The 72089-nt window shown below is 44.0% G+C and overlaps 1 protein-coding gene across 2 annotated transcripts; it reads left to right on the top strand.

The window, feature by feature from the left end:
- The first annotated feature begins 21663 nt into the window (after positions 1–21663).
- On the top strand, positions 21664–50404 carry gprc6a (G protein-coupled receptor, class C, group 6, member A). 2 transcript variants are annotated; one of them, XM_055635802.1, is made up of 6 exons: positions 21680–22020; positions 32173–32476; positions 35215–36063; positions 39704–39907; positions 43708–43831; positions 47628–50354. In XM_055635802.1, exons 1-6 carry the CDS (start codon positions 21809–21811, stop codon positions 48707–48709), a joined length of 2775 nt encoding a protein of 924 aa, XP_055491777.1. In that variant the 5' UTR covers positions 21680–21808; the 3' UTR covers positions 48710–50354. The 2 variants fall into 2 exon arrangements, with proteins under 2 accessions (XP_055491778.1, XP_055491777.1); XM_055635803.1 differs by lacking the exon at positions 39704–39907 and having other exon boundaries at positions 21664–22020; positions 47628–50404.
- Positions 50405–72089: the final 21685 nt, after the last annotated feature.

Here is a 72089-nt window from a genome sequence, read left to right as displayed (position 1 = left end):
TGAACTAGACTGCGATACAACAAGACAGCATGCAATCCACCATGCAGCTGTAGAAGTTTGATACCGTTCTCGGTAAAGTAGGTTGAGGAGTTCGGAGGTGAGTTTGGTTGGAATTATGGGGTTAAAGGTGGAAGGAAAAACTGATTGTATTGCCACATTTGGCATTAGTAACAGAGTTGTCCTGCCCAGATGTACATTTACTCTTTGGAAAAAAGAAATAGTAGGGCTGCTGCTAATTTCTTTATGCAAATGCAATTGTCCCGCCCCCCCCCCCCCCCCCCCCCCCCCCCCCCCCCCCCCCCCCCCCCCGCCCCCCACCCCCCCCCCCCCCCGTCTGATAGCAAAATGATACTAGTCTCAGTTTTACATCTGAAGGAAAGTGGCATATTAAAATTTGTTTGATATGAAAATCAGGAGATTGAAAACATTGACAACATTATGTAGTACTATGGCAGTGTGTCTTCTTATCTGATTAGTGACAGCATGAGAGGCAGAATTAAAAAGGCACAGGAGATAGAGTTATGCTTAAAAGAATCAGAGATACAAAAGTCCTGAGGAGCATGAGAGACAGAGGACCATGTGTGTATGTGCCTGTGTCCATTCATTTGTGCATGTCCATGTGTGTGCACTAAGTCTACGCAGCACGGTATAGTGTACATTCATTTTGCCAGTGGGTCAATACTTCACATTGTAAAACGCACCTATTGCTACTGAGCAACAGTCACCCCACATTGAAAGAATTCACATGCAGGCATCTTCTACTCCACAGAACTGAAGTGGATGCAAGTCATCCTTAATCCCGAGAACACCTAAAATTTAGTTAGTTTAGTTTAGTTTAGTTTAGAGGTACTGTTTAGTTTAGAGAAATTAAGAGATTTAGAATTGACCCCATCCTTGGCCTGTCTTTTGTCATTGTAGGTAGCATTTACCAGTGTTCTAGCACTAACCAAGCCTTAAGTTATCATGCAATACTGACAAGAACAAAAAATGTATCTTTATACAATGGAAACATTGGGAAAGTAATCAGCGTTGTGCCTCTAACCCGTTTACTGCCATGTTTTTTTTACTATTGGCCATGACCCGAATATAATCAGGGGTGGCACTGAACAGATGAAGTGAGTATTAGGGGAAGGACAGTGATGCAGTGGTATAGTTGCTGCCTTACAGGGCCAGAGATCCGGGTCAAGAGTCAAGAGTCAAGGGTTCGATCCTAACTACCGGTGCTGTGTGTCTACAGAGTTTGTACGTTCTCCCCGTGACCGTTGTGGGCTTTCCTCTCACACTCCAAAAGACGTACAGGTTTGTAGGTTAATTGGTTTTGGTAATTGTCCCTGATGTGTAGGACAGTGCTAGAGTACAGGGATCGCTGGTCGGCGTGGACTCGGTGAGCCGAAGGACCTGTTTCCTCGCTGTATCTCTAAACTAAAGTGTTTGCTTGGTCACAAATATGTGAAACCACCACGGCTGCCAGGTTTTTTTTTGTTTTTGTTTATTTTATTAGAAGTTAATACAGTACAAAACAGTACAGTGGAACCTAATTTTAGGTGCCAACTATGTCATACCGTAATCCATTCTATGTACAACCTCTAGTTTTATGTTATGAGAAGGAAGTAAGTATTACGAGAAAAAGAAAACAATAGAAAGAGGAAGAAGTGGAAAAATAGATGGAGAGTAGAAAAACGTGAAGTGTGTATATATATAAAAAAAATAAATAAAAAAAAAAAGTGGAAAGTAGAAATAGAAGAGAAGGCCCCTTAAAAGAGAATTTTTCAAATCTGTATTCGGAGATGTAGATCTATCCACGTTATGAACTGAAATCAGCAATCTTTACGGTACCGCTGCATCACATGATTCCAAAAAGTCGATGAAAGGAGACCAACTCCTTAAGAATTGGTCATATTTATCTATTAGTCGGAGTCTCATTTCTTCAAGGCGTGCTATGAGTACAGGGATCGCTGGTCAGCGTGGACTCGGTGAGCCGAAGGACCTGTTTCCACGCTGTATCTCTAAACTAAAGTGTTTGCTTGGTCACAAATATGTGAAACCACCACGGCTGCCAGGTTAAGAGCAAAAAGCAGATCTGACAACTACATAGAAACATAGAAATTAGGTGCAGGAGTAGGCCATTCGGCCCTTCGAGCCTGCACCGCCATTCAATATGATCATGGCTGATCATCCAACTCAGTATCCCGTACCTGCCTTCTCTCCATACCCTCTGATCCCCTTGACCACAAGGGCCACATCTAACTCCCTCTTAAATATAGCCAATGAACTGGCCTCAACTACCCTCTGTGGCAGAGAGTTCCAGAGATTCACCACTCTGAGATTCAACCACAGTTCATCCGTGTCCACACGCTCTGTAGATTATATTACTGTAGATTAGGTCAAACTCAGACAGAGAAACCTCCAACTTTATGTTTGTTTCACTGACAACGGTGCTCATTCTTAAACCAGCACCCACCAAATTTTAAACAGGGCAGAGAGACTGGGTTTGTAAATACTGAAAAAGTTGAGAATAAATGTGCAAACACACAGGCTTGGTATAGCGTGACTGCTGCACGACAAGGATAAACTGGTTTCACAACTTGGGGTGCATAACAAGCCATGTAAATCATTCATAGTGCACACTCGAGAGAATGGAGGTATTTATAGTGGCCAGCCAGGTGCAATGCACATGCCTTTAATGCTGAAGCAAATCATAGAACAAAAGGAAAATCGATGAGAATTGAGGCCAGGTCCATTGGTTTAAATGGGTAGTTAGAGGGTGCTCATGCACTGTATACTTGTATTTACACTTATGCATTTTAAACATGTATGTCATGTTTTATACTTTGGCAATATACCAATGTTTTTTTTTATCATACCAATAAAGTTTTTTAATTGAATTGAATTGAATTGATGTATTTTTTTTGTCTCTGTTAAGTGTTGCTTATAGTAGGGTCGAGAGACGTATCCAGTAGATCAGGACTTATAAAGGAGGGGGGGGGGGGGGGGGGAGGGGAAGAGGGGGGGGGGGGGGGGAGAGGCAAAATTACAGATGAATGCCCAGATCTGATGCAGAGAGTTTTAAAAAAAGAACTAGTTGCTGGTTTGTAATTTAGTCCAGTCATCCACAGTAATCCCAAGCATAAAATAAGATGTTGTTCTTCATGGTTGCATTGGGCATCTTTGTGACAGTACAAAAAGCCACAGGAAAAATAAGTTGGAACAGGAATACAATGGGGAATTCAAGTGGTAGGAAGCTCTGGGACTAAATATATGTGCTTTGCAAACTGATCACCCAATCTGTATCTGATATCTCCAACTCTTCAACTCTGCATTCTGGTGTCATACAAGGAGCCACATATCTGACCACAATCGCCTTTGAGTGTCTATTAACTGCAAGAAAACAGTTGATCTGCCTTTGATAAAAATCAATATGGACCTGTTAGAACGGTTAAGATAAGAATTTCCAGAGTTAAGATGAAACCTTGCTACACATAAGGAACTAGTTATCATTCACCGCCAACAACAGTTCACATTGTATTTCTTTGAGCATTTTATGTGTAATAATGACATCAACAGCCTATTGATTTCCTCAACCCTGCTATTAACACACACAACAGAGGCAAAATTAATTACCACCCTGATTACAATGGAACTATAGAGAGATCTGTTGGAATGATAAGTCGTCTATTACTAACACGCTATTTAAATACCATACTACATTGCTAGTTTTACTCCAGCAGAGTGAAATGTTTCAGGTCAAAGACCTCTCTGTAGAACTGAGAACGAGACAAAATAATTTAGGTTTATGGTGCACTGGTAGGACAAAGGGGACACCAACAGCTTGTCTCATCCCTTTCTTCTTTTGTTGTATTTAATCTTTTTACTTGTACGTTTTAGTGTAATTTTAGTTCTTGTATTATGTGGGGGGTTGGGAGAAACTCTTTGTATCTCTTTCCTCGACAAAGTTACGACTTTTTCCGTATCTCTCCGTCCACACAGTGGCCTTAACATCATGGAGCAGATGGTCCCTTTGTTGGCGATTGTTAGGCGCTCTATATCCCTGACTGGGTTGTTTGAATCAGGTTTGGGTTTTGTGTTCCATTGAAAAATTTAAACTATTTTTGAACTTGAACCTGGTTTTTGAATTATGTTACGCGGCTCTGAAGTACCTGCATTCGGGAGTCGTAACAAAATGGGGGCTCATCCTAAGTTTTGAGGACCCTAGACGTTTTGGGGGGTTTTTTTTGGTAGGCTTCTGGTGACTGAGGCAGTCTGTGAGTGTGTGAAGGGATTTTTTCTTCCCTACTTTGAGGAAGTCTGTGTTGTGAGGGAATTTTTTCTTCCCTGTTTGTGGTAGCATTGGTGCCCAGGGTTTAGCTGGTGGTTTGGTGCTACATTAGAGATGGAATTTAAGATGAAAGAGTTTGTTGAGGCTCCTAGTCGGGAGTTGTTTGATAGATGTACGAAAGAGCATTTGATTTTGCTGGCAGAGAACTATGCCGTGCCTATTGACAAGCATTCAAAGAAACACTCCATTAAATCGGAGTTGTGGGCTGCGTTGGTGGAGGGTGGGGTTTTGCCTGGCTGTGCAGCCAGTCCCCCACCTTCTGTTCAGCCTGGTCAGAACATGGAGGCCATCATTAAACTGATCGAGATGGAGCCCGAGTCACAGAGAATTGCCTCTTTGTTAAAAGAGAAAGAGCTCATGCATGTTCTTGAAATGAAACGGCTTGAGCTTGAGGAGAATTTCAGCTGCGGGAAAAAGAAATAGATAATTCCTGGGTTTTTTCTAGGGAACGGGAGTTTGATATGAGCAAGAACATCCACCTGGTTCCCCCGTTTAGTGAGAAGGATGTGGACAAGTATTTGAACGGGTGGCTTTGTCCTTGAAGTGGCCTAGGGACGTGTGGACCTTGCTATTGCAGTGTGTCCTTGTCGGTAAAGCACGGGAGGTGTACTCGTCTTTATCTGTTGAAAGCAGTCTGGACTATGAGTGTGTGAAGTCTACAGTAACCATATAACCATATAACCATATAACAATTACAGCACGGAAACAGGCCATCTCGGCCCTACAAGTCCGTGCCGAACAAATTTTTTTTCCCCTTAGTCCCACCTGCCTGCACTAATACCATAACCCTCCATTCCCTTCTCATCCATACAGTATTAAGGGCTTATGAATTAGTTCCAGAGGGGTACCGGCAGAAGTTCCGGCGCTTTTGGAAGTTTGATAGTCAGACTTATGTGGAGTTTGCTGGGGAGAAGGAGGCACTTTTTGACAGGTGGTGCGCTTCTCAAGGAGTGAAGGATTTTGAGCTGCTGCGGGCCTTGATGATTATGAAAGACTTTAAGAACTGTCTCCCTGAGAGGGTTGCTATTTACCTTAATGAGCAGAAGGTGAATGAGGTGTCTAAGGCCGCGGTGTTGGCAGATGAGTATGTATTGACTCATAAAACTGATTTTGTTGGGCGATCCTATAGTTTTGGTGCACGGCCGGTTGATCGTGGTGGTGTCGCCGGTGGCAGTGTCAAAGGTGTTTCTGTGCCTGCAAGTGGCAGCACGTTGATACAGGGGGAGGTCCAAGCTGATAAGGTTGACGGAAATTTGAGGACTAAGGAAGGTCCTGTGTGCTACTATTGTAGAGGGAAAGGGCACATGTTAAAGTCGTGTCCCGTTCTGAAGCAGAAAAATGCAAAGCCTGTGGCTTTGGTGGGTACACAGAAGATACCTGTGGTTCCTGAGGTGCCTGAGTCTGATGAGTGTAGGAATTATTCTGCGTTCATCATGAATGGTTTTGTTTCTCTAGAGGATGGGGGTGATAAGAGTTCCAGTATCCATCTTGCGTGATACTGGTGCTACTCAGTCCTTTATATTGGATAGTGTACTGCCGTTTTCTGGGGAATCATCGGTTGGGTCAAGTGTCCCAGTGGTAGGATTCGGGATGGATGACATGGTAGTGCCTTTGCATACCGTGAGCCTCGAGTCCGAGTTGGTTTCAGGCGGGTAACTGTTGGGTTACGGCCGTGTTTTCCCGTTGCGGGAGTTTCTGTGATTTTGGGGAATGGCTTGGGAGGAGGTAGAGTTTTAGTTACTCCTGAGGTGACGGCTATTCCGATGGTGCAGAGTCCTGATAGATTGGCTATGCAGCATCCGAGGGTCTTCGCAGCTTGTGCTGTCACGAGGGCTATGGCTAAGAGCCAGGCGAAGTTTGAGGATGTGGTGGACCAGAGTGAGAGCATTTTTGGGGATCAGGATGATAGATCCTGTGTTGTGAAGGGTGTTTCTCCATCTCAAGATAGGGTAGTGTCTGGAAATGTGTTGGTGTCGCTGTCACGTGACCGGCTGGTTGAGGAGCAAAAGTGTGATCCAGGTTTATCTGATCTGTTCGACTGCGCGGTGCCTGAGGGGGATGTGGATTCCACAGCAAAGGGGTATTTTCTAAGGGATGGCTTACTGATGCGAAAGTGGTCTCCCTTGGATATATCTGGGCATGATGATTGGAACGTGGTTGATCAGATTGTGATGCCTCGTCGGTATAGGGACGAGATACTCTGTTTGGCTCATGATGGTCCTCTGGGTGGACATTTGGGGGTCACTAAGACGTATGACCGTATCTTACGGAATTTTTTTGGCCAGGGTTGAAAAAGGATGTGAAACAGCACTGCAGGTGTTGTCACATTTGCCAGGTGGCAGGGAAGTCGAACCAATCAATTGTTCCTGCGCCTTTATATCCAATCCCTGTGGTCGGTGAGCCGTTTGAGCGGATACTAGTTGATTGTGTGGGTCCTCCACCTCGGACAATGGTGGGCAACAAGGTTTTATTGACAATTATGTGTCCGTCTACCCGCTTTCCGGAGGTGGTCCCTTTGCGTAGAATTACTGCCCCTACCATTGTGAAGTCTCTCACTAAGTTTTTTTTGTTGTTCGGTTTGCCCAAGGTTGTGCAGAGTGACCAAGGTTCCAACTTCATGTCGAAGGTTTTTGGTCAGGTAATGAAGGTGTTAGATATTAAGCATTGTTACTCCAGTGTGTATCATCCTGAGAGCCGGGGAGCTCTCGAGAGGTTTCACCAGACTCTGAAATCTATGTTGAGGACTTACTCCCTGGAGTTTGAAAAAGACTGGGATGAGGGCGTTCATCTAGTTATGTTTGCGGTGCGTGAGGTCGTGCAGCAGTCTTTAGGGTTCAGTCCTGCAGACCTGGTGTTCGCGCATACTGTACGTGGTCCGTTGAGGGTCCTGAAGGAGAAATGGTTGCAGGAGGATACAAAACGTAGTATTTTAGACCACGTCTGTACTTTTCGCTCTAGACTGAGGATGGCATGCGAACTGGCAATGGGTAATCTTGCTTCTGCTCAGTCTAGGATGAAGGACTGGTTCGACAGGAAGGCTTCTAGTAGGAAATTTTCTCCAGGTGACAAGGTCCTGGTGTTGTTGCCTATTCCTGGTTCCAGTCTGCAGGCTCGGTATAGCGGTCCCTATCAGGTGGTTAAGAAGGTTGGTGAGAGGGATTACGTTATTGGTACCCCTGATCGGAGGCGCAAGACTCAGCTCTGTCATGTCAACATGATGAAGCAGTACCTTGAGCAGGAGCCTGTGGAGGTTGATGGGGAGGAGCTGTGTCCTTCGGTTTCGTCTAAGCCTGTTTTGGCTGCAGTGGTGCTGCACCCTGACACGGGTGGTGATGTGGGTGAGGCACGGTTGTCTGTGGCAGTGACGCAGGGAAAGCTGAGTAACTCTGAGGCTTTGGAGTCGCTTCCCTTGCGGTTGTCTCATTTGACTGAAAGTCAGCGGGGTGATCTGCTTGCTTTGGTGGAGTCATATGGGTCACTGTTCTCGGATGTGCCTTCTCAGACGTCTGTGCTGCAGCATGACATTGACGTGGCCGGTGCTGCGCCAATTAAACAGCATCCGTATCGGGTCAACCCTGACAAGCGTCATCGTACTCACGGATCATAATCCTTTGGTATTTTTGCAGAGTATGAAGAATAAGAACCGGCGGTTAATGAGCTGGAGTTTGCAGCTGCAAGACTACAACCTGGAGGTCAGGCATATCCATGGCAAGGATAATGTCTTGGCTGACGCCTTGTTGCGCCAGTAGTGTTTTAGCTCCTGAATAGTTTCTGGGATTTGGTGGGGTTTTTTCTCTCTTCTTCCAAAACTTATTCAGTATCTTTGGGTGGGGGTTTTAGTTAGGCACTCACCCCTCACCCCCCCCCCCCCCCCCCCCCCCCCCCCCCCCCCCCCCCCCCACCCCCCCCCCCCCCCCCCCCCCCCCCCCCCCCCCCCCCCCCCCCCCCCCCCAACCCCCCCCCCCCCCCCCACCCCCCCCCCCCACCCCCCCCCCCCCCCCCCCCCCCCCCCCCCCCCCCCCCCCCCCCCCCCCCCCCCCCCCCCCCCCCCCCCCCCCCCCCAATGCTATGTACTTACCTTTCTCTGTTTCTCTCCCGAGTACAGGCCTCGTGGCTGTGAGTCTGGAATCAAGGGGTTAAAGGCTCCTGTACGCGATTGGACAAGCTGCGTCAGGTGACGGGTGACTCATCTGAAGCTTAAATACCAGAGTTTCCCAGGATTCTCTCTCTTCTTCGTAGACCCTGACTTATGAGCAGACTGCTGGTGTGAGCTGAGGAAGGCCTGGCCACATGGCATAGAACTTTGTGTACTTTCACCATTACTTGTTAACAAATATTGAATTGGGACGGATAAGGGCTGACCTTAGTGTTTTCGGGTATTTTGTTTCAGGGTTATATCTCTTTAGGCAGGTTTTAGAGTCTCCGGTTCGACGGCCCATTACGTGGCTGGCTGGAGCACTGTTTAATTGTTTGTTAGTCCATCCATATCCCTGACTGGGTTGTTTGAATCAGGTTTGGGTTTTGTGTTCCATTGAAAAATTTAAACTATTTTTGAACTTGAACCTGGATTTTGAATTATGTTACGCGGCTCTGAAGTACCTGCATTCGGGAGTCGTAACAGCGATCGACTTTGGGAGCTCCAACCGCAGGAGCTTCGACCGCCTCGATCATGGGAGCTTCGATTGCCCCGATGCGGGGGCTTCAATCGCCGACTGCGGGAACCTCAGTTGCCCCAACAGCGAATATTTCGATTGCCCCGACCGCGGGAGAAAAGTAGGAAAGAAGGTTTACGTTAGTTGCCTTCCATCACAGTGGGGAATGTGAGGTTGCCGAAAAACAAGATGGACGTGCTGCCTGCGCTGGTGCGGACTCGGAGGGAGTGTCGTGAGTGCAGTGATCTCAGTGTTTGCGGGGACATCGCTCCATGAGGACATCCCAGACATCCTAGTGTGATAGTGGACGGCTTTCTGGCTGTTCCGGAGGACAGGAACTGCAGAGAGAGTGACAGCAGTCATAGAAACATAGAAACATAGAAAATAGGTGCAGGAGTAGGCCATTCGGCCCTTCGAGCCTGCACCGCCATTCAATAAGATCATGGCTGATCATCCAACTCAGTATCCTGTACCTGCCTTCTCTCCATACCCCCTGATCCCTTTAGCCACAAGGGCCACATCTAACTCCCTCTTAAATATAGCCAATGAACTGGCCTTGACTACCTTCTGTGGCAGAGAGTTCCAGAGATTCACCACTCTCTGTGTGAAAAAGGTTTTTCTCATCTTGGTCCTAAAGGATTTCGCCTCTATCCTTACGCTGTGACCCCTTGTCTTGGACTTCCCCAACATTGGGAACAATCTTCCTGCATCTAGCCTTTCCAACCCCTTAAGAATTTTGTTAGTTTCTATAAGATCCCCTCTCAATCTCCTAAATTCTAGCGAGTACTAGCCGAGTCTATCCAGTCTTTCTTCATATGAAAGTCCTGACATCCCAGGAATCAGTCTGGTGAACCTTCTCTGCACTCCCTCTATGGCAATAATGTCCTTCCTCAGATTTGGAGACCAAAACTATACACAATACTCCAGGTGTGGTCTCACTAAGACCCTGTACAACTGCAGTAGAACTGCTCCTATACTCAAATCCTTTTGCTATGAATGCGAACATACCATTCGCTTTCTTCACTGCCTGCTGCACCTGCATGCCTACTTTCAATGACTGATGTACCATGACACCCATGTCTCGTTGCATCTCCCCCTTTCCCAATCGGCCACCATTTAGATAATAGTCTGCATTCCTGTTTTTGCCACCAAAGTGGATAACCTCACATTTATCCACATTATACTGCATCTGCCATGCATTTGACCACTCACCCAACCTATCCAAGTCACCTTGCAGCCTCCTAGCATCCTCCTCACAGCTAACACTGCCCCCCAGCTTAGTGTCATCTGCAAACTTGGAGATGTTGCATTCAATTCCCTCGTCCAAATCATTAATATATATTGTAAATAGCTGGGGTCCCAGCACTGAGCCTTGCGGTACCCCACTGGTCACTGCCTGCCATTCTGAAAAGGACCCGTTTACTCCTACTCTTTGCTTCCTGTTTGCCAGCCAGTTCTCTATCCTCATCAATACTGAACCCCCAATACTGTGTGCTTTAAGTTTGTATACTAATCTCTTATGTGGGACCTTGTTGAAAGCTTTCTGAAAGTCCAGATATAACACATCCACTGGTTCTCCTCTATCCACTCTACTAGTTACATCCTCGAAAAATTCTATAAGATTCGCCAGACATGATTTACCTTTCATAAATCCATGCTGACTTTGTCCAATGATTTCACCACTTTCCAAATGTGCTGTCGGTACAACTCTGGTCACATCACGGTTAAGGGACGTGTGTGAGGCCTGGGCATTGAACTTGTGTGAGGCATGTGCCTGTGGGCCTCTGCTTATGCTGTGTGTCTTGAGGATTCTCACGTGCCACTGTGGTGGCTGTTTTTGCAGATCAAAGAAATTCCACTTGTTCTTTCCATCCTCCAAGCATCCTCCCACCCTACCCTTGCCTCAGAAAGCCTTTTGCCGGAGGTCAAATCAGTGGATATTTTTAAGGCAGAGATAGATACATTCTTGATTAGTACAGGTGTCAGAGGTTATGGGGAGAAGGCAGGAGAATGGGGTTAGGGAGGAGATAGATCAGCCATGATTGAATGAGAGAGTAGACTTGATGGGCCAAATGGCCTAATTCTACTATTCCTTATGACGTTATGACTCCCTCTCCTCCACAGTAATTCACACACACACATCATATTCTCACTGTAACTTAAAACTAACCTGTTTTCTCTTTTTTTAGTTTAGTTTAGTTTAGAGATACAGCGTGGAAACAGGCTCTTCGGCCCATCGAGTCCACACCAATCAGCGATCCCCGCACATTAACACTATCCTACTCACACTAGTGACAATTTGCACATCCACCAGGCCAATTAACCTACAAACCTTTGATGTGTGGGAGGAAATCAAAGAATTCGGAGAAAACCCACGCGGTCACAGGGAGAATGTACAAACTCCGTACCGACAGCACCCGTAGTCGGGATCGAACCCGGATCTCCGGCACTGTAAGGCAGCAACTCTACCACTGCGCTACCATGCCACCCGTCTTCGCCAGTTCTGAGGAAGGATATTCAACAAGAGGCCATAGATGCTGGAATCTTGGGCGATAAACAAACTACTGGAAGAATTCAACGGGTTAGGCAGCATTTGTAGTGGGAAATGGATAGAATAATGATTATTTTTCTACAATCTGAACTTTTTTTTTCAATTCTTCAGCTGTTGACTCTGTTTCTCTCTTCAGAGGTGTTGGCCTACTGAGTTTCCAGCGCTGTCTGTTTCTATTTCAGAATTCAAACATTTATAATTTTGGTTGTCAAATTTCTCCATGAATTTGTTCAATACATCAAATTTATGCATTGAAGAAGGATGCAAAACTTTTAATTTGGATTAAAATAGGAAAAATGAGACAAAACGTATTTATTCTTCTTGCAATAAAAGTAATTAATTTCTTCATTCCCTGTTCCCATATTATATGAAAAAAACTCAATTGATGAGGAAACTTGAAGCACTGTAATATAAAAAATAACAAAATATTACTCCATCAATAGAGAAGACTGATGTATTTTGTTGCAACTTTAATGAAAAACCAATCGGAAAAATGAAAAAGTTGTGTGGGTGTTTGCATCAAAAGAATAAAGTTACAGTAAATTTGAAAAAGATAGTGAGGAATTCAGGTATCAATCCATGTGGATCCAAAATGGCAGCCAAGCCAGGTGACTCTTTGTGTGTTGGTCACAGAAGTGGATCTGCAATCATGCTTTACAATCACTCCACTATTTTAAATCTCTACTTCAACAGTAGCATTTCTTAAACATTATTCCCTTTATCGTGGACATGTACACTCTGGATGGCTCGATTGTAATCATGAGCTGCCTTTCTGCTGACTGGTTAGCACACGACAAAAGCTTTTTGCTGTACCTCGGCAAACTAAACTGAACTAAGGTAAACAACAATGACGAGAGAAGAGATCAGATTAGATTAGATTAGATTAGATTAGATTAGATTCGTTTATTGTCATTCAGACCTTTCAGTCTGAACGAAATTTTGTTTCCCTGCAGTCATACATATAATTTAAAAAATGACAAAAACACACAATCAACACAAATTTAACATCCACCACAGTGAGTTCACCAAACACCTCCTCACTGTGGTGGAAGGTAAAATCTTAAAGTCTCTGGCTCTTCCCTCTTTGTTCTCCCTCTGCGCCGAGGCGACGGTTCAAACTCCGACGGTTCAAATCTCAGCCCACATCTGTGGTGAGAGTCAGCATTTCATGTCATCATCATCATCGAAACGAGTATGACTGTCCTCTCCATAGGGTCGTCTGTTTGTGGGTTTGCAGATGTCTGTAGAGGCCAATCCGCAATCCACACACCTTGGTGCAACGTGGGCAGTGGAGACTGGCGGTAGTTGGTAGTCGTCGCGCCCCCTTCTCTCTCTCTCCTTACGGTGCTGTCACTTTGCCTCCATGACACGGCGTAGTTCCATTTCGTGAAGTGCAGCTCCTTTCTGCACGGATTTCCTCCAGGAGCGCCTGTCCATTGCAATGTGCTCCCAGATGCTTGATGTGATGTGGAATTTCTTCAGACTGTTTCTTCAAGGACTTTCAGGTTGAAGAGCCTGCCGTCAGTTCTGTAGGGGGTTGGGGTCCCCTGTGGCAGCTCTTCACCAATGAGGTGAAGTATGGCAGCAATGAAGACGACAAACAGGGTGGATGCGATGATGTATCCCTGTTTGACCACCGTTTCCACAGTGAAGGGCTCGGAGTCAGAGCCGCAGCTGCTGAGCACTGCGACCGACATGCCATCATCTTGAAGCCTCAATTACATGTCATAGACCCTTTGTCAGACTGAAAAGATTTCTTCTTCTGATGAAGGGTGCCTGACCTGAAACTTTGACTGTTTCTCTTCCCACAGGTGAGGCCTGAACCACTGCGTATTCCCTGTATTTATTGTTTTTGTTTTCTCTGCAGATATTTTTATTTTCACCAGGAAAGAGGTACTGAGCAAACTGCCTGCCCTGAGGAAGTCCTGATAAACATTCATCCTAAGACCTTAAACAAAGTAGTCAGACAGATGTTTGATGCATGGTTTAAATTTTTTTTTTAATTTCTTTGATTCAGGGAAGGTTTCAGTAGCTGGAGAAATAACAGGTTTAACTAATTCATTCAAAAAATGAGGGAGACAGAAACCTGGAAACTACAGGACAGTTAACTTAACATCTGTCATAAGGAAAATGTTGGTAGCTACATAAAAGAGGTTATTGCAAGGTACTTTGTAAAATTCAAGATAATCAGACAAACATGGATTTGTGCAAGACAAATTATGTTTGCCCAATTAATTGGAGCTCTTTGAAGAAGTAACATGTGGTGTGCATAAAAGGGAACTAGTAGATGTGTTATGGATGCTTAGATTTGCAGATGGTATTTGATAAATTGCCACATCAAAGGTAATTGCGTAAAATAACAGGATGAGAACATATTGGCTTGGATAGAAGATTGGCTGGTTTACAGGAGATTGTAATCGCAAATGAGTATTTTCTGGTTGGGAAAATGTGGTGAACAGTGTACTATGAGATTCAACTCATGTAAATGCCTTGGAAGAAAGCAATGGAGTTCTGGTTTCTAAATTTGCTGATGACATGAAATAGGTAGGAAAATAGGTAGTGAAGAAACCTACGAAGGTTACAAAGAGATAGGTCAATTGAGTCAGCTAGACCTTACTCAAAGCGCAGTATTGATCTCCAAATTTATAGAAGGATGTTAATACATTAGAAGCTATTCAGGAAAAGTTATCTAGATTAAAATCTGGAGTTTGTTAATTATCTTATGAGGAAAGACTGTATACGCTAGGTTTTTAGCCACTGGGGAGTCAAAGATAAATGCAGGATTTGTCTTCAAATCCTTTAGGAGATCTTCATAGACCAGATGGACATGGAGTCAACAATATCTCTTGTGGGCAAATCTAGACCTGTGTCACTTTCATCTGGTCTCCCTTTTGACATTATAGAACGCCTTCAATTGAGAAGGATATTATTATATATGTGTGTCCGCATGTGGGTATCAAGTCAAGGGTGTTTTATTGTCATATGTCCCTAAACAATGAAATTCTTACTTGTATATAGTGCAAAGATAAAGACAATTCCCCCCAAGTCTATGTAAATCAGAGCTTAGTGGGAGGCTGTAGTGTTTTTTAACCTGATGGCTGTCATGAGAAAACTGCTCCTCAACCTGTACATTACAATTTTCAGGCTCCTATACTTTCTACCCAATGGCAGGAGTGAAATGAGAGTGTGTTCAGGGTGATGTGGGTTGCTGATGACACTGGCTGCCTTTTTGAGGCAGCGACCCCTGTTGATTCTTTTGATGGTTTAATTTTAGTTGTGTTTGGTTTAGTTTTAGTTGGTGGGGAGGTCAGTATCAGTGGCGGACTGGGCTGTGTTCACCATTTTTTCCAATCTCCTTTATTCCTGGGTATTTGAGTTGCCATACCAGAACGTGAGTGAGTGAGTGAGGCAAGTGAGTGGGCAAATGCATGGCAGATGCAGTATAGTGTGGATAAATGTGAGGTTATCCACTTTGGTGGCAAAAACAGGAAAGTAGATTATTATCTGAATAGTGGCCGATTAGGAAAGGGGGAGATGCAACGAGACCTGGGTGTCATGGTACACCAGTCATTAAAAGTAGGCATGCAGGTGCAGCAGGCAGTGAAGAAGGCGAATGGTATGTTAGCATCCATAGCAAAAGGATTTGAGTATAGGAGCAGGGAGGTTCTACAGGTACAGGGTCTTGGTGAGAGCACACCTGGAGTATTGCGTACAGTTTTGGTCTCCTAATCTGAGGAAAGACATTCTTGCCATAGTACAGAGAAGGTTCACCAGACTGATTCCTGGGATGTCAGGACTTTCATATGAAGAAAGACTGGATGGACTCGGTTTGTACTCGCTAGAATTTAGAAGATTGAGGGGGGATCTTGTAGAAACTTACAAAATTCTTAAGGGGTTGGACAGGCTAGATGCAGGAAGATTGTTCCCGATGTTGGGGAAGTCCAGAACAAGGGGTCACAGTTTAAGGATAAAGGGGGAAATCTTTTAGGACCGAGATGAGGAAATCTTTTTTCACACAGAGAGTGGTGAATCTCTGGAATTCTCTCCCGCAGAAGGTAGTTGAGGCCAGTTCATTGGCTATATTTAAGAGGGAGTTAGGTGGCCCTTGTGGCTAAAGGAATCCGGTAGGCGGCGCGGCTCTGGCCAGCAGCGGCCTCTGCAGCCTGTCCGCGTTTTTATTATTTTCTGTCTGTGTTTTTTTATTATTTTTGTCTGTGTTTTTACCTTTTCTCGTCGGGTCTCGGGTGTCGTTGAGGCCGCAACGAGGAGCGGCCTCCAACAGGAAGAGACCGGGGACTCAGGTGTCGACTCACCGTTGCCGTCGCGGAGCTGGCCGAGTCCGGAGCGGGTGGAGCGGTGGTGGAGCGCTGCTGCTGCCGCTGCTGCTGCTGCTGCCGGAGAGTCGGAGGCTCCAACGACAGGTCTGTGGACGGCGGCACCAGGAGCCCACGGCTCCCTGGAGGGAGACCGCTTTTCGGGGCTTCTGCAACGGCGACTTCTCCCGCCCGAGTTGCGGGGTCGAAGAGCTCCTGGAGCGGGGCCTACATCACTGCCCCGCGCGGCTGGAATGGCCGCGGGACTCTGCGAGCGCCCACCGGGGGCTCCAACATCAAGACCCGGTGTGCGACTTCGCACCACCCGGCGTGGCTTTAATGGCAGCGGGACAATCGCCATCGCCAGCCGGGGGCTTTGACTTTGACTCTGACATCGGGGGGGAGAGAGTGCAGTGGAGAGATAAGTTTATTTGGCCTTCCATCACAGCTATGTGATGGATGTTTATGTTAAATGTAATTATGTTGTATCTGGGGTCTATTTGTGTGTAATGTATGGCTGCAGAAACGGCATTTCGTTTGGACCTCCAGGGGTCCAAATGACAATTAAATTGACTCTTGACTCTTGACTCTTGACAGAGGGTATGGAGAGAAGGCAGGAACAGGATACTGAGTTAGATGATCAGCTATGATCATATTGAATGGCGGTGCAGGCTCGAAGGGCCGAATGGCCTACTCCTGCACCTATTTTCTATGTTTCTATGTGATGTGACATAGAATACAATGGTAAAATAATACATGAGGAATAACATTGAAGCTGGTCTTTGACTTCGATTCCTCTTGGCATCGGCAAATTTTGACCTGGCAGGTGAAGTCGAAATGGGTAGCAGCAGAGGTAAATGGCTTGTGCATCTCCTGTTACACTTCCACATTACTTCCTCGTTCGGGTTATACAACCTGGTAATGTGATCCTGCCCGTAAACTTGGCTGGGTTTCCCACCATCTTGAGTGGATGTTCGGTCTACTTACACCTCTGATTAGGTACCTACGAGATTAACTTTGGAGTCATTTAAAGTTTAGACATTGGTGGATAGTTTGTCTCCTGAGATGGAAGCAAGAAATACAAAAAGTGAGGAAGGTGTAGAAAATAGTGAAAGCAAACTTGAGGGCAAGGTGGGAGTCAGTAGCAAAAATAATAAAGTTGACATGTACTGCAAGAGTGAAGGAAGAAACAACAATTCAGGCATCAATGTCACAGAAAATGTTGGAGAGCCAAAATAAGCTTTGAACAAGAAATGTTGCACGTAGCCAAAGAAAAGACAGATTGTAGCCAGGGACTATTTAAGTGCCTTCATAACAAGAGGATTTCAGTACAGGAGTAAAGAGGTTCTTCTGCAGTTGTATAGGGCTCTGGTGAGACCACATCTGGAGTATTGTGTACAGTTTTGGTCTCCTAATTTGAGGAAGGACATGCTTGTGATTGAGGCAGTGCAGCGTAGGTTTGTGAGATTGATCCCTGGAATGGCGGGACTGTCATATGAGGAAAGATTGAAAAGACTAGGCTTGTATTCACTGGAGTTTAGAAGGATGAGGGGGTCTTATAGAAACATTTAAAATTATAAAAGGACTGGACAAGCAGGAAAAATGTTCCCAATGTTGGGCGAGTCCAGAACCAGGGGCCACAGTCTTAGAATAAAGGGGAAGCCATTTAAGACTGAGGTGAGAAAAACACTTTTTCACCCAGAGAATTGTGAATTTGTGGAATTCCCTGCCACAGAGGGCAGTGGAAGCCAAGTCACTGGATGGATTTAAGAGAGAGTTGGATAGAGCTCTAGGGTCTAGTAGAATCAAGGGATATGGGGAGAAGGCAGGCACGGGTTATTGATAGGGGACGATCAGCCATTATCACAATGAATGGCGGTGCTGGCTCGAAGGGCCGAATGGCCTCCTTCTGCACCTATTTTCTATGTTTCTACGTTTAAGTGCCGAAGGTAGACAAAAAATGCTGGAGTAACTTAGCAGGTCAGGCAGCATCTCTGGAGAGAAGGAATAGGTGACGTTTCGGGTCGAGACCTTTCTTCAGACCCGAAACATCACGCCTTCCTTCTGCTGTATTTCTAAATTAACTTTGGAGTCATTTAATATTTCTCCTTTTAATTTTCATGACCAAATGGGAAGATTGTATTTTGTATGGACGGTGAAGATAACAATGGAAGCTATTTTAATACCAGGAAGGTCAAATTCAGTTAAAATTACTCCGATTATATCCCCATGTACAAGCCTCTTAATATTTGTTGCTGTAATCTTAACTCAAGTTTTCTTAGGTTGAGATCCTATCTAAGGTCAATGAGGCCAAATCCCGCTCTGGCCAAGTCAAGCTGCACCATAGACGGCTTGATTGTAATCATGTATAGTCTTTCCGCTGACCAGATTGCATACGACAAAAGCTTTTCCCAGTACACGCGACAATAAACTAAACTGAACTAAAAACTTCCAGTCTTCTTTACAGCCCAAATGCTGCCCAGCTCCTCCTAAACTAACTAAACTAAACTATCTAAATAATCTTAATCTTTGTTAATACAGACTCAATGGGATTTCTGTGGGATTGATGGGTGGCACAGTGGCACAGTGGTAGAGATATGGCCTTGCACACCAGAGACCTGGGCACGATCCTGACTACAGGCGCTGTCTGAATGGAGTTTGTACATTCTCCCCGTAACCATGCGGCTTTTCTCCGAATGCTCCACTCTCCTCCAATCTTTTTCACTCCAAAGATGTACAAGTTTGTAACTTAATTGGCTTTGGTAAAATTGTAAATTGTCCCTAGTGTAACCAGAGACTGGATGTCAAGTATCCAGTCAAGCTCTGGGAGGAGGGAGAGGGAGAGAAACAAACACACACACACACACACACACACACACACACACACACACACACACACACACACACACACACACACACACACACACACACACACACACACACACACACACACACACACACACACACACACACACACACACACACACACACACACACACACACACACACACACACACACACACACACACACACACACACACACACACACACACACACACACACACGCGCGCGCTAGGACCAGTAGAACAAAGAAACACTGTGAAAATGGTCTGGTGAGAGCAAAGCTGAAGGCAAATTCATGCCCATGTAGTATGGCCTTGAGAAGATAAAGTGGCTTGGAACAGCCATTTTGCAAAGGAACGGTTTTTATGATGAGATTGAAGATATGAGGATGCATTTTGTTGATTCAGCACTTGGATGAGTAATAACTTAAATGATTGACCAGAATTGTGCGAGCCTTGGATTGGAACAAATGCTTCCTTTAAGAGTTTGAAGGAAAAAATTGTATAAAAGAAAGGCAGTCTGTGACTTCAGCAGTGACAATCCTGGAACAACCATCACAAGAAGGAGGGACCTGAATTCGAAATTCAAAGAAGAGTACCCCCTACCAACAGAGTGAATCTGCCCAATTCATTCATATGGGTAATATCGTAATCCAAGTCATGAGTTTTATGCAGTTATTAGAAGTTAATGGTTTGCATGTATGCTTAAGTAACTCCAGTGTTAATAAAGATTAAATTATACTAAACCTTGTTTTAGAGTCTTTTGTTCAACATGTAAGTTGATACCCTATAAAGGTAATAGGGTCAACACTAGTGTGCAGGATAGTGCTTGTGTATGAAGATAGCGGGTCAGCATGGACTAGGTGGGGCAAAGGACCTGCTTCCATGCTGTATCTCTAAACTAAAAAAATACAAATGGAAGGTTGTCCAGCATGAATTGATGGACCAAACTTTTTGACTACTTAGATCTATTGCTAATTATTCTTCGGTTTGACTAGCACATCTTCAGTGCTTCATATCAGGTCTTACTAAAACTAAAGAGGCCGCAAGAGTAGCTTTTAAACAACGGAAAATCCAATCCAGGATTCCCTTTCCTCAAAATTTCCCTTAGTTACATTTTTTGTCCAATATCCGTCCAACATTTCAGATCGTAGGAGATGGGGTGAATGGCCCACTTCTATAGCACTGACATTCAGTCTGACGCAGGCAGGACACATACAGTTGGTTGAAGAGTCCTGCTGGTTATGATCAAACTGCAGCAACTTGGCAAGGAACTATCTACAAAGCTATCAGTTTTCTCATGGTAACTGGCTGACAAATAAAATATACATTACTGCTGCACCATACATTTCACCTGTTAGTGATAACATCTCACTTAAACGAAACAAAGACATTGTCAAGGCAGCCCAGAATTAAATTAGCCATACAAACTCTTCCCACAGTGACAGTCCACAGCACAAATATAGAGACATAGAAACATAGAAATTAGGTGCAGGAGTAGGCCATTCGGCCCTTCGAGCCTGCACCGCCATTCAATATGATCATGGCTGATCATCTAACTCAGTATCCCGTACCTGCCTTCTCTCCATACCCTCTGATCCCCTTGGCCACAAGGGCCACATCTAACTCCCTCTTAAATATAGCCAATGAACTGGCCTCAACTACCTTCTGTGGCAGAGAGTTCCAGAGATTCACCACTCTCTGTGTGAAAAAAGTTCTTCTCATCTCGGTTTTAAAGGATTTCCCCCTTATCCTTAAGCTGTGACCCCTTGTCCTGGACTTCCCCAACATCGGGAACAATCTTCCTGCATCTAGCCTGTCCAACCGCTAAATAATTTTGTAAGTTTCTATAAGACCCCCCCTCAATCTCCTAAATTCTAGAGAGTATAAACCGAGTCTATCCAGTCTTTCTTCATAAGAAAGTCCTGACATCCCAGGAATCAGTCTGGTGAACCTTCTCTGCACTCCCTCTATGGCAATAATGTCCTTCCTCAGATTTGGAGACCAAAACTGTACGCAATACTCCAAGGTGTGGTCTCACCAAGACCCTGTACAACTGCAGTAGAACCTCCCTGCTCCTATACTCAAATCCTTTTGCTATGAAAGCCAACATACCATTCGCTTTTATTACTGCCTGCTGCACCTGCATGCCTACCTTCAATGACTGGTGTACCATGACACCCAGGTCTCGCTGCATCTCCCCCTTTCCCAATCGGCCACCATTTAGATAATAGTCTGCTTTCCCCGTTTTTGCCACCAAAATGGATAACCTCACATTTATCCACATTATACTGCATCTGCCAAACATCTGCCCACTCACCCAACCTATCCAAGTCACCTTGCAGCCTCCTAGCATCCTCCTCACAGCTAACACTGCCCCCCAGCTGTGTCATCCGCAAACTTGGAGATATTGCCTTCAATTCCCTCATCCAGATCATTAATATATATTGTAAATAGCTGGGGTCCCAACACTGAGCCTTGCGGTACCCTACTAGTCACTGCTTGCCATTGTGAACAGGACCCGTTTAATCCTACTCTTTGCTTCCTGTTTGCCAGCCAGTTCTCTATCCACATCAATACTGAACCTTATCCTTTCCCCTACTCCCTTCCCCCACCCAAACAAGAAGCCCTAATCTCTCTCCGAACCCTCGACCACACCAAGCACAGTGAGTTACAAACCTCACCCCTTATTTCTTACTGGCCAGTCCTGATTTGGTTTTCCTGCCAAGAGGCTCCAATAGTGTTCTGCTCAAGCCTGAATAAACATGACTTTAGGATTTAATTAATGTCATTGTGGTCCTGCCAACACGTGGTGAGTTTGTTTCCCCTTAAGGTTTGGCTATTTTATCAGCCTAAAAACAATTGAGTAAAACACGAATTGAAACCATAACGTAATACCTACATAATGATCCACAAAGCACTTTTGATTGACACAGATAGGGTTTGCACAATCCAAGGAACCTACCTGTCACACCAATTGGAAAGCTGAAGCACATTTAAGTAGGGTGTGGCTGAATGTTTGCGACTTGGTTTCCCGTGTAACCGTGAGATACCAGGAACCTGTGAACTTTGTAAAAGTAAACGCAGCCTGTTCTAACCACTCCAATCTGAAAATGTTAAAACTGCTCAGAAACGTGCTTCTGTTTCAAGTTTTGTTTGTGGTATGCACTTTGTCAACGCAAACTCCGAGCACCTGTGAAAATTTGCATGACTCCTACAATATTGAATCTCCAGGAGATATCATCATTGGAGGTCTCTTTGCAGTCCATGTCAAGATCGAAAGTTCGGTGGATCTGAAAAAACCTGAGGGTCAAACATGTAAAGGGTAAGTAACTAACTGATTCAAAGCCTTGGTAAATGTAATATTTAAGGTTAACTACATTTTGTATGCGATGAGAAATAATTAATCTAAATTAAAATTTAGATTTTAAAATTTAGATTCATACAATGACATAAAATGAGGAGAGTACTCATACTTTTACAGTGAAAAGGGAAGAGGAAAGCTTTTAATACACTGCAATATGTTCTGAAATGCAAATAATTATTTTGTAGATTGGAGTTGTTAAAGTCGCTTAGGAGCCAGAAATACAAAAGTAAATTTAACTATCGGGAAGACTAATTTTTACTGTGTCAAATCAAGGAAATAATGATGCCTTACAATAGCAATAAAGATTTAGAACATTTTTACAAATATATTCAAAACTGCTAAGTTTTCTTTAGCGTTTGTAGGTAATTATGACTTTTCCTTGGCAGAACAGTCACATAGGGGAACTATGTAAGGAATATGTTAGAATTTTTAATTAGCAGAAAACATTTATGTTTAAGTAATATATCTGAACACTCATGAATGACTGTATCATAGATCAGTAAGGATACCCAGCCCCCAGTTTAGCCCTCAACTTATTATTTGTAAGTCCAATGAAACCAAATAGATTATGTGATCACTTCAGAGACATGTAAATGTAAAACATGTGGGTATTGGTTTGTTATTTAACTGAACCCACTTTGCAAGTTTTCAATCTGAACAATGAATGCTGTTATTGGTACTTTTAAAACTCTCTCCTTTGTCTTCAAATCGCTCTGTGGCCCCTTTTCAACATATATCTGTAGTTGTTTTCATTGTTACTGCTCTCTGAGAGCACAGTGGTCTGCTAGTAGTAGAAGCAAATAGCTGCAGATGCCGGTTTACAAAAAAGGACACAAAGTGCTGGAATGGTTCAGCGGGTCAGACAGCATCTCTGGAGAGCATGGATAGGTGATGTTTTGAGTTGAAACCCTTCTCCAAACTGTGCGGAAGGGGCAGGGGGGAAGAAAGTTGACTCCTCTCACTGTCTCCAAGTGAAAGGTGTAGCCATGGACCAGATACAAAGAATTAAATATATAAGTGCTGAATATAGTGCTCCCCATTATACTGTAGCCTTACAGAAAAGCCATATCTTCCATTGCATTTTCTATTCAATTGTTCTATTCTTTCCTATTGTGGTATGTTATGAGATTGTGGCTGAAAATGCACCTTTGAAGCCACCATAGCTGACCAGTGTAACATGGATACAGGCCCTTCAACCCATTGAGTCCGTGCCTTACTATGTAATCCAGGTTTTGCATCCTACACAGAAACTCACAGAAACCAACAAACGTACAAACCTGCACATCTTTGGAATGTGGGAGGAAACTAGAGCACCCGGGGAAAACCCACATGGTCATAGGGAGAATGTACAAACTCTGTATAGAAGGACCCTTAGTCAGGATTGAACCCGGGTCTCTGGTGTTGTAAGGCAGCGATCCTACCACTGCGTCACTGTGCTGCCCCCAAAGTGCATTAAGGGTGAGAAAGATGAACACAAAGGATGAAAATAATTAATTTGTACCTGAGATCAACATGGTCCAGGATTTCCATATATATGGTATATATTAAATCGTATTTACATAATAACAGGTGTAAACAAAAGCACCTGCATGTCAGGTATTGTGCATAATGATGATGACACAGCCATTCAGTCATCAGACACCATCGGGGGACCTACAATGCCCACAGAAGTTTTCATGCATTACCTGAGTGAATTATGTTTTCTCATAGTAAATGGACTTGCAGTTGGAAGGATCAAAAGAGAATTAACAGAGCAGGGATGAGTTCAATGCCCTAGAGAAAGGGATTAGGTCATTGCACAGTGATTCCACTGAGTGCCTTGGCACTGAGACACAACAACACTATTCTTCACAATCTAGATTATTAGTCCTTTACATCTGTGTTACATTACATTCAAATCTTTCAGAGCACCTTTGTCTCATGATGTACCAATGAAACAGTCTAGCAACTAACATTAAACCACTTCAATGAGCAGAAAATACTAAACACAGTGGGATTCAAATTTCAATGTACCAAGAGGATACAATAGATGGGCCTGAGTAGAACACTGATTACATTTTCACTCAAGGGCTTCCACTGCACGGTTGAAGTTTGGAAAATGTGCAGGGGTTGGAAGTAAACATTGAAAAATAGACAAATGGGAAGCCCGTTGAGCCCACATCCACTATTCAATACCCTCATGACTGATTATCTACTTTAATACCATATTTCCACCTTCTCCCCATAACCCACAATGTCTTTTGTTCCATGGCTGGGAGTATCTGTCGTTAGTTTATCATTGTCACAGTGAAAATACGGTGAGAAACTTTGATTACCTGCTACAAGTCAAATCATGCTGCACATGAGTTTAATCAAGCCATACACAAGTACAACAGGTAGTGCAAAGAGAGAAAAATGCCAGAGTGCAGAAGATAGTGTTACCACATTATAGTGTTGAAGAGAAACTGCAAATAAAAAGAAGAGCAAAGTCCACAATAATGGATGTTGGGAGATTGAGGGTGTACCCTAGCTTATTGGAGGACCATTCAGTCAATAAATAGGAGTCTGATGTGGTGCTTGTGTTATCTAGTTGTTCCAGCAATGAGTGTAGGGCCAGGGAGAAGGCGTCTGCTGTGGACCTGTTGTGACAGTATGTGAACTGCAGTGGATTTGGGCCATCCCCGAAGCTAGCGTTAATGTGCACAATGACCAACAGTTGGGGGAAGAGGACAGAGCAGAGCTTGTGCCACTGCTTTAAGTAGGAATGTGTAGGTGATAAAAGAACTGGCTTCAGATTCAGAATTAGAACCCCCAACAGTGCTCGCACTCAAAACAGCATAAAACATAGAATAGTACAGCGCAAGAACATGCTCTTCAGCCCACAATGTCTGCTCCAAACATGATGCCAAGGTCATCTCTTATCTATCTGCACGTAATCCACTTCCCTCCATTCCCTGTGTATCCATATGCTTAGCCAAAAGTCTCTTAAATGCCACTGTAGTATTTATTTCAACCATCAACTCCAACAGTGCAATCCAGGCACACACCATCTTCTAGACCATTGAAACATAGACAAATGGGGTGGTCCTTGAGCCTACCTTCGCTATTTAATACCCACATGGACGATCATCTATATCTGTACTATAAAGAAACCATTGACCATTGACCATTGACCTCTGTGTAGAAAACCTGCTCCGCGCATCTCCTTTAAACTTTACTTTTTAAAGCTGTCCCCTCTTGTATTTGATTTTTTCATCCTGGGAAAAATATTATGACTGTCTATCCAATCCATGCCTCACATAATTTTATATACTTCAAACATGTTTCATTTTGCCCCGAAAGGAGAGACAGAGAGTGTGGGGAGTGAGATCTCGAAAGAATTTTAAATCAAGGACGAGAATTTTTTAATTGAGGTTCGGCATAGCCAAGAGGCAATGCAGATTAAGATGCACAGAGGGAAGAATGAAAAGGATGTGTTGTGAGGTGGGCAGGGCAGGTGGATTGCAATGCAGAAGGAAGCAAGTGAAGCAGCAAATGAGCACAGGCAGCTGCATTGTCCAACGTTACTCTTCAGGTGGAAAATGGTCATGTGAATAAATGATTGGGTACTCATCATGTTGTCAAAAATGATGACAACATTTAGCCTCAATTACTCGGGAGAGAGGGAAGGTCAGTGACCAGGAAGTGTCACTGACCTTCTTGAGGGGGGATCTTATAGAAACTTACAAAATTCTTAAGGGCCAGATGCAGGAAGATTGTTCCCGATGTTGGGGAAGTCCAGAACAAGGGGTCACAGTTTAAGGATAAAGGGGAAATCTTTTAGGACTGAGATGAAAAAAACACTTTTTACACAGAGAGTGGTGAATCTCTGGGATTCTCTGCCACAGAATGTAGTTGAGGCCAGTTCATTGGCTATGATGTTAGATGTGGCACCTCGTGGCTATAGGGATCAGGGGGTATGGAGAGAAAGCAGGTACAGGATACAGAGTTGGATGATCAGCCATGATCATATTGAATGTCAGTGCAGGCTCGAAGGGCCGAATAGCCTACTCCTGCACCTATTTTCTAAGTTTCTAAGTTTCTATGTTTTATGGTGTTTGCTGTGTAGACAATGGCTTTAGTTTTCCCAATATTTTGTTGCAATAAATTTCTGCTCACACGAGATCAATCAAGAAGGTCAACAATTTAGGGGGAGGGAAGGGATGAAAATGGGAGGTGAACATACCTGTTCTGTGAGAAACACAATATTTGGCAGAGCTAAGCAAAGCTGAGCAAAGAACATTTAAGCAATGAAGCAACATATCTGAGGCAGGTGAGTCAGACTGAGAATGTCACAGCATTTCAGTGAAGAACTCAAAAAACAAACAGCTGTGGACTGTGAAAATCTAAAAAGTAATTCAGGCAATTCCCTTCCCTGAAGTCCCCGTCTTCGAAGATCATCTCCGCAGTAAATACAGATGAGTATAAATTTAAAATCGCGCCCATCTGCTATGGTGTAACGCCTAGACAACCTCGCTGATCGTGAAGGGGACCTATTTTTAGTTTAGTTTAGTTTAGTTTTGAGATACAGTGCGGAAACAGGCTCTTCGACCCATTGAGTCTGCACGGAAATCGCTATCAAAACATGGGGGGGACATAATTTCTTGGCGGCCGCGCCACGCAATCGCACACACGCGAGGCTTCGGCCTTGGGCCCTGTGGACGGTAACATCGAAAGCTCACCTGGTTGGTGACCGACTCCGAACTCCAGCAACAGCAGCTTGGTCCGCCCCGAATCGTGGGGCTTCAATCGACCCGTTTGCGGGGCCTTTCACTGCCCGGCGGGGGCTTCAATATTGGGAGCCTCGATCGCCTCGACACAGCAATTTGACCACAGGGCGGTGGAAGATCCTGCGGCCAATTTTAAGCTGCGCCGGGCCGGGGGATGAAAGGCCCCGCGAATGAGCCGATTCAAGCTCCGCTCTATGATCTTTGCTCCTTCCTCCAATCACTGCGCTCTATCCTCAGTCCCACCCCCCTACCTCTGCCTCTGACCAACACCCCGCTCCTCCCATCATCACGCTGAATCATCATTGTCCCCCCCCCCCTCCCCTCTCCCACTGCCTGTGACCGAGTCTCTCTCGTCCAATGAGCGCCCTCGATCATCAGTCCCACCCCCACTGTCTCGCGGAGAGCGGAGATTTTTAATAGCTTTTTTTTCACCAAGTTTTAAAATCCGGATTGCAAAACATGGGGGGGGAAATCGTCCTCCACCTCTCTAAAAATGGGGGGGATGTGTTCTCCTGTCCCCCGGGATTTCCGCCCATGGCACCAACCATCGATCCCCGTGCATTAGCACAACCCTGCACAATAGGGACAATTTACAATTTTTACCAGAGCTAAATTAACCTATGTTTGGTCCTTGCTGCCCACCCTTGACATGCCTTCTTCTTTCTCCTGATCAGAGCCTCAGTATCCTCAGTAATGAATCCTCAGTAGCCTCACAATCTCAGTAATTAAGGGACAGAAGTTTAGGGGTAACATGAGGGGGAACTTCTTTACTCAGAGAATGGTGGCTGTGTGGAATGAGCTTCCAGTGGAAGTGGTGGAGGCAGGTTCGATTTTATTATTTAAAAATAAATTGGATAGGTATATGGACGGGAAAGGAATGGAGGGTTATGGTCTGAGTGCAGGTAGATGGGACTAGGTGAGAGTAAGTGTTCGGCACGGACTAGAAGGGCCGAGATGGCCTGTTTCCGTGCTGTAATTGTTGTATGGTTATATGGTTATCCCTCATCAGCCAGAGTTCCCTAATCCTATTAAACTTGCCATTCACTCTAACATGAGCATGTTGGCCCTGAACTCTACCAATATCACTTTTAAAAGTCTCACACTTGCCAGACATCCGTTTACCTGCCCACAGCCTTTCCTGATCTACCTTTGCAGATTCCTTTCTAATGTCCTAAAAATCAGCCTTGCTCCAAGTTAGGACTTTAATTTATGGACGATCTCATTTTCTATAAATATTATAAAACTATTAGAATTGTGGTTGCTGGTTCCAATGTGCTCACCCACTGACACTTCAGCCACTGAGGAGGGCAAATATTGTCTTCTCTCTAGAAGGCCAAATGTGTGTTGCTTGAGAAAACATTCCTGTATACACCTTATAAATTCAGCTTCATCTAACCCCTTGTGCGGCACGGTGGCGCAGTGGTAGAGTTACTGCCTTACAGTGTCAGAGACCCGGAGTCGTTCCTGACTGTACGGAGTTTGTACGTTCCCCCCGTGACCAATGTGGGCTTTCTCTGGGTGCTCCGGTTCCCCCCACACTCCATGTAGGCTAATTGGATTGGTATTATTGTTAGTTATCCCTAGTGCATGTAGGATAGTGTTAAGGGCCTGTCCCACAAGCATGCAACTCCATGCGGCAAGCGCGACCTAAAGGGCCTGTCCAACGAGCATGCGACTGCATGCGGCAAGCGCGACCAAACCAGAAGCGGGGGCCGCGCGCGGAGGTCGAGTGAGTGACATGAAGTTCGAGCGAATTCCGCGGGAAGTTCGCGTGTGACGTACGGCGTCGAGGCGGTGCGTACGGTGTCGAGGCGGATGCGGGATTTTTGAACATGGTCAGTTTTTCGGAGCCCCGTGCGATGTCGGGACCAGCTCTGCACAACTCCATACGGCTCCGGCAATCGAAGTGGGACCGGACCCGCGAGGTTGTACGGCTCAAGCGACCACGTTAGTTCTCGCTTGCCGCATAGAGTCGCATGCTCGTTTGACAGGCCCTTTAGGTCGCGCTTGCCGCATAGAGTCGCATGCTCGTGGGCAGGCCCTTAACACTATCCTACACGCACTAGGGACAACTAACAATAATAGCAATCCAATTAGCCTACGTGGAGTGTGGGGGGATCTGGAGACACCCACGAAGGGCCTGTTTCCACACTATATGTCTAAACTTAACCGAACTAAATTAAAAAGCTACTTACGTTTGATAAGGGATACCATTACCTGTGTACCTATGTACCATCCCAACACAAATAACATGTGTAGGGAAGAACTGCAGATGCTGCTTTATACCGAAGATGATACAAATTGCTGGAGTAACTAAGCGGGTCAGGCAGCATCTCTGGAGAAAAGGAACATGTGACGTTCTGGGTCAGAACCCTTCTTCAGACATTTTCTCCAGGGATCACATATGTAATATGTAATATAAATGTTGCTGCTCTGCCACGTTGAAAGAGCTAAGATGATCGATCAAAGCAAGACATGCTCATTTAACTATAAAATGTTAGAAGAAGGGTCTCGACCTGAAATATCACCCATTCCTTCTCTCCAGAGATACTGACTGTCCCGCTGAGTTAATCCAGCTTTTTGTGTCTATCTTATATTTAAACCAGCATCTGCAGTTCCTTCTAACATAAAATGTTAGATGTGCCTGATGCAAGGCTGATTTTTCACCAGATTGGGCAGCTTTGTGAATATAGGAAAGATATTGTCAAGCTAGAAAGGGTTCAGAAAAGATTTATGAAGATGTTGCCAGGACTAGAGGGTCTGGGCTATAGGGAGAGGTGGAGTAGGCTGGGACTCTATTCCTTGGAGAGCAGGAGGATGAGGAGTGATCTTATAGAGGTGTATAAAACCATGAGAGGAATAGAATGTGTAGATGCACAGAATCTAGAGTAGGGGAAGGGGAAAATATTTAATCTGAGGGGTGACTTTTTCATACAGTGGTGGGTGTATGGAACAAGAAGAGGTAGTTGAGGCTGGGACTATCCCATCGTTTAAGAAACAGTTAGACAGGTACATGGATAGGACAGGTTTGGAGGGATACGGACCAAACACAGGCAGGTGGGACTAGGGTAGCTGGGACATGTTGGCCGGTGTGCGCAAGTTGAGCCGAAGGGATTGTTTCCACACTGTATCACTCTATGACTCAATTACTCTTTCAAGGAATAGGGAAGGTGGAAACAACAACACAGTGATGAGCTGACTCTACATTGCACCACCCTGTAGTGTTTTAACTAGCTCACACCTATTCAAGGAGAAATGTGTTCTGACTAAAACTGGCAGGTACTTTTCATGTGAATCAGATGTGGAAGGCTGTGAATAATAGAATTGTCAATTCTTAGGATTTAATTTAATGATAGATACCCCGTATCTATGATTGGATGCCGGGGTAGGATGATATATATATAAACTGTATATACTCAACTTTTTCGTTGTTGTTTATTATGGTGTTTACAGAATACTATGTCTACATATCTGTTGTGCTGCTGCAAGTAAGATTGTCATTGTTCTGTTTCGGGACATATAACAATAAAATGCTCTTGACTCTCTTGACTTGACACAAGAATCAAGTTAAAGACCTGGTTGTCATGCTGCAAGAAGTGCAACAAACTTCACATTCCATGACCAAACAATTAGACTACCAGGGTCATTCAATACCATGTGCCACATCCCCACCACATACTGCCAACAATTTCTATCGATCAGTGTTGACGCCCAACACAATCTCTTCCAACTTACCGGCTGCAGATGGTGCATGCATGCACCACTCACATTCCACACTTCCCATTTACTTCAGACACCCACGAAGCTCCACATGGCCAGGGTGCAAAGGAATAGCAAAGCATCAATAACGACCAAAAGATTTCCATTTCACATTGGAGCTGCACCCATCAGCTCATTTAGCGACAAATGCAGGAACAAACGTTATAGTCGGTTCATTTCTGGCATTAACATACTGAAGGAAAGTGACTGAATTAGAGCTAGTTAAGGATGTTATTAGATCCAAAGAGGAGTCATATAAAGTTACAAGAATAAGCAGCAAGCCTTAAAATTAGAAACGGTTCAGCAAAAATGTACCATGGGATTGATTAAAAGAGCAAAAATATAATGCAAGAGTTAGCTTGCAAATAATATAATAATGGAGTGCAAAGGCTTCGTCAGCAATGCAAAAAATAAAGATTGATAAAACAAATATGGGTCCCTTACAGTCAGAAATTAGAGATTTTGTGATGGAGAACAAGGAAATGGAAAAGCAATTTATGAAATATTTTAGTTGTGCCTTCACGAAATGGACATAAATAAGACGTACCTAGAATCTAATGTTTTAAAAAAAAACAATGCTGGAAAAATATCTTCATTTGTAGCTGAAAGGAGACGGCTGAAAGGAGAAACAAACTGCTGGAGGAATTCAGCGGGTCAAACAGCATCTGTGAGGGAGAGCAATCATCAGTGGTTTGGGTTTGATGTTGGGTCTCAACCCAAAACTGACAATTCCTTTCTGCCCACAGATGCTGCTCAATCGCTGAGTCCATCCAGCACTTTGTTCTTTTGCTTCAGATTTCAGCATCTTCAGCCTTTTCTGTCCCCATAAAAGCTCAATGTCACAATTACCTAAGCAAGCAATAGACAATAGACAATAGGTGCAGGAGTAGGCCATTCACTCCCTCGTGCCAGCACCACCATTCAATGTGATCATGGCTGATCATCCCCAATCAGTACCCTGTTCCTGCCTTCTCCCCATATCCCCAGACTCCGCTATCTTTAAGAGCCCTATCTAGCTCTCTCTTGAAAGCAAACAAGAACTAGAGGTTTCTGGTGTGAGGGGAAAGATTTGATTGGAACCTGAGGGACAAACTTTTTCCACACAGAGGGTGCCTGAGGAAGTAATTGAGGCAAGTAACGTAACAATTTTTAAAATACATTTTGGCAGGTACATTGACAGCAAATAGGATCAACTTCATTAGGGCACCTTGATCAGCATGGATGAGTCATAGAATCATAGAGTGATACAGTGTGGAAACAGGCCCTTTGGCCCAACTTGCCCACACTGGCCAACATGTCCCAGCTACACTAGTCCCACTTGCCTGCGCTTGGTCCATATCCGTCCAAACTTGTCCTATCCATGTATGAGTTGGACCAGAAGGCCTGTTTCCGTGTTGTATGGCTCCATGACTTTGAACTGTCCATCATATGTGAAAGATTGTACACAATTGAAAGTCTATCATAATAATAATTATCCTAGTAAATGTCATATGCATTATCCAAATAACACTAGAAATAATGGTGATGGTATTGATAATACTGTACATCCAAAGCAGCAGATTGCAATTATTGTTTCTACCTAATTACACTCTCTAATTTTCAGGTTTGATGTGCGAGGTCTGGTAAAAGTTCTTGCCATGATCCACTCCATAGACAAGATAAACAATTCAACTCTCTTACCTGGAATTAAACTGGGATACAAGATATATGATACCTGCACGGAGCCGACAATGGCTTTGAGAGCAGCCATGAAGTTTCTTTCTAAAACCAACTCGTCAAACGACTGTGTTGAAGTGCACTGCAATTATACAGATTACTTGCCAACAGTTAAAGCAGTTATAGGACCTGCTACATCAGAAGTTAGCATTTCCGTAGCACGGTTGTTGAACATAAACCTTATGCCTCAGGTAATCAAATTATATTCATTGAACCCTCAGTTTATATTTAACTGTAATATATTTATTCACCCTCCTTCTCTCAATTTATAGTCCTGCCTGATTTTGTTTATGTTTAATGAAAATTATGGCAGAATGTGGTAACATTTGTATGTTCAGAAGCAAAGCATGTTAACATTTAGAAAACACATTAGGCTAATCGAGCTGTCCTTTCTGATGGCCTCAAAAGTGACATATTTCTTAATACCTGATCGTAGACACGCCAGCCAAAGGAAACATTATCCCTGCAACTAATCTGTCGAGCCCTAAAAGAATTGACTACATTCCAATGAGATCATTTTCTCATTTTGTTGAAATCAAGAGAAAACCGGCCCAGTTAAATTAACCGCTCCCCATGCAACACACTCACCGTTCCAGGAATCCAAATGGTGAGATTTCCTCGTGCTCCGTCAAACACACTTCTAGCGGTAGGGACACCATTTGGTGTACAATATTCCAGATGCGGTCTCACCAGGGACCTATATAACTGGAACAAGCTGTCATTACTCTTGTATCCAAATCCCCTTGTAATCACTGGTCACCAATGTCCAGCATACCATTTGTTTTCCAAATTACTCATGTAGAACAGTACAGCACAGAAGGGGGAGGGGGGGGGGGGGGGGGGGGAGGGGAGGGGGGGTGGTTAGTGTGTGTGATGCGGCACGCTGCTCCCCTGAATTCCATAGAGCTGTCGACAGCTTTCGTGCATGAGACGCGCACGCTTCATTTCCAGAACATTCGGATCACGTGACGCACGGTTTGCATTTCGCTCTCTCTCTCTCCCCCATCCCCCGCCCCTCCCCCCCCCCCCTCTCTCTCCCCCTTCCTCTCCCCCCACCCCCCCCTGCCCCCTCCCCCATCCTCCCTCCCCTAAACCACTTTCCCCCTACCCTCCCCTCACCCCCCTCCCCCTACCCCCTCCCCCTCCAACCCTCCCCTACCCCCTTCCCTCCACCCCATCACCTCCCCACCCTCCCCCTCCCTTCCCTCTCCCCTTCCCTTTCCCCCCTCTCAGCCCCCCTCTCTCTCTCCTCCCATCTCTCTCACCCCTCCTCCCCCACCCCTCCCCCCCCTCACCCATCTTCCCTCTCCTCCTCCCTTCCACACCCCTCTCCCTCTGTCTCTTGCCCTTCTGTCTCTGCCCATTTCCCACTGTCTCCCCATTTTCTCTCTGCCCTCACTCTCTACTCCCCATCCCTCTCTAGATGTGCCTGTGAGTTGGGGGCTATGCGTCAGTGGATAGGGCGGTTATGAGGTAAAAGGAGCAAATTAATAATATTAATATAATATCAAGGGAAGTAGTTAGCATGTGTGCGGGGGGGGGTAGTTAGTTTGTGTGATGCCCCATGCCACCCCCCCCCCCCCACATCCGTAACCACACTTTGGGGGAACAGACCCAACGGGTCTGCACTTGGTCTAGTATTTGATAAAATTAAGAATGACTGGTAAAGAGAACTCCAAATTTCACTATCTATAGAGAAATGGGAGAGGATTCTTCAATTAGTTAATACCTCTTCAATGTGTGCAAGACACACTCTGATACAATTCAAGGTGGTTCATAGAGCTCATATGTCAAAAGATAAGTTAGCTCGTTTTTATGGTCATATAAATCCTACCTGTGACAGATGTAACTCTGAAGTGGCCTCACTGACCCATATGTTTTGGTCCTGCCCACTTTGGGAAAAATGTTGGAAATAAATTTTTGATACTATTTCTGTAGTCATAGGTATTGATTTACAACCTCATCCTATTACTTCAATTTTTGGGCTACCAATGTTAGATTCTATTCATTTGGTCCACTCCGCCCATCGGTTGATTGCTTTTACCACATTAATTGCCAGAAGATCTATTTTATTTAAATGGAAAGACTCCAACCCTCCGACCACACTCCAGTGGTACTCTGAAACGATATCATGTTTAAATTTAGTAAACATCAGGTTACATTGTTGAACCCTTGGTTAAATTTGATAAGACTTGGGGAAAAATGTATTCAACACTTTCACACAACATAAATTGCTCCCTCTCTAACCGTTATAAAAACTATTTTACCTTTATATGGTGGAACGGACTTGACGACAAACTGACTTAAATTGTTGAAATTCTCAGCTCAGATTCTGTTTTGCTTTGTTTTGGGGGTTTTTTTCTTTAGTTTAGGGGGGGTTTTGTTTCTTCCTTTTTCCCTTTTTCTTTTTTCTTTCTTTTTATCTTTGTGTTTTTTTTCTACATATATAAGTTTTCTTTTAAATATTTAACTATATTTACATAGAGACCGGGAGGTCTATATTCAATGTGTATTTTGACACTGGACATATTTAGGTTATACCTGTTATTAATGTAATCCTGATCCATATGTATCAATATCATTGTAATGTTTATCATTATTCTTTTTGCTTTGTTTTTTTTTTTTTGTTTTGTTTTTGTTTTTTGGAAAAAAAACGAATAAAAATATTTTAAAAGAAAGAAAGGATCGAACCCGGGCCTCTGGCGCTGTAAGGCTGTAAGGTCTACCGCTACGCCACCGTGCCACCCCAAATTCTGCGAATCAAAATAAACAGAAATATTTAATATATCTCCCATTTCCTACTACTACAAACAATTTCTCATACCTGGTCTGTAAGAGGCCCGAATTACTATTTTTTTTATTTTTCTTTACCAGAAATATAAACTTCAAAGTAAAAAACTTTAATTTTGACTATTTGAATCTTTTCCAGATCAGCTACTCAGCTTCTGCAAAAATTCTGAGCGATAAAATTCGATTTCCTGCATTCCTGAGAACTATTCCAAGTGACACCTTTCAGTCTAAAGCCATGGCCATGCTGGTTCAAAACTTTGGGTGGAATTGGGTGGGAACTATTGCAAGTGACGATGACTACAGTCGGTCCGGAATAGATAGCTTCATTTCCGAAGCTGAGCTCCTGGGTGCATGCATTGCTTTCCAAGAAATTATTCCATTTTATTCATCTGATCAGATAACAACCTCCCGGATAAAAGAAGTGGCAAAAACTATCATCAACCGAACGAGAGTGAATGTCATTGTTATGTTTGCTAGAGCCTCCCATGTCGTTGAACTGTTTGAAATATTAAATACTCACAACGTGAGTAAAATTTGGATTGCCAGTGACAGCTGGTCAAGCAACAATAATATCACTCGCATGGAGAAAATTCAGAACATTGGGAATATTATTGGATTCACATTTAAAAGTAGAAATATTTCAAAATTTCGAGATTACGTGAAAAAATTGTCATTTAATTCGACAGGTGTTAACACATTTCTGAAGAAGTATTACATGCTTTATAACTTTTGTACAGCCGAGCAAAACGAAGATGTAGACTCTTGTATTTCAGATACAAAACACCCGCTCAAATATAATGAACATCAGAATATGAGCAATAGCAAGGAATTGCAATACCAGGAAAATGTCTTTCTCGTGAATAATATTGAAGCAGGTGTTACTTCCAGCATTCAGTGGTCAGTGTATGCTCTTACACATGCGCTTCAAAATCTGTTAAAATGCAGTGAAGGAATTTGCCATAGATCATCAGACTTTGCACCGTGGGAGGTAAGCCTTTACATAAAGTATAACGAATAACATATTCTCACTCGCAGATTAATTAATGTACAGTTTCCCTGTAGATCCCCGTATGCACCGCTATAATTGAAATGATATTTTACAAAGCAAAGCAAAGCAAAGTATCCTTCACCAAGGAGAAGGATATTGAATTATGTGAGGTAAGGGAAACAAGTAGAGTAGCTATGGAAACTATGAGGATCAAAGAAGAGGAAGTACTGACACTTTTGAGAAATATAAAAGTGGATAAGTCTCCAGGTCCGGACAGGATATTCCATAGGACATTGAGGGAAGTTAGTGTAGAAATAGCAGGGGCTATGACAAAAATATTTCAAATGTCATTAGAAACGGGAATAGTGCCGGAGGATTGGCGTACTGCGCATGTTGTTCCATTGTTTAAAAGGGGGTCTAAGAGTAAACCGAGCAATTATAGACCTGTTAGTTTGACGTCAGTGGGGGGAAAATTAATGGAAAGGATACTTAGAGATAATATATATAAGCATCTGGATAAACAGGGTCTAATTAGGAACAGTCAACATGGATTTGTGCCTGGAAGGTCATGTTTGACTAATCTTGAATTTCTTGAAGAGGTTACTCGGGAAATTGATCAGAGTAAAGCAGTGGATGTGGTATATATGGACTTCAGTAAGGCCTTTGACAAGGTTCCTCACGGAAGGTTGGTTAAGAAGGTTCAATTGTTGGGTATTAATGGTGGAGTAGCAAGATGGATTCAACAGTGGCTGAATGGGAGATGCCAGAGAGTAATGGTGGATGGTTGTTTGTCAGGTTGGAGGCCAGTGACTAGTGGGGTGCCACAGGGATCTGTGTTGGGTCCACTGTTGTTTGTCATGTACATCAATGATCTGGATGATGGTGTGGTAAATTGGATTAGTAAGTATGCAGATGATACTAAGATAGGTGGGGTTGTGGATAATGAAGTAGATTTTCAAAGTCTACAGAGAGATTTATGCCAGTTGGAAGAGTGGGCTGAAAGATGGCAGATGGAGTTTAATGCTGATAAGTGTGAGGTGCTACATCTTGGCAGGACAAATCAAAATAGGATGTACATGGTAAATGGTAGGGAATTGAAGAATGCAGTTGAACAGAGGGATCTGGGAATAACTGTGCACAGTTCCCTGAAAGTGGAATCTCATGTAGATAGGGTGGTAAAGAAAGATTTTGGTGTGCTGGCCTTTATAAATCAGAGCATTGAGTATAGAAGTTGGGATGTAATGTTAAAATTGTACAAGGCATTGGTGAGGCCAATTTTGGAGTATGGTGTACAATTTTGGTCGCCTAATTATAGGAAGGATGTCAACAAAATAGAGAGAGTACAGAGGAGATTTACTAGAATGTTGCCTGGGTTTCAGCAACTAAGTTGCAGAGAAAGGTTGAACAAGTTAGGGCTTTATTCTTTGGAGCGCAGAAGGTTAAGGGGGGACTTGATAGAGGTCTTTAAAATGATAAGAGGGATAGACAGAGTTGACGTGGATAAGCTTTTCCCACTGAGAGTAGGGAAGATTCAAACAAGGGGACATGACTTGAGAATTAAGGGACAGAAGTTTAGGGGTAACATGAGGGGGAACTTCTTTACTCAGAGAGTGGTGGCTGTGTGGAATGAGCTTCCAGTGAAGGTGGTGGAGGCAGGTTCGTTTGTATCATTTAAAAATAAATTGGGTAGTTATATGGACGGGAAAGGAATGGAGGGTTATGGTCTGAACGCAGGTATATGGGACTAGGGGAGTATACGTGTTCGGCACGGACTAGAAGGGTCGAGATGGCCTGTTTCCGTGCTGTAATTGTTATATGGTTATATGGTTATATGGTTATATGGTTGTGACCCCCTCTTCTGTATGGTGCAGGAAGATTACCAGTAGCTGCACCAAAAATGAAACCAATGATTAATATCCAACAAATGTTTCCTGCCCTTACTGTACATTTACATTTTGACACCTGGAGTAGCGTTAACATGAGCTATCTTATGGATAGCTTTACCAGAATTGCTCCAAGGGTGGCACGGTGGGGCAGAGGTAGAGTTGCTGCGTTACAACACTTGCAGCGCCAGAGACCTGGGTTCGATCCCGACTATGGGTGATGTCCGTACGGACTTTTTACATTCTCCCCATGACCGCGTGGGTTTTCTCTGAGATCTTTGGTTTCCCCCCACACTCAAAAGACGTACGGGTTTGTAGGTTAATTGGCTTGGTATAAGTGAAAATAGTCCCTAGTGTGTGTTGGATAGTGTTAATGTGTGGGGATCACTGGTCGGTGCGGACTCGATGAGCCGAAGGGCCTATTTCCACGCTATATCTCTAAACTAAAATAAATTCAGGTGTGACTGGAATTATCTTCACTTATAACATCACTCCTCTCCCAACCTGCTGAGATAATCTGGGAAATGTTTATTTAAAGCAGATTCTCTGGTTCCAATTACATTTATTTTGATTAAGGTCAATCAAAAGACAGATAATTAAAAATTCTGTCACTACATCTGTAGAACACTGTGCTATTTAAGTTCATTGAGAATCTGATCACGGGTTATTTGTGCACTGGTACACATTTTTAGGCAATCAATCCCCCATGCAAATGACTCGCCTGATGTTAATCTGTGTACATTGTACAAATAGTGGTGACCTTGTGATTTTGTATCACAAATTGACCATAAGTGAAGACCACTGTCCTCAGATATAGGAGCAGCCCTTCACTGGATTGTACAGGCTGCTTCCATGTTATCTAAAGGGTCTGTCCCTTCTAGAGCTCTCCATTGTTGTGCACTCCAAGGCCTTTTCCAGGGAGCAGTGGCAGGAATTAATTGCAGTAATGTGGCGCTTTATGTTAGTTTTGAGACTGCAGTTTCTATACACGAATCCTGGAATCACAAGACATTTGGCCCTTTAATACATTGTGCAGTATTACTCCTTGGAGGTTAAGCACCAAATTGATATGGGTCCCCTGGGCAGCAATGTTTCACCATGAACCTTCTGAATCTTCTGAATGTTATAGTCAGCAGGGCAGTACTCTGCAAATCGCCAACTTGGACAATTTTCACATTTTTATCAAGCCAATTAATCAATCCAATTAACCTACAAACTTGTACGTCTTTGGAGTGTGGGAGGAAACCGAAGATCTCGTAGAAAAACCACGCAGATCACGGGGAGAACGTACAAACTCCATACAGACAGCGCCCGTAGTCGGGATCGAACCCGGATCCCTGGCGCTGCATTTTGCTGTAAGGCAGCAACTCTACCGCTGTGCCACTGTGACTTTCATATGGAATTTCTGGGCCAGAAACTTTGAAATTTGTTAACCAATTAACTGCCACCCTTGTTGGCTGAAAAGATCAGTTACAATTAGTGCTGATTAGTGACATCACCATATAGGAAAATCACAATATTCCCCGTGGAATCTACCTTTAATTGCTCACTTCATAATTCATACCTAATTATAAAGGATTACGTTCTTCTATGGCTTCAAAGAGTTGTTTAGATTTTATACGTTACATTCTTAATATTAATATTAAAGACTTAAGCAATAATATTTTGATTCACTTTATTAGAAAACTATATCAACCAAAGCAATATTCTCAATTTAAAAAAATGATTATTACTTTAGTCCTTTAATCTTCTTACAGTTATTGGAAGAACTGAAGAAAGTGAACATAACTAAAGAGGGAAATAGAATCCAATTTGATTCTTTTGGAGATTTTATCTCTGGATATGATATCCTCATGTGGAAACCCATCAAAGACAAAATGGCTCTTGGTCACATAATTGCAGAATATGATATACAGACGAATAAATTTATAATTAAGGATTCACGTTTCAATAACTTCAAGGTAATTTTCTATCATTCTTAACTTTTCATTATATATTTAAGTATAGACCACAATGATTTCACCAAATATATATCTAACTTGTTTATAGCTAGCATCACAAATGCGCATGTTAACAGAGTGAATAGATGAATGTTTCAACTGCTTTGTCCACTTCTTCAGACATCACTCCTGCTCTATTCACTATCCCCTTGTATCTCTAAACCTCTTCCTCTGCATAAACTGTACAGGCAAATCCCTTGATGGTGACTGCTCCCATTGCCATTACATTTATAAACAAAAACATCTTTCCTATGTCCTTCTTTCCTTCCTCTCTTTGCTATTTAGGCAATCCCTTAAGATTGATGATGGTTTGCTATCACTCCAGCTTTGTGGGTTCTAAAATGGCTATGGTGGCCACTGAGGTCAATGTGAGAACAGGAGATTCTTCCATAGATGGGACAGGAGATGACGAAGGGAACAGGCCAAAATATAGGTTATGAGACCGTCTTCTCATTCTGCTGATTACACAGGGCCTCTGTATCTTCCCAATGTAAGGTCTTGAGGTTCTTTCAACTGCCCCAATTGCTCCTTCTCCACTTTGAATGATCATGGTCCAGGAGTTCCTGGGCATCTGAAGGGATGTTGCACTATTCAGAGGAAGCGTCGAGCACACCATTGAGTCTTTTCCTCTATCCACCTATAGTTTCTACCCATAGCTGAAGCTTGAAATAGAGTCTCCCTTTCAGAAGATAGGCATAAAATGCTGGAGTAACTCAGAGGGACAGGCAACATCTCTGGATAGAAGGGATGGGTGATGTTTCGGGTTGAGACCCTTCTTCAGACTTTCAGGTGTGAAAATGAGAGATCAAAGGGGACGAAGGTCAAGAAAAATATAGAATAGATCTTAGTGAGCTTAACCTCTGTGGTTGGCAACTTACTAGAGAGTATTCTGAAGGATAGGTTATACAGGCATTTGGATGGTCAAGGGCTGATTAGGGATAGTCAGCATGGTTTTGTACGTGGGAGATCCTGTCTCACAAATCTGATTGAGTTTTTTGAAGACATGACAAAAAAGGTCGATGAGGGCAGCGTTGTAGATGTAGTATACATGGATTTCAGTAAGGCGTTCTAAAGGTTCCGCATGGTAGGCTGTTCTGGAAGGTTAGATCGCATGGGATCGAAGGAGAGAAAGCTGAATGGATAGCAAATGGGCTTCATGGAAGGAAGCAGAGGGTGATGGAGGAAGGTTGCTTCTTGGACTGGAGGTCTGACTAGTGGTGTGCCTCAGGGTTCGGTGCTGGGCCCTTTATTGTTTGTCATCTACATCAATGATTTAGATGAGAACATACAAGACAAGATTAGCAAGTTTGCTGATGATACAAAAGTCAGTAGTTTGCAGACAGTGAAGATGGTTGTGAAAGATTGCGGCAGGATCTTGATCGATTGGCCAGGTGGGCTGAGGAATGATTGATGGAATTTAATACAGAGGTGTTGCATTTTGAGACGTCTAACAAGGACAGGAACTACACGGTGAATGGTAGGCCTTTGTGGAGAGTTGTACAGCAGAGGGATCTAGGAGTGCAGGTACATGGTTCCTTGAAGGTCGTGTCACAGGTAGATAAGGTGGTCAAAAAGGCTTTTGGCACATTGGCCTTTATCAGTCAGAGTATTGAGTATAGAAGTTGGGAGGTCGTATTGTAGTTGTATAAGATGTTGCTGAGACCGCATTTGAAATATTGTGTTCAGTTCGGGGTACCATGTTATAGGAAATATATTGTCAAGCTTGAAAGGGTTCAGAAAATATTAATGAGCATGTTGCCAGGACTAGAGGGTGTGAGCTATAGGGAGCGGTTGAGTAGGCTGGGTCTCTATTCCTTGGAGCGCAGGAGGATGAGGTGTGATCTTACAGAGGTGTACAAAATCATGAGAGGGATAGATGCACAGAATCTCTTGCCCAGAGTAGGGGAATTGAGGACATAGGTTCAAGGTGAAGGGAAAAAGATTTAATAGGAATCTGAGGGGTAACTTTTTCACACAAAGGGTGGTGGGTGTATGGAACAAGTTGCCAGAGGAGGTAGGTGAGGCTGGGTCTATCTCGCCTTTTAAGGAACAGTTAGACAGGCAAATGGATAGGACAGGTTTGTAGGAATATAGACCAAGCGCAGGCAGGTGGGACTAGTGTAGCTGGGATATGTTGGCCGGTCTGGGCAAGTTGGGCCGAAGGACCTGTTTCCACACTGTATCTCTCTATGACTCTATGACTCTAGATCGATGTTAGCGAGGGGGAGGTGAAAACGAGGCATGCAAAAATAAAATGTAGTCAGGAGGACAGCCAGACTGGTCAGAGAACTAGGATGGAGAGAGACAGAAACCAAGGGTTACTTGAAGTTGAAGAAGTCAATGTTCATACCGCTGGGTTGTAAGATGCCCAAGTGAAATATCAGGTGATGTTCCTCCAATTTATGCTGGGCCTTACTCTGACAGTGGAGGAGGCCCAGGACAGAAAGATCAATGTGGGAATGGGAGGGGGAGTTAAAGTGTTTAGCAACCAGAAGTCTGGAGTCAGGCATGCAAACCAAGGTAGGCATCCTACCCAACATAGCCTGCTGAGAGGATATCCCACCACCAATAATCCTCTACCTTGGTTCACCAGTAAAACTTATTTCCCAAGTTACTTCCAAATTAACTTTTAAAGCAATCAAACTTATAGCAACCAAAGGAAATACATTTATGAATAAGAAATGTGTGTGACAAAGCTTTTTTGAATTTTTTGAGAACCTAGCTAAAAAACTTCAGACACAACTCTGCCTATTTCATATGCTTAGTTCACTGAGCTTCTTCAAAGGGCAATTAAAGACTTTGAATATTTTTATGGGTAAGATAGATACCTGCTTGAAAAGCAACTGTTGAAAGGTAATTTTGGATAGAAAAAAATGTTGAATTGAAGTTACAACAGAACAGCCAATAATGGTGGAGCAGGCTGAATGAGCCAGGTGGTCTGTTCCTGCTCCTTATCCATGTATTTGTATGCTCCTAAATGTTAATGAATCTGTAAATTCGACATCCACAAAATGAATTTTTGCTTGATTGCGTATTTGTTGATGCAATTTGCCATGATGAAATGAACCACCTCAACTTAGTAGAATTTTTTAATGAAATTTACAATGTCTTAAAAAATTTCTTGACACCTTCAAGCATGGTAACATGGTGACGTTTGACGTTTAAACACCTACAAATTGCAACAATTACTATTCTTAGACACTGTCAATCTCAAAATGTTTTCAAACCAATTACAAATGAATGAAATTTACTTTTATACATAACATATGTAAAACAAATGTATAGTGTTATTTGCAACATTGATAAATAGTTAGCTACTAAGGAAGCAAGGGATATGAGATTAGTGCAAAGAGGTGGTGCTGTAGTAAAAGACCATCTGTGATTTTGTTTAATGTCAAGGCAGGCATTACTGTACGTGCCAAATGGCCTGTCCTTTTTCTATCTCTTCCTAAAAGATCCCAGAATCTCAAGCTGCAGTAAATACAAATTGCAGTTATAATTTCACAGTCAATTGTTCCATTTACATAAATTGCCTGCTATCAAAATACATGGTTCATCTGATTGTAACCTCAACATGATTTGAAATTGTATTTAAATAACCTTTCAACATTTGCCAAAAAGATATAATGTTTATCCTTTTTAGTTTCAAAGTTGATATTGGTTTGTACATATCATGCCTAGTTGTTGGCATAACTAGATTGCACTTTGTGGTTATTGACTTTTCTGAATAATTCTAAATATTTGTTTTCATTTCTTTAAAGAATGTGGTATCAAAATGCTCTAGCCCCTGCCAACTGGGACAACTGAAACTGTCATCAGAAGGTCAACACACATGCTGCTATGATTGTGTAAACTGCAGTTCCGATACGTTCTCCAATACAACTGGTAAGGAGTAAATAAATTAATCTGCAAAATATTTGTCAGGATACACAAGGAACTGTAGATGCTGGAATCTTGAGCAAAATGGTGGAGTAACTCAGCAGGTCGGGCCACCTGTGGAGCGAATAGATAGGTGAGGTTTTGGATCGGAACAATTCTTGAGACTGATTGCAGTTAAGGGGGGAGGGGGATGCTGGAAAGGAGGAGGGTGAGGTGGGGGGCAAAGCCTGGCAAGTGATAGGTGGATACAAGTGAGGCAGGTATCATTTGGTGTATAGGTGGAGCAAGTGACAAGGGCCAGAGATAAGAAAAGGAGACTAAAATGGTGTCAGATTAAGAGAGAAGAGGAGTGATATGTAAAGCCATTGAGAGGCAGGGGCACAGTGGAGGGGGGGGGGGGGGGGGGGAAAGGGGGGGGGGGGGGCATAGAGGGGCAATAGAAGAAATAAGTGTACACTGGGGTTGGGGAGGGCACAGAAAAGAGAGGGGATCTAGGGAATATTATTTACAGTTGGAGAATTCAACGTTCATACTGGGTTGTATGTTCCCAAGTGGAATTTGAGATGCGGTTCCTCCACTTTGCACGTGGCCTCACTCTGGCAATGGAGGAGGTCCACTTGCCTAAGGTATCTATTTGTAAAGTCACAATTTACACGATAGTCATAGAATTACACAGCGTAGAAATATGCCCTGCATCCCATCTCATCCAAGCTGACATTCTTGCTCATCTACACTGCTCCCATTTTCCTGCATCAAGATTGTATCCCTCTGTGCCATGCCGATTTAAGTGTCTGTCCAAATGCGTCTTTAAACCTTGCAATTTTATCTGATTCCACCAACTCCTCTGGCAGAGTGTTCCTTTTTTTTTTTTTTTTTTTTTTTTTTTTTTTTTTTTTTTTTTTTTAGAAGTACGGTAAATTACAATTCTACACAACACATATATTTTTATACATTTTTTATACCGCTTCATTTTTTTTTTTTTTTTTTAGAGCTTTAAGAAAAAAAGTAGAAGTTAGGAAAGTAAAGAAAGTGCAAGAGAATCGTGCAGTGCGAGAGTGTAAGGAAAAGAAAGCCCCTTAGGAAAGAAGTTAGAGAAGGAAGTAAAGTGAGAAAATAGACCCTAGAAAGAAAAGAAGGAGAAAGTAGAAACAATCGCTCTATTATAACATTAAACTCCGCAGAGAGGGGACTACCAACCAAGTCTGTTTTTGTTATTTTACCTCCCGTTACCAGGTCCTGATTCCGCTTATTTATATAGTTGGTTTTTTTTTAGATTACTATTGCACCTCATACTTGTAATAGGTCCAGAAACATAGACCACGTCTTTTGAAATTGGTCTGCTTTACCTGCAGACCAATTAGAAATATGCCCTGCATCCCATCTCATCCAAGCTGACATTCTTGCTCATCTACACTGCTCCCATTTTCCTGCATCAAGATTGTATCCCTCTGTGCCATGCCGATTTAAGTGTCTGTCCAAATGCGTCTTTAAACCTTGCAATTTTATCTGATTCCACCAACTCCTCTGGCAGAGTGTTCCAGATATCAATTACTCTCCATATCAAAACATACTCTCAGCTCCTTTTACAGTTCTTTTTTTCTCACTTTAGTTGTTAATCCGGAATCCGGAAGTGGTCGGCGCTGCCCTGGCAGCAGCGGCTCACCTGCAGTCCGTTTGTTTTTACTTTTTTGTGTTGTTTTTTTTTTGTTTTGTCTAGTTAAGTTTTTGGTTTTTAGGTTGTGTTTATGTGGGTGGGGGGTTGAAACGGGGCTTGCTGTCTCTCTCTTCGGGGGAATGCAACTTTTTTGTCGTATCCCCCTTCTCTGCCTCCGTCTGCGCTGAGGCCTAATGGCGGAGCTGGCGACCTCGAGACTCCGGAGGCAGAGCCAGTCAGGACTTGCTCTGGGCTCGCTCCCGTGAGGGCAGCCCAGCTCGAGGCTGGAACGGCGCTCCCGTGAGGGGCTGTGACGCTCCCGTGAGGGCGGCCTGGCGCGGGGCTGAGACTCTCCCGTGAGGGGCTGTGACGCTCCCGTCGGGGCGGCCCAGCCCGAGGGAGGTACGGCGCTCCTGTTGGAGCGGCCCAGCCCGAGGGAGGTACCGCGCTCCCGTCGGAGCGGCCCAGCTCGAGGGAGGAACGGCACTCACGTGAGGGCGATCCGGCTAGGGGCTGGAACGGTGCTCCGGTGGCTGGGACGGCGTTCTGGCGCCGGTGACCTGAGTCCGGGGTTCAGCCACGGGCCAGCGGCTGCGTCTGCTGGACTGGAGGGTGGCAGCTTTGACCACCCCGGGCCGCGGTGTTTGAGCCGGCCCGTTTGCGGGGTTCAGTAGCCGCGGGACTGGTTGTACCATCGCCCGGTGGGGTACTGCCTCAGTGCAGAGGGAGAAGAGGAGGGAAGAGACTGCAGCCCTAAGATTTTTGCCTCCACCACAGTGAGGAGGTGCTTGGAGGACTCACTGTGGTGGATGTTAATTTGTGTTTGTCGTTGTTTATTATTGTATTCTTGTATGTATGACTGCAGGCACGAAATTTTGTTCAGACCGTAAGGTCTGAATGACAATAAAGGTAATTCTATTCTATTCTATTAAATACAAAAATCTACGGAGAGAGATAATATTTTTGATTAACCGTCTTTCCGACAATGAATTTAGTGGAAGCATTGAATGTACAGTATATTCTGTAGATCATTACCCAAGCCATTGTGATATACTGCTCTTGTTCTTGTTAGCAGAGTTATTAAAATAGTAAACAATCTAAACACCACCCTTCATTTTCGCTTGAACCTAATCTATGATGACAAATCTTCTTCCATACTTCCCATTGTTATTTAGGTGTCCACCTACCTTGCTCAAATAGGCAATAGCAGTGACAGTGACCTCAATAAGAAGGGTATCACAGTCAACCATCTCCAAAAGTAAACTCATTTGTTTTCCGGAAAGAATACCAATTATAATCTGCGCTACCTCATTTTCTAAAGCAGAGGAACCAAGACTCGTAATCACATTTCAGCCAGTTTTAATTAACTTCATCCAGGTCAGCAAAGAGTGGCGATGAAGCCTAGAATTCTTTGAACCTCCTTTGGTGTAACAAATGTTCTATTGAAATCTCGAAACAGTACAGAAGAGGTTTACAAGAATGATCCCAGGAATGAGTGGGTTAACATATGATGAGTGTGTGGGACTGGGCCTATACTCGCTGGAGTTTAGAAGAAAGAGGGGGGACTTCATTGAAATGTACCAAATAGTGAAAGGCTTGGATAGAGTGGACGTGGAGAGGATGTTTCCACGAGTCTAGGACTAGAGGTCATAGTCTCAGAATTAAAGGACGTTCCTTTAGGAAGGAAATGACGTGGAATTTCTTTAGTCAGAGGGTGGAGAATCTCTGGAATTATTTGCCACAGAAGACTGTAGAGGCCAAGTCAATGGATAATTTTAAGGCAGAGATAGATATGGTTGATTGGTACGGGTGTCAGGAGCTATGGGGAGAAGGCAGGAAAATGGGGTAAGGAGGGAGAGATAGATCATCTATGATTGAATGATGGAGTAAATGATTGAATGATGGGCTGAATGGCCTAATTCTGCTCCTATCATTTATGACCTTATGACCTTCTTGTAATTGCCCTTGAAATAGTTTAAATCTTTCTAATAATTGTTATCTTAAACAACAGTGTATGACTTACCTGTTCTTTAGGAAAATTAATTCATCCGTAAATCCTTCAAAGACTGCTACAAAGTTCTTTCACGAAAGCGATATATAACAAAATAAGCTGATATATTAATTGCTGTTTTCTTTGAATAATTTCAGATGCGCAGCAGTGTTTCCATTGTTCTGAGGATGAATGGGCTCCAACTGGAAGTGCCTCATGCAACAAAAAAGACATTATATTTCTTAAATGGACAAATGCATTTTCCATAGTATTGCTAATCTTTTCAGCCCTTGGAATTGTTTTAATCTTGGTCATAATTGTTATCTTTATCAAGAACATCAACACTCCAGCCGTTAAATCCAACGGCGGTATCTTATCGATCGTCATGCTCTTGTCTTTGATGCTGAGTTTTACAAGTGTCTACTTTTTTCTTGGAAAGCCAAATAATGTAACCTGCAAATTCAGGCAGTGTTTATTTGGCATCAGCTTCACTCTTTCTGTTTCATGCGCATTGACAAAATCCCTTGCAATACTCTTCGCATTTAACTTTAACCCAGCTAATCAAAAATATTTGAAGAATTGCTATAATCCATGGCTCATCATCAGTATTTGCACGGGGTTTCAGGTTATCATTTGTGCAATGTGGTTAATCTTTAATGCTCCAAGAGCAGACAGGGATGTTAGAAGGCACCCAAAAGAGATTTTACTGGAATGCATTGAGGGTTCTAATGTAGCTTTTGCTGTTATGTTGGGGTACATAGCTCTCCTTGCCCTGATTTGCTTTATATTTGCCTTTAAAGGTAGAAAGCTGCCAGAAAATTATAATGAGGCCAAGTTTATTACATTTAGCATGCTGATTTATTTCATTTCATGGATTACTTTTGTACCTGTCTATGTAACCACTAACGGACAGTTTCTGCCAGCTGTGGAAGTGGTGACAATTTTATCTTCCACCTATGGGATATTATGCTGCCAGTTTTTCCCTAAATGTTATATCATTTTGTTTAAGAAAGAATATAACACTACCAGTTCATTTTTGAAAAATCTTTACGACTTTTCACTGAAAAGTTCAAAGATTATTTCTAAAAGCCAAATTTCTGCAAAATCCTCATTGAGCTCTCTTCCTCACTTGTCCATCAAACATGACAGCTTCCAAAAGTTAGATAACATAAATCGTAATTCTTTCATTGAGAGCAACAGAATGAAATGGGTTCCAAGGAAGCGATTTTCCAGTTTATAGTTGTTCAATTGATGAAACAGATTTCCACTCAAAATATTCAATCCATATTGAGGGGTAGCTATCTAGATTTGAACGTATATTGAGGTCTGTTCACTTCTGGCCACTGTAGCACTAATGCACTTTGTTACTTTTGAGCACTGGAAGCTCAAGGTGATGGTTTATACAAACTATGTATTGTATCTTTGTGATGGAACAACATATTAGATAAGGATGAGTACCAATCCAAGATGTTCATCAGCATTCTCTCCAGATTACTTACGTTAGTCAAAAAGTAGACTTTGGCTTCCATTATCCACAACTAAAGAACAGGGTATCATCAGATCATCTCAGGGCAGCACAGAGGCACAGCGGTAGAGTAGCTGCCTCACAGCACCAGAGACCCGGGTTCGATCCAGACTACAGGTTATGTCTGCAAGGAGATTGTACGTTCTCCCCATGACCCATGTGGGTTTTCCCCGGGATCTCTGATTTCCACCCACACTCCAAAGACGTACAGGTGTGTAGGCTAATTGACGATATAATTGTAAAATGCCCCTAGTGTGTGCAGGATAGTGTTAGTGTGCGGAGATCGCTGGTCAGCGCGGACTCGGTGGGCTGAAGGGTGTGTTTCCCCATTGTATCTCTAGACTAAGCTAAACCAAAAAAAAACTTACATTTAGATGTGTCCATGACCTGATAAGTAAGCAAGTTGTTTTCTTGATCCATGCTGTTCTGCAGTTTTCCCTTTGGAGATTTTTGCAGCAGTTTAATGGGAATCAGTGTTGATTCTCCATCTCTATTTATCTGCCACAAGTATATCTTACAAAGTTATGAAAAGTTCATCAAACTATAGCAGCAGATTATTCCACAACTTCTTTCTTGTTGATTATGGTTCAGTGAGAGAAAAGTCCTAGTGTAATGTTTAAAATGTTCTGTTCATTACTGTTACATAACAGCCTCGATAAGTACATATAATAATGGACATGCAATTTATTTTAGCTATTTAAATATCTATCAAAACTAAGTTAATAAATGGATGATTTGTTTATGGTAATTCTACATGTAAACATTGAGAATTCTGTGTAAGATTTTTTTAATATCCATATAAATATGAAACTCTTTACACTTTGTAAATTGCAATCTTGTGTATTCTTGTACAATATTTATATACAAACATAATAATTGATCATAATGGGTGAACATAATGGTTTTCCTTCTGACTCTTATAGCAACTCAGAAATAATATTCAAACATGGATAGCTCAATTGTTTCATATCACATTTGTGAGTTTCATCAATTCCAAGTTCAATCCTTTAAGATTACAAAAAATATTTAAATATCCCATGAAATTACTGAAACATTTAAATTGTAAATTATTTAATCGGAACAAGTGTGAGATGTTACACTTTGAGAGGTCCAATGTATGGGGAAAGACAAGATCCTTAACAGCATTAATGTGCAGAGGGTCCGAGTCCATAACTCCTTGAAAGTGGCAAAGCAAGTAAATACAGTGGTAAAAAAGAAACATGGAATGCTTGCATTTATTGTTCCCGGCTTTAAGTATAAGAGACAGGAAGTCATGATGCAGCCTTTTAAGGCTGCACTTGGAATATTCCATGGAGTTCTGGTCATCCCCATTACAGGAAGGATATGGCAATGGTGCAGAAGAGGTTTACGTGGATGCTGCCTCGATTACAGTGTATTAGCTATAAGGAGAGTGTAGGAAGGAACTGCAGATGCTGGTTTAAACCGAAGATAGACACATAATGTTGGAGTAACTCAGCAGGACAGGCAGCATCTCTGGAGAAGGAATGGTTGACGTTTCAGATCTGAAAAAGGGTCTCGACCCAAAACGTCACTCATTCCTTCTCTCCAGAGATGCTGCCTGTCCCGCTGAGGTACTCCAGCATTTTGTGTCTTTCTTAGCTATAAGGAGAGGTTGGGCAAACTTGGATTGTTTTCTCAGGAGCCTCAAAGGTTGAGGGAAAATCTGATAGAAGTATGAGAGACATAGATTATTCTTCCTTCCCCCCCCCCCCCCCCCCCCCCCCCCCCCCCTTTCCCTCTCGGATACCCAAACGGTCTATCCTCAGCAGAGGCTTCTCCTTTGTTCCCCTCCATCCCCACCTCAATGAGTTCCGCATCCGCCACGATGTGGAGCTCTTCTTCCATCGCCTCCGCATCAAAGCGTTCTTCCATGGGAAGGAGTCCTCACCCCCCAGTGATGACCCCTTCTCCCGTCTCCAACGGACCCCCTCCTCTTGGACTCCCCCTCATGGCCATCTACCTGCTTTAGACCTTTTTATTTTAAACTGTTGGCGGCTTCAACTTCTCCATTCCGATTTCTCACTCTAACCTCGCCCCCCCTGAAAGTACAGCCCTCCACTCACTCTGCAACAACCCAGACTGGGTGATCAAACCTGCCGACAAGGAAGGTGCCGTGGTAGTCTGGCGCACTGATCTTTACAAGTCTGAGGCCACGCGCCAACTCTCAAGACACCTCCTCCTACTTATCCTTGAACCATGACCCCACAGACGAGCACCAGACCATGATCTCTAACACTATCTCTGACTTCATCACTCTGGCTCCCTGCCCTCCCAAGCCTCCAACCTCATTGTTCCCCAGCCCCGCACGGCCCAATTTTACCTTCTCCCCAAACTCCACAAACCTGTCTGTCCTGGCAGACCCATTGTTTCTGCCTGTTCATGTCACACTGAACTTATTCCCACATACATTGACTCCATCCTATCCCCCCTGGATAAATCCCTCCCTACCTCACACGCTCTTCGTCTACTCCATGACTTCCATTTTCCAGGTCCCTATTCCCTCATCTTCACCATGGATGTCCAGTCACTCTACACCTCCATCCCCCACCAGGAGAGTCTTAAAGCCCTCTGTTTCTTCCTCGACCGGAGAACCAACCAATCCCCGTCTACTGATACTCTTCTCTGCCTAGCAGAGCTGGTCCTTACCCTTAATGACTTTTCATTTGACTCCTTCCATTTCCTCCAAATACAAGGCGTAGCTATGGGCACACGCACGGGCCCTGCTATGCCTGCCTCTTTGTAGGGTACGTCGAACAATCTTTGTACGAGGCGTGCCAGGGCCCTATCCCCAAACTCTACCTCTGCTACATTGACAACTGTATTGATGCTACCTCCTGCACCCACACACAACACTGACTTCTTCCATTTCACCACTAACTTCCATCCGGCACTCAAATACACCTGGACCATTTCCGACATTTCCCTACCATTTCTTGACCTCACTCTCTCCATCGCAGGTGATAGACTATTGACTGACATCCACTATAAACCCACTGACTCCCATGGCTAACTGAACTACACTTCTTTCAAACCTGCTTCCTGTAAGGACTCCATCCCCTACTCCCAATTCCGCCGTCTATGCCGCATCTGCACCCAGGATGAGGTGTTCCAAACCAGGGCATCGGAGATGTCCTCATTTATCAGGGAATGGGGGTTCCCCTCTTCTACTATAGATGAGACTCTCACCAGGGTCTCTTCTATACCCCTTAACTCTTTTCTCACTCCCCATCTCCCCACTTGTAACAAGGGCAGAGTCCCCTTTGTCCTCACCTTCCACCCTACCAAACCGTCACATACAACAAATAGTCCTCCAACATTTTTGCCACCTCCAACGGGATCCCACCACTGGCCACATCTTCCCATCTCCTCCCCTGTCTGCTTTCCACAGAGACCACTCCCTCTTTACTCCCTGGTCAATTTGTCCCTTCACACCCAAGCCATCCCCTCTCCTGGTACTTTCCCTTGCAACCGCAGGAAATGCTACACTCGTCACTTTACCTCCTCCCTTGACTCCATTCAAGGACCCAAGCAGTCTTTCCAGGTGCGGCAGAGGTTCACCTGCACCTCCTCCAACCTCATCTATTGCATCCACTGCTCTAGGTTTCAGCTGCTCTACATCGGTGAGACCAAGCGCAGGCTTGGCGATCGCTTCGCCCAACGCCTCCTCTCGGTTCGCAATAACCAACCTGATCTCTCGGTGTCTCAGCACTTCAACTCCCCCTCCCATTCCGAATCTGATCTTTCTGTCCTGGGCCTCCTCCATGGCCAGAGTGAGGCCCACCATAAATTGGAGGAGCAGCACCTCATATTTTGTTTGGGCAGTTTACACCCCAGCGGTATGAACATTGACCTCCAATTTCAGGTAGTCCCTGCTTTCTCCTCCCCTTCCCAGCTCTCCCTCAGCCCACTGTCTCTGCCTCTTCCTTTCTTCTTCCCGCCCCCCACCCTCACATCAGTCTGAAGAGGGGTCTCGACCCGAAACGTCGCCTATTTCCTTCGTTACATAGAACGCTGCTCATCCTCACCTGCTGAGCTTATCCAGCATTTTTGTCTAGCTTCGATTTTCCAGCATCTGAGGTTTCTTCTTAAACATAGATAGGGTAGATAGTCAGAATTATTTTCCCAGCCAAGGATGGATATGCAGGGAATGGAGGGGTATGGATCATTTGCAGGTGGGTCAGGTTCAGATTAGCTTGGTATCATGTTTTGCACGTGGGCTGAAGGAGCTGTTCTGGGGTTGTACTTTTCTATCTATTTTGTTACATGACTTAAACGTCCTTGTATGTGGCATCCTTACACTGTAATTGGCCAATTAAAAAAATACTGTATGCCAAAGAATCATCCTGGATTGCTTTTACAGAGACACTTCGATCAATTTCTGTATTGATTTCATTTAAAGGTTCATTTACTGCATTATATCTTGTGACAGAACAATGTATTATCCCAGTTCTTCATTGTCTGACTACATTCCAGACTGCAGTCCTCCTTAATTGTCATTTGAATTACTACTGAGATTGCTTGTATTATTCGTGGATCTCTATGCTGTTAAAATGTAAGCATTCTTTTAGCAGGTAAAACTTCTGGCTCTTCTATAGTGATAAGAGAATGGTGAGTGAAGGCCATTGTAGCAATTGGCACTGGCTCTTCTATAGTGGTAAGAGAATGGCGAGTGAAGGCCATTGTAGCAATTGGCACTGGCTGGATTTGTCTTACCCGAACTCCTTAGACTTGATGTTATACTCTTTGACTTTGCCATGAATCTCTGATCATGAACTGTAGTCTGAGGTTTAGGTGAGTGGTCAAGATAGGATAAATGGATTATATAATGGGAAAATGTAAAATTGTCCTTTAAGACAATATTTTTTTTAAATGAAGCGCATTATCCAAATGGTGAGAGATTGTGTAGGTCTGAGGGAGCCAGATGTCGGAGTGCATGATTCACAAAAAGCTAATGTGCAGTGGAGCAAATACTGACACTTCCCAAGTTATGTAAGGGTTACATTCCATGCACCCTTTCTATGACACAATGAACCTTGCATAAGTCAGATGTTATGCAAGTCGGAAATGGACGTGCTATTACACACGAGTAAATTTACCATTCGCACTATGTAGTACGTACCAGTAGGAGCTCTGACATGGAGGCCACATGGCAGCTCCGTCACAGAGACCATGCGGGAGGTCTGACGCAGAGACCACGTGAGAGCTCTAACATGGAGACCACATAAGAGCATCCACAAGAACAGCTTAATGGCTTGCAGAACAACCGCATGCACAGTAGAGCACTGCGACCAAAACTACCGCGATACGCAGTGGGCTTAAAGGATTGATTACAGAAATAAAGCAGTGGGCTTAAAGGATTGCTTACATAAATGCGAGCTTACGCAAGTCACCCCTTACATAAATTGGGGAGTGCGTGAATAGAGCAAAGAAAGCTAAACGTATATTATTGTTTATTGCTAGCGGAAATAAATACAAACGTATGGACATTATGCTTGGTATATAGGACATTGGAGAGCCCACATCAGGGGTAACATAGTGAGTTGTATTATGGCTACATTCTGGTTTCTTTATAGCATCTTCATCAGGATATCTTTTACACTAACTATTCCCTTAGAAAAGAAAATATTTACCCATAGGCCAAGTGCATTCAGTCCAGTCTTGAAGTATATTAATCTTTTCCGGTCCAATATTAGATTAAATTGTGCACTCACAATATAAATTCTTCATCACTCTCCAGTATTTTGTTTTCTTTAACAATAGGTACACATTCAGTTAATATACAATACTGCTCACTTTAGACATTAGACTTTAGAGATAACTCATGGAAACAGACCCTTCGGCCCACCGTGTCCGCACCGACCAGCAATCACCGCGTACACTAGCACTATCCTACACACTAAGGGCAACGTACAATTTTGCTGAAGCCAAATAACCTACAAACCTGTACGTCTCTGGAATGTGGGAGGAAACCATAGAATACGGAGAAAACACACACAGTCACGGGGAGAACACATAAACTCCATATCGACAGCACCCATAGTCAGGATCGAACCTGAATCTCTGGTGTTAAATATCGATTTGCTTCAAACAGATAACAACACAAAAATTAGTAACATCTTTATTTCACCAGGCGGGTATGGGAGCTCTCACAGTATATAAATATAGGCTACAGTCCCCCTTTCTCCACACACAGAGGAGATGTTCAATCAGATATATTTATACCCTAATAATCAGCAATTCTTTATCTTACAGAGCATAGTACAGCCTCTTGCCTTGTTCATATCTGATTAAAATCAGAGGATTGACAGGTTATTCCAATAGAGGAAAGGTTAGCCCATATATGGGTATGCTGCAGAGGCTATTTTTTGCAGATTCAAGCACTCTTGTTTTTTGACCTTGTTGATTAATTGTCTGTACATTACAATCTGTAGAGTAGAGGGTAAGAACCGAGTTGTCTGAACATCTTTCTGATTGTTTATATCATAGAGCAAAAGATCTAGTGTTATTGTGCTGAAATCCCGCTAGTGTAATAGAAGAAAGGCAAAAAAATCATGCTATTGTGCTGTAATCTTGCTAGTGTTTATATTATAAGACAAGACACCTGGTCTTTTTGTGATGAAATCTAGCTAGTGTAATAGAAGAAAGGTTAAGCATTCATTTTGTAACTTCTAAATCTACAGCAGAATCCATTTTGTAACTTCATTACTTCATTTAACTCTTTCACTGGTGCTGTAGAAATACTCATTGAGATCCTGGACCATCTGGCGCTGTAAGGCAGTAACTCTACCGCTGCACCATTGTGCTGCCTCAACCTCTCACCTTTAACATATGCACTCTCAATTTCACCAGTCAGTGCAGCCACGTGCCTCTATCAACATCTGACACTAACATGGCTAAAAATTGTTTATACAATTGATCCAGTGATGTCAATACAGCTGTTCTTTCCTCCGTGGCTTGGTATGGTACACATTTGTATCAATATATAAAGAGCGCAAACCACACTTGAGGCTGTTCGGGCTAGAACACTGGCATCTTGAGGCTGACGTCGCTCTGATGGGCATCGGGAATGGCGTCGGGAACTGCAGCGTCTTGCATGTCGGCGTCCAATATCAATTGGGCGCGTCGGGGTCACCAGTTTATCGAGTCGAGACGGTAGGTTAATTTCAAAGACCTTAGTACGAAAGTAAGGTGTAAACAACAGTAATCTTGAGATGGCTAAATACAGTGCTACTACCACAACGGCAGTCAACTGAATGAATGGGCTTGCCCAGAAAAGCACGCGATACAAACCCCTCCCTGCGGTCACGTGTCCGAGATAGCCAACCGCAGGGTTCGACTACCTACATGGTATTTAATAGAGAGAAATGTGAGGTGTTGCATTTTGGCAAGTCTAACATGGGCAGGACCTACACAGTGAATGGTAGAGCTCTGGGGAGTGTTGCAGAGTTGAGGGATCTAGGAGTGCAGGTGCATGGTTCCTTGAAGGTGGAGTTGCAGGTAGATTGGGTGGTCAAAATGGCGTTTGGCACATTGGCCTCATTAGTCAGAGTATTGAGTATAAAAGTTGAGAGGTGTATAAAAGTTGCAGATGTATAAGACGTTTGTGAGGCCGCATTTAGAGTATTGTGTTTAGTTCTGGGCACCATGATATAGGAAATATGTTGTCAAGCTGGAAAGGGTACAGAGAAGATTTACAAAGATGTTCCCAGGCCTAGAGGATCTGAGCTATAGACTCATAGAGGTTGAGTAGGCTTGGACTATTCCTTGGGGCGCAGGAGGATGGGGGGTGATCTTATTGAGGTATATAAAATCATGATTAGATTAGATTAGATTAGATTAGATTAGATTAGATTAGATTAGATTAGATTCGATTAGATTTGTTTATTTTCATTCAGACCTTTCGGTCTGAACGAAATTTCGTTTTCCTGCAGTCATACACATAATAAAAAAATGACAAAAACACACAATCAACACAAATTTAACATCCACCACAGTGAGTTCACCAAACACCTCTGCACTGTGGTGGAAGGCAAAATCATAACTCTCTGTCTCTTCCCTCTTTGTTCTCCCTCTGCGCCGAGGCAACGTTTCAAACTCCGCGGGTGGTCGCTGCCGCCACCACAGCTCCGAGGCCGAGTCGGGTCTCCGCTGCCGCTGCCACAGCTCCGAGGCCGAGTCGGGTCTCCGCTGTCTCTGCCACTGCCACCGCACAGCTCCGGGGCCGAGTCGGGTCTCCGCTGCCGCTGCTGCCGCCACAGCATAGAGGCCGCCAGCTCCGCCATTAGGCCTCGGTGCAGACGGAGACGGGGACGGGGAACACGACAGAAAAAAAAGTTGCATCCCCCGAAGGAAGAAACCAAGACATGTTTCTCCCACCCCACCCACACACTTACACAACTTAATAAAACAAAATTAACTAAAACATGACAAGGAACAAAAAGAAATAGATAGGTAGATGCACAGAATCTCTTGCCCAGAGTAGGTGAATTGAGGACCAGAGGACATAGGTTTAAGGTGATGGGAAAAAGATTTAGTAGGAATCTGAGGGGTAACTTTTTCATACAAAGGGTAGTGGGTGTAAGGAACAAGCTGCCAGAGGAGGTAGTTGAGGCAGGGATTATCCCCACATTTAAGAAACAGTTAGACAGTGTAAATGAATGTTACGTTACACAGGTCTGGAGTTTAAAGTCATCTTTAATTGAAACACATAGCATAGCGGTACAGCAGGTTGCTAGTTGTTATTTCATCATCACCGCTTCCAAGACTACCTAATGTAGGAAGTGGGTGTTAATATAAAATATACAGTAAGGTGGGTTTAATGATGCTACTCTACTATGATTGGTTCACATGCAATAACCAATCTGCATCCTTCCCCGTAAAGAGCAAATATTGTTAAGCACATGTAAGGCGCGCAAATGTAAACATATTCGCCGTATCTGTCAGGCGGTCGACTAATACAACCCAAACGCATATGGACCAACCCCTCTCCCTCCACGCCAGAAACGTTAGTGGGGGAAGGAGGCAGTGAACCCGGAAGGGATAGAGCAGCTGGGGGCACTTTAGGCGACCAATAAGGTGAGCATGCGGGAGAGATAGTGTTGTTGTTAGACAGGGTCGCCGGTCGTGGCGGAGAACGGGACATGCTGGGACTAGGGATAGCAGCAGCAGCAGACGGTTTGAACATCAGAGGTGGAGCAAAGGGATCGGCTGGTGGCGAACAAGGTTCTTTGACAAGCAGCAAGTGTTGGCGGCTCCGTCGGTACAGGGCACCATCGACATTGACAAGGTAAGAGCGGGGTTCCTTAGACGGGCCGACCACAAAACCTAGACGGGAATGTCCCATAGTCGCCTGCAAACGGATGACGTGGCCCCGCAGTAGCGGTTTCATCGGTTTGCTGGACCTGTCATAGGATCATTTCTGGATGTTGTGTTTCTCCTGGATCTGCTTGTGGACCACGGCTGGTTTAAACACCTGTGGCACCAGCTTCTGCTGGGCAATTGGTATCGGAGGTTGTGTTGTCCTAGACATCAGGCGTTGGGCTGGTGAACCTAGGACCCCGTTTCTAGAGATGTTTCTGAGGTTTAAAGGGTCTAGATACACATCCGACTTGGCCAGGTGGGAGCGTTCCATTAGTTGTTTTATGCTCCAGACGGCCCGTTCAGCATTTACAGGGTGTTAGTCAGCGTGACGTAACCCACTGCATCCGTCTATCAGGTTTTATTTCTGTTGATCAGTTTCATTTGTATCACCATGGCTCACTCGTGCCGAAAGCCAATGCAGCTCATCTTCGATTCTGACATCGGGGAACGATGGAGGCGTGGGTTCAAATCCCACTTCTGACACTATGTAAATGAATGTTATGTTACACAGGTCTGGAGTTTAAAGTCATCTTTATTTGAAACACATAGTATAGCGGTACAGCAGGTTGCTAGTTGTTAATTCATCATCACCGCTTCCAAGACTACCTAATGTAGGAAGTGGGTGTTAATATAAAGTATACAGTAAGGTGGGGTTAACAATGCTACTCTACTATGATTGGTTCACATGCAATAACCAATCTACAGACAGGTACATGGGTAGGACAGGTTTGGAGGGATATGGGCCAAGCGTGGGCAGGTAGGACTAGTGTAGCTGGGATATTGTTGGCTGGTGTGGGCATGTTGGGCAGAAGGGCCTGTTTCCACACTGTATCACTCTATGACTATGACCTGGAGTTATTCTCATGCTTCACCTATTGTTTCTTGTTGGGGAACGTTGGGGGAAATATCGTCTCTTTGGTTTGCATTCCTCTGCACACTTGCTAATGGAGTCTGTGACAGCAGTGGCATTCTCATTTAGGTTAGCCATAGAGTCCACTGATTCAAAGCAGTCACGAAGGATTTCATATGTTTGGCTTTAACGTGTAGTTTGTCTAGTGCCACGACTGATTTCCAGACATTTATTAATTAAATGTGTCAAATCAGCTGACTGATTTATTGCTTAGCATCTACAATAACTTGTTAATAATACGCATTGCTGGGCACTCCTTGTTCTGCTCTAATTACCAATTGGCTCCAACCCAAACTGAGGTAGGGTGGGGACATCCTTCAGAAGAATAATATTTGAGCAGTTCCTCCACATTTACAAGAACTCAGGAACTCACTGATTATCGAGAAACAAACCTTAAGGTCCTTAGTTTACTGACAAAGATATGGCACCCACATAAGAGGGGGGAAACAGTCCAAAATGGGGGGTTATCCTCTGCAGTGGTTAAACTATATATTGTTTAAAGTGCAGAGTGCTGGGAAACCAAAGTTATTTAAGTGGGTCTAAACCTAAATCTAAGTGGGTCTAAAATTAAATAGTGGGGTGGGGGGGGGAATGGGGGGGTGTGTCAACAACGTGGAAGTGTATGTGTGCAGTTAATGGGAAAGAGACTGCAGGAAACGCCATGTGTAAACCAATATGGCAGGGTGATGAGAACCAATGCAGGGAGACAGGTGGCTGCAAAATAACGGCAGAAGCAAAAGGTAGAAGGGAGAAAAGAAAAACAAACCAGACAGCATTGTGTCTTAATGCGAGGATCATCCGTAATAAGGTGGATGACTTGAATGCGTAGTTAGTTGTTAACGGATATGATATAGTTGGGATTACGGTGACATGTTTCCAGGGTGACCAAGGTTGGAGCTCAATATGCAGGTGTATTCAATATTCAGGAAGGATAGACCGAAAGGACTAGGAGGTGGGGTGACATTTCTGGTTAAAGATGAGATTCATGCAATAGTAAGGAGAGACATTAGCTTGGATGTTGTAGAATCTGTATGGGTTGAACTGCAAGATAGCCAAGGGCAGAAAACGCTTGTTGGAGTTGTGTACTAACCACCAAACAGCAGTAGTGAGGTTGGGGATAGCATCAAACAGGAAATTAGAGAGGTGTGCAGCAAAGGTACAGCAGTTATCATGGGTGACTTTAATCTGCATATAGATTGGACTAACCAAATTGGTAACACTGAGAAGGAGGATTTCCTGGAATGTATATGGGAAGGTTTTCAAAGCCAATATGTAGAGGGCAGGCCATCCTAGACTGGGTATTGTGTAATGAGGAAGGATTAGTTAGCGATCTTGTAGCGCAAAGCCCCTTGGGCAACAGTGACCATATTATGTGGAATTCTAGATTACGATGGAGAGTGACGCAGTTAATTCAGAGACAAGTCCTGAACATAAAGAAAGGTAACTTTGATGGTATGAGATGGATATTGGCTAGGATAGACTGCGAATGATACTTGATGGTGGAGATGCAATGGCAAAGATTTAAAGATCGCATGGATGAATTACAACAATTGTTCATCCCTGCAGGGAAGGAGGCTCAACCATGGCTAATGAGGGAAATTAGGGATAGTGTAAAATTCAAAGAAGAGGCATATAAATTGGCCAGACGTCAATAGCAGCAAATCGGAGGACAGGGAGAAATTTAGAATTCAACAGAGGACAAAGGAGTTAATTAAGAGAGAGAAAATTGAGCATGAAAGAAAGATGCAGGGAATATAAAAACTGACTGTAAAAGCGTCTTAGATTAGTGAAGACAAATGTAGGTCCCTTACAATCTGAGACAGGTGAATTTATAATGGGAAACAAGGAAATGGCAGAACAGTTAAACAAGCACTTTGGTTCTGTCTTCTTTAAGGAACACACAAACAATCTCCTGGAAATACTAGGGGACCGAGGATCCAATGGGAGGGAGGAACTGAAGGGAATCCACATTAGTCCGGAAATGGTGTTAGGTAAACTGTTGGGACTGAAGACAGTTAAATCCCCAGGGCCTGATAGTCTGCATCCCAGAGTACACAAGGAGGTGGCCCTAGAAATCATGGATGCATTGGTGATAATTTTCCAATGTTCTATAGAATCTGGATCAGTTCCTGTGGACAGGAGAGTAGCCAATGTTATCCCACTTTTTAAGAAAGGAGGGAGAGAGAAAACCGGGAATTATAGACCAGTTAGCCTTACATCAGTAGTGGGGAAGATGCTTGAGTCGATTATTAAAGATGTTATAGCAGCGCATTTGGAAAGCAGTGACAGGATCGGTCAAAGTCAGCATGGATTTATGAAGGGGAAATCATGCTTGAATAATCTTCTGGAATTTTTTGAGGATGTAACAAGTAGAATGGATAATGGAGAGTCATTGGATGTGGTGTATCTGGGCTTTTAAAAAGTATTTGACAAAGTTCCACACAAGAGATTAGTGTGCAAAATGAGAGTACATGGTATTGGGGGTAGGATATTGACATAGGTAGAGAACTGGTTGGAAGACAGGAAGCAAAGAGTAGGAATTAACGGGTCCTTTTAAGAATGGCAGGCAGTGACTAGTGCTGGGACTCCAGTTATTTACAATATATATTAACGATTTAGACGATGGAATGAAATGTGACATCTCCAAGTTTGCGGATGGCACAAAGCTGGGTGGTAGTGTGAGCTGCGAAGAGGATGCTATGAGGCTGCAAGGTGACTTGGATAGGTTGGATGAGTGGGCAGATGCATGGCAGATATAGTGTAATGTGGATAAATGTGAGGTTATCCACTTTAGTGGCAAGAATGGGAAGGCAGTGAATGGTCAGATGCATGGCAGTTAGGGATGCAAGGGGTAATGTAAAGGGGAAATAAAACCGTGAGGTTATTTCACTTTGGTGACTGGAAAGAATGGGAAGGCCAGATAATTATCTGAGGGAGTTAGCTGTCAGTGGCTAAGGGGATCAGGGAAAGGCAGGTGTACTGGTTGGACAATGAATGGCGGTGCAGGCTGAGGGCCGAATGGCCTACTCCTGTACATCATGTCACTGAAAGTTAGCATGCAGTGAAAAAAGCTAATGGGATGTTGGCCTTCATTGCGAGAGGATTTGAGTATAGGAGCAAGGAGGTCCTACTGCAGTTGTACGGAGCCCTGGTGAGACCACACGTGGAGTTATGAGTGCAATTTTGGTCTCCTAATTTGTGGAATGATATTATTGCTATTGAGAGAGTGCAGAGTAGGTTCACCAGGTTAATTTCCAGGAAGGCAGGACTGATATATGATAAAAGAATGGGTCGACAGGGCTTGTATTCACTGTAATTAAGAAGGATGAGAGGATATCTTATAGAAACATATACAATTCTTAAACGATTGGGCACGCTAGATGCAGCAAAAAATTTGTTCCCGATGTTGTGGGAATTCAGAACCAGGGGTCACAGTTTAAGATTAAGGGGTAGGCCATTTAGGACTGAGATAAGGAAAACATTCTTCACCAAAAGAGTTGTGAATCTGTGGAATTCTCTGCCACAGAAGGCAGTGGAGGCCAATTTACTGTATGTTTTCAAGAGAGAGTTAATTTAGCTCTTAGGGATCAAGGAATATGGGGAAAAAGCAGGAACGGGGTACTGATTTTAAGATGATAAGCCATGATCATATTGAATGGCGGTGCTGGCTCGAAGGACCGGATGGCCTACTCCACCTATTTTTCTATGTTTCTATGTTCTGTCTTCACTGAGGAAGATACAAATAATCTCCCGGAAATACTAGGTGACCAAGGATCCAGTGGGAGGAACTGAAGGAAATTCACATTAATCAGGAAATGGTATTGGGTAAACTGTTGGATCTGAAGGCAGATAAACTCCCAGGGCCTGATGGTCTGCATCCCAGAGTACTCAAGGAGGTTGTCCGAGACATCGTGGATGCATTGGTGATCATTTTTCAATGTTCTATAGACTCTGGATCAGTTCCTGAGGACTGGAGGGTAGCTAATGCAGCCCCACTTTTTAGGAGAGGAGGGAGAGAGAAAAATAGGAAATTATAGACCAGTTTGCCTTACATCAGCAGTGGGGAAGATGCTTGAGTCGATTATTAAAGATGTAATAGCAGCGCATTTGGAAAGCAGTGACAGGATCAGCATGGATTTATGAAGAGGAAATCATGCTTGAGTTTTCTTTAGGGCAGAGATGAGGAAACTTTTTCAGCCAGAGAGTTGTGAATCTGTGGAATTCTGTCGCAGAAGGCTGTAGAGGCCAATTCACTGGATGTTTTCAAGAGAGAGTTGCATATAGCTCTTAGGGCTAACATAATCAAGGGATATGGGGAGAAAACAGGAACAGGGGTAATGGTTTTAGATGATCAGCCATGATCATATTGAATGGCGGAGCTGGCTCGAAGGGCCGATTGGCCTACTCTTGCACCTATTTTCTATGATTTTATGCTTAGGGGATGGAGCAGCTAGACATGGAAGGGAGTGGTTGTTGGAACAATGAGAGATGAGGCTGTGGGTGGAGGGTGGTAATAGGGTGCAATGGTGTTTTTTGGGAGTAACAGTGGACAGTGGTGGTGTGGTTTGCTGGAGGCTCAAAGGTGCTTTTGAAGGACATTGAGGGATGGTGGGGTGAGGGATGTTGAAATATGGGCTGAGGTAGCAGGAGCCTGATGGAGCATGTGAGATTTTGGGGGCAGGTTGGATTGTCCAGAGTAGGGGGAATTAGAGGATGCTGGAGGTTTCAGGGATGGGGAGACGGGATGGAGAATAACGCAATGGAGTCATAGCTAAATAATTTGGGAAGGCTGATAGGAGGTCAGGTCTAGGATGTGTGTAAATGGGGTGTCCGGACCAGAGGGATGGTTTGCAGAACATTAATGAATGAGGGAAAGGTTGAGCGGGAGAGGAGTGACTGGATGTTGGAGACAGGATAGGTTGTGGAGATCGACAGAAGAAATGAGTGGAAAGATGCATTGGGGAAATTGGAGATTCGCAGAGGTCAGTGGGGAATAGGGGATGAGGCAGCTGTAGATTAAATGTGGAAGAGTGACACAAAGGAAAAGAGGAAAGGAAAAGGGAGGAAAGGGGGAGAGGGGCTTTCTGGAGCACTAGTATGGGTGTCGTGGGCCGAAGGGACTGGTTTCCAGAGGGCTAATATGGACATTGTGGGCCAAATGGATTCTTGGGCTGGCAGCTCAGTCACTCAGGCCTGATGGGCTGGCAGCTCAGTCACTCAGGCCTGGTGGGCTGGCAGCTCAGTCACTCAGGCCTGGTGAGCTTGTAAATAGCTCGTTCTAAGCTCCCCCCAGTCTAGTTTCAGTCAATAAAATATTGAATCAAGCACTTGAGCAACTAAACTTTATTTTGGATAACACAACACAAATCCCCTATACAATACCTAACCACCGCGGGTTCGATCCTTGTATCTGCTTGGCCAAGCCCTTCTAGCCTCGTGCAAGCAGAGACACTCCAAAAGGTCATGTAGTCCCAAGCGTTCTTCCAGAAGATCGACACAGGACCTCGTGGGGGCTACCTTTTATAGGTCCCCAAACCATGAGGGGGCGAACTACATGGAGGTGGCCTCTGTACAGTCCAATAACACATATCAATTACGAAAGTACATGATAGACAAATCCCTAACCCAATAACATAGTAACTAATACATTGTATTTGAAAGGAGCTTCTAGAAAGAAGCTAACATAGATGAATAATGCAACATGTGCCTCGGGATTCAGACAACCCAGACAAAGCTTAACATTTCAACCAATCAACAACTAACACAAGGTTTGCAACATTATTTACACTATGTATACCTGGTTTGCATTGACCCAATCAGTTCCATGCATTTTACACCTCATTGCCAGACAACTGCAGGTGTCCCATTCTTTTTCTGCAGCTCTTATCTGGGCCACAGACAAATTGTCACAAACTGTCCACCACACCCTGCCCCTTATGTTCAGCAGCAGAAGCAACCTAGACTATGGTCCTCCCCCACCAAGCCTTGGCGTTGCACCGAGCTTCAGTGCATCCCTCAGCACGTACTCCTGCAGACTGGCCCGCTGCAGACTCAAAATAAGGGAAGGGATTCTACGTTAGTGGGCCACATGAGTGGCAAGGGTGTGGGGTAAAATTGATGATCTGGGGAAACTGTATTGAATGTATGTATAGCCTCCGAGAAAGTTGTATGGAGTTTTGTATGGATCTTGTATTGTATATACATAATTATTTCTCAAATAAAGTATATTTTGAAATTAAATAAAAAGAACTGAGTGGAGGTGTTGTACGAAACGATCGCCAAGCCTGCGCTTGGTCTCACCAAGGTTGATCATACGCTGAATAATCCAACCACATTTTTGTTTGGAATTGGAAGGAAATAATAGAAATTGCATTCATTGCAACGTTTGAAAAGAGTTGACGCAAAGAACTGCAGATGCCGGTTTACAAAGAAAAGTGCTGGAATAACTCAGTGGGTCAGGCAGCACCTCTGGGTGAAATGGATAGGTGATGTTTCAGGTCAGGAAAAGCCCCAACTCGTAACATCACATCCATCTCCTCTAGAGATGCTGCCTGACCCGTTGGGTGTATTGTCAGCATTTTCTGTTTTTGTTTTAGATTTCCAGCATTTGCAGTTTAAAAAAAAATCTGGAATGTATTCTTCCCGTAAATGAGAAAAATGAGGAAATTGTCAGAACACATACATTATTTACTTGAGTGAAGGGGAAATGTTTCCGCCATTATAAATCTTGGGAGTCAAGGAGGGCGAGGAGTCTTTGAAGTTTGCTCCAGCTCACATTGTTTGCATTGTATGTTGCCAGCTGTACCAGTCAAGATTTCCCTATCCAGACATATCTGAAAATGGAATTACATCAGAGGATTCAACTGCTAAGAAGGGGATATAGGTGAAGTAGGTGTATAGGTGTATAGCAGGGCATGGGTGAAGTAAATGGTCCTGGACCACTCAAGCAATATCTGGACAAACATAGTGGGAAGAAGCACACAGAGGGACATGCAGGTAAAAACAGATGAGGAAAGATGGGAGCTTGCTCAAGCCGATTATAATGGTGAAATGGTCTGAACAAACCAATGATCTGTTTCTACGCTATATATCATATGTAATCCTTCATAAGGAAGTTTGTATGCAGTTTCCGTGTCAAATAACAATGGCATTCTCCAATGTTCTATTTCTTGGCACATGACACCAATTGCATGCTCTAGCATAAAATTGCTTCAAACTGGGGATAGTGCACTATAGAGAAAAATCCTTATAGCAGTTAAAGGTTGTGATTTATCTCAGTCATCAGTAATGCTATTTCATCACAAATGTTAATCAGCATTTAATTGAACATAATAAATGGGTTTGAAGTTAATTTACTCTAGTGTTAATTGAAGTTCCAATAAAGGAGTGGAACAAATGATTATTGGTAGGAAATGAATATGCTTGTTACAAATCAAGTCTCTAAATTCATTATTTTTGTTAAAGGAATATTATTTTCATTAACCAAAATTGAACCAAACTGTCCCATTATTTGTGGTAACTCTGTTTAGACAAAGGATGAATTTGATCGTAGGTCTAAATTAATAACGATTCAGTGAGTTAAAATATTACCAATTATTGTAATAAAGGAATTACTAAAAAATATGTTGAAAATAAATTAGCATTAAAGAGCTGTCCATTAACTGGGGATTTCGCATTGATGTAGATTGATACCATGAACCAATTATAATTCATTTCTATATTAATATCCCAATGGTGGTACATTTGGCTTGCAGTAATAATAATAAGAAGAAATTTTATTTATGGGCGCCTTTCAAGAGTCTCAGGGTACACCTTACAAAAATTTAGCAGGTTGAGGAAAAACATGTAAGGGGAATGAAATAAATAGTAGAGACATGACTAGTACACAAAGTAAAGACAGCATTCAATACAAAACACAATATGAGGCAATTAATGCACAGATGAAAAGTGAGGGGGACGTGGGGCTAAGGATAGGCAGAGGTCAAGAGATGGATCTTGAGGCAGGACTGGAAGATGGTGAGGGACACGGAATTGCGGATCAGTTGGGGGAGGGAGTTCCAGAGCCTGGGAGCTGTCCTGGAGAAGGCTCTGTCCCCAAAACTGTGGAGGTTGGACTTGTGGATGGAGAGGAGACCGGCTGATGTGGATCTGAGGGACCGTGAGGGTTGGTAGGGGGAGAGGAGGTCAGTGAGATATGGGGGGGCCAGATGGTGGAGGGCTTTGTAGGTGAGGACCAGGATTTTGTAGTTGATCCGGTGGGAGATGGGAAGCCAGTGAAGTTGTTTGAGGACTGAGTGATGTGATGCCAGGATTTGGTGTGGGTGATGAGTCGGGCGGCTGCGTTCTGGACCAGTTGGAGTCGGTTGAAGTAGGTGGAGCTGATGCCAAGGAGAAGTGAGTTGCAGTAGTCCAGTCGGGAGGAGATGAAGGCATGGATGAGTCTTTCAGCAGCAGGAGGTGTGAGAGAGGGTCTGAGTTTGGCGATGTTGCAGAGATGAAAGAAGGAGGTTTTAATGACATGGCGGATGTGAGGCTCAAGGGAGAGGGTGGAATCAAAGATCACGCCAAGGTTGAGGGCCTGGGGAGATGGGGAGACAGTGGTGCCGTCGATGGTGAGAGTGGGGTTATTGATTTTGCTGAGTGTGGATTTGGAGCCTATGAGGAGGAATTCTGTTTTATCGCTGTTGAGTTTGAGGAAATTATGTTGCATCCAGGTTTTTATAGCTGACAAACAGGAGTTGATATGGGAGAGGGGGGGGTTGTGGGGGGATTTGGTGCCAAGGTAGATCTGGGTGTCATCGGCGTAACAGTGGAAGTCCAGGTTGAAGTGGCGGAGTATCTGACCAAGGGGGAGGATGTAGATGATGAAGAGGAGGGGGCCGAGTACGGAGCCTTGGGGAACGCCTTGAGTGACTGTGGCTGTAGCAGAGGTGTGGTTGTGGAGAGAGATGAAGTGGGATCTGTTGGAAAGGTAGGAACGGAGCCAGCTGAGTGCAGAGCCTTCAAAGCCGAGGTCTTTGAGTCTGGTGAGCAGGATGTTATGGTTCACTGTATCGAAGGCTGCGCTCAGATCGAGGAGGATGAGGATGTTGAGGGAACCAGTGTCAGCAGAGGTGAGGAGGTCATTGAGGACTTTCTGAGGAGAGCAGTTTCTGTGCTATGGAGGGGGCGAAAGCCAGATTGGAGTGGTTCAAGTAGGTTATACGCAAGGAGGTGGGAATGAAGTTGCGACACAACGATACGCTCCAGGGTTTTTGAAAGAAAGGGGAGGTTTGAGATTGGGTGGTAGTTAATGAGAGAGGAGGGATCAAGACCAGGTTTCTTTAAGATTGGTGTAACAGCAGCAGTTTTGAAAGCGGAGGGGACAATTCCTTGCGACAATGAGGAGTTGAAGAGATTAGTGAGGTAGGGGCAGAGAACGGGGAGGCAGGACTTCAGCAAGGGAGTGAGGAGAGGGTCGAGGGAACAGGTAGTGGGTTTGGAAGAGCTGATGAGTTTGGAGATTTCAATAGGGGTGACCAGGTCAAACTGGGAGAGGAAGCAGTGTGGAGGAGTATAAGGAGGTCAGTGGAGATGTTGAAAGGAGGGGCCTTGGTAGGTGGTGGAGTAGATGCTGGGGAGTCGGGTACAGGGGATAAAGATTGATAGATGGTGCTGATTTTATCAGCGAAAAAGTGAAGGAATGAGTTGCAGAGATCCGGAGTAGAGGTAGGGAGAGTGTTGGCTCGAGGCTTGAGGAGGTTGCCCACTGTGGAGAAGAGGGTTCTGTGGTTTAGGCAGGGATCGGTGAATATGGAGGAGAGGTAGGCAGATTTTGCAGCAATGAGGGCATCTTTGTAGTCAGTGAGGTGGAGTTTGTAAGCTTCAAGGTGGACTGTGAGAGATGATTTATTTGTGAGTCGTTCAAGTCGGCGACCAGTCTGTTTCAGTTTACGAAGTGCAGGTGTGTACCAGGGTGAAGATGTGTTGAAAGTTACGGTTCTTGTTTTGAGGGGGGCCAGAGTGTTAAGGGAGGTAGACAAGGTGGATTTGAGATGGTTTGTGAGATCATCAGGTGAGATGGGGGTTGAGTCCAGGGGGAGAGTGGTGGAGAGCAGGTCAGAGAGATGGTGGGGATCAATGGATTTTAGATTACGGAAGGTGATTTCTCGGAGGAAGCGGGGGCGAGGTGTCGGAGAAGGGATGGTGAACCGTATAAGCTTATGATCAGAGAGGGGGAAGAGGCAAGGATGGAGGTCGAGTACCGGTTGATTTGTGGAGCAGACCAGGTCAAGGATGTGACCTTTGTCAGGGGTGGGAAAGGTGACGTGCTGAGTGAGAGATAAGTTGTCAAGTAAAAAGGCGAATTCAGATGCGAGCTTGCAGGTGGGGGAGTCCATGTGAATATTTAAGTCACCAAGTAGCAGCAGACGTGGGGAGAGGGATGAGGCAAATGTGAGGAGTTCAGTGAAGTCAGATAGGGAGGAGGGGTTTGGTTTAGGTAGCCGGTAAATGAGGATTACTGTCATGGAGGAAAGGGCTTTGAAGGCGAGGAATTCAAATGATGCTACTGGGGGGAAGGTGAGTTCAGTGATACGAAAATTCTGGTTGAAAATAACAGCGAGGCCACCTCCATGGCGGGAGGAGCGGGGTTTGGAAATGTAATTAAATCCAGGTGAGGATGTTTGATTGAGGGAGAAGAAGACATTGGGTTGTTGCCAGGTCTCAGTGAGCAGAAGGAAGTCCACAGTTCATGGAGGGCAAGGGCTTTAGTACACATAGCTCTGCTCTTACCCCACCCAACCACCACTCCAGCCCACCATAATCCATACCACAGAGCTATTCTCACGCTTGATTATGTAGAATATAAATTAATATAAATGATAGAGAATTAGGCCATTCAACCCATTCCAATTATACTCCTCCTTGGACTTCATTGTCTTTCCTTATCTAAGGTGGCACAGCAGTAGAGTTGCTGCCTTACAGCACCAGAGACCCGGGTTTGATCCTGACTATGGGTGCTATCTGTACAGAGTTTGTACATTCTCCCAATGACCACATGGGTTTTCCCCAGTTAGTCCAGTTTCCTCCCACACTCTAAAGAGATATAGGTTTGTAGGTCAATTGGTGTGGTAATAATTGTAAATTGGTTCCTTGTGTGTGGGATAGTGCCAGTGTATGGGGCTAGTCACTGGTCAGCATGGACTTGGTGGGCTGAGGGGCCTGTTTCCAGGCTGTGTCTCTAAACTAAATTAAACTAAATCTGTCTGTGCTGCCTTCATTCTCACAGCCCCTTAAGTGTTTCTACATCTATATTTCAATTACTCGCTGTGGTAAAAAAATCCACATTCTCGTTATTTCTTGGGTAAAGATAGATTATTGTTACTCAACTCTTAGTGTAGTTGTTCCCTGTCCCTTATGAATAAAAGTCCTACTAGTTCTTACTTCACATAACATACCCATACCTGATGATTTAAATGGGTGAGGACCTCTATCAGCTCTATGGCAAGGGCAATTTGTGTGCCGAATATATTGCTAATGAACTTTCTGTCATCCCGTCCCATATTCTGCCAATTCACCGTATTTAATTACTGTTCAGTTAACTAGCTATATGTTTTTACTGCACTATCAGAATGAATGTATCAAAAAATGTACCCTGCAATAAACGAGTTCAGTATTCCGAAAAACGCAACGAATCATGGGATTTATCAAAGATCACCGGCTATAAAGAAAAAATGAACGAAGCGCTGGTTGCATATACTGTATGTAAATTCTTATCTTTATTCATGATTTATGTATAAAAAGATATTTAATCTGAGGAACGGGGTGCCAGGTAGCGGGAGAGTGGGTGTAACAGCGAGAGAGAGGGGGCAGATGTCAGTGGGATACTGGAGAGCGTGCACAGACCCGCACCTCATCCGCAACCTGGGTCGAGCCCGTGTCCCCGGCGCCCCAGGCGCTGCCGAGCTGCCGCTGGACTGCTCCATCCACCTCCCTCCCCCACCAGGCTGGACGGGCAGCATCCCCAGAGAAAAGGAATGGGTGACATTTCAGATCGAGACCCTTCTCTGGAGATGTTGCCTGGCCCACCGCGGCGTACCGTGTGCGTCTCCGCCGGTGGCCGCCGCTCGGTCCCAGCCGCCACCAAACTTCTCCGTCTGAGTCACAACACCCTCCACCAGGAGGGCAAACCAACGGCCACTGGACAGGGAGAGAGGCACGGCCTGCGGTACCAGTACTGCGGAGCCGGCGCCGAGCCCCCCCCCCTGATGGGACCCTGGCCCGACCGCTCCGGCTGCCTCTGGACGGGGACGGGACAACCGGGGGAGGGGTCAGGGACAACCCAGCAATGGCTCGGCGGCGCCTGACCCCGACCATGGACCCAACCACGACCACGACCACGATCCTGACTCCACGGAGAGCAAGAAGCAAAAGCACTCACTGAAATGAAGGTCTGATAACCAAAGATAACACACAGCAGATCCGCACCCTCCAATGTTTACCTGCAGTGACCTATGACCTGGGCATGAGCAGTCGGAATACCGCTCACATATTATAAACAATGTTAAAAATTTATAGAAACTTTTGATTAAGTTGCAGTTATATAGTTGCTTGATCTCACTAAACAATACTGTATATAATAGCATTCTATATATCAGCGAGATCAAGCGCAGGCTCGGCGATCGTTTTGCTGAATACCTCCGTTCAGTCCGCCTAAACCTATCTAATCTCCCAGTTGGTCAACACTTTAACTCCCCCTCCCATTCCCACACTGACCTTTCTGTCCTGGGCCTCCTCCGTTGTCAGAGTGAGATCCAGCGCAAA

This window comes from Leucoraja erinacea, chromosome 5 (assembly GCF_028641065.1).
Source record: "Leucoraja erinacea ecotype New England chromosome 5, Leri_hhj_1, whole genome shotgun sequence".
Taxonomy (NCBI): domain Eukaryota; kingdom Metazoa; phylum Chordata; class Chondrichthyes; order Rajiformes; family Rajidae; genus Leucoraja; species Leucoraja erinaceus.
The sequence above is the reverse complement of the archived record's forward strand: the minus strand, read 5'-3'. Positions and strand labels throughout refer to the sequence as shown.

Coding starts and splice junctions, on each gene's coding strand:
- gprc6a (XM_055635802.1), top strand. CDS start 21,809: ATGTTAAAACTGCTCAGAAACGTGCTTCTGTTTCAAGTTTTGTTTGTG. Junction 32,477..35,214: donor ACATAAACCTTATGCCTCAG/GTAATCAAATTA, acceptor AATCTTTTCCAG/ATCAGCTACTCAGCTTCTGC. Junction 43,832..47,627: donor TACGTTCTCCAATACAACTG/GTAAGGAGTAAA, acceptor GAATAATTTCAG/ATGCGCAGCAGTGTTTCCAT.